This window comes from Pyxicephalus adspersus, chromosome 7 (assembly GCF_032062135.1).
Source record: "Pyxicephalus adspersus chromosome 7, UCB_Pads_2.0, whole genome shotgun sequence".
In the NCBI taxonomy this organism is placed as follows: domain Eukaryota; kingdom Metazoa; phylum Chordata; class Amphibia; order Anura; family Pyxicephalidae; genus Pyxicephalus; species Pyxicephalus adspersus.
The window spans coordinates 12,020,649-12,092,737 of NC_092864.1; the positions used below are offsets into that span (position 1 = coordinate 12,020,649).

Sequence of the window (72,089 nt, forward strand, 5' to 3'; positions counted from 1 at the left end):
TGGGGGGGGGGGGGGTGCTGCTATGTCTGTGATCTCCTTGGTTCATCCAGGACCAACAAAGTTCTACATTTGGCACAACACATGGCCTGTCCATTGTGTTTGAATGTGTGGACCCGAATGGCCCATACCCAAGCATACACCACAGCTAGGGACATTAAAAATACATTCATGACTTGACTTGGATTGCCTCACACGGACATTCACAATCAATTGCCCCTTTGATGTGGGAACCTGATAGACCCGTACCCAATCATGCCCCCATTATACACAGGCAACTGCACTGCTGACGTCTATCTGACATTAGATTCCTTGGTTTGGGGATATTTGTCCTCAGGTGCCCTTCTTCCTGATTGGCTGCACAAATATGAACAATGATGATGATGTTTATTTCATCAAAATCATTTTTTTTCATTGTGAATAGAGTAGGAAATGGTTAGAACCCTTATTTTTGCCATCTGTACCCATTGCAGAGATTATTCTTCACTTCCTGCCCTGTAGACTCAACTCAAGAAGTAAGGAAAATTCTTTATAAATGAAAGGAATTTACATCAACAGGAACACATAGCAATAAAAAGGTGAAGGGGTTTTGGATAAGCTAAACTTAAACAGCTGAATGTTGGACGCACATTGATAAGTCATCAGCTCACTCTGCTCTCTCCTGTCAGTGTGTCCCTTTTAGCACATGTGCATGCAGCAAAACCTGATTGGTTGTCAGTGGCCCTCCTACTAGATTGCTGCTGTACAAGGAATGGCAGGGTGCCAATATAAAAACATTTTTTAAGTACTTTTACTAGGGAGAGCTGGTTGTTGGTGTGTCTGTGCCCCACCATGATGTATCCTAATGGGCAATAATGGAGCATGTGGATCTGATAATGTCTCCCCCTACTGGAGGTGCAACTGCATTTCAACATTATGGATAGAAAACCAATAAAGACAAGAAATGAGAAAAGAAAATTGAGATATTGGAAAACCAGAGGAATCCAAAAAACATTGCATAAATTCAAAAAGAGCCTGTCCTGTCTGAATAGTCTTGATCTATCATAACGTGTAGGCTAGTTAATAAAATGTTTGTATTTAACCTCTTATATGCCAGGGATGATCAGTACATGGGATCCACTAGCTGCTGCTCTGACTGCACATGTTGTCCCCCAGCTCCTAAGGATACACAACACAATTACAAAATAGAATGGAACAAATAGAATTAGACCTGTATATCAGCAACGCTGGAGTGTGTGAGACAGAAGCAAAACAAGCAGCAAAACAGTGCATGTGCTGTCAAGAAGCATGTTGATATGTGGAGAGAGCAGTATGACAGAGAGATGAGTTCATCAGTATCCTGCTTCTACATTCACGCCCCAGTCACAAGCCAGGAGGAGGTCTGGTATAGTGTGGGCTCAGAGGAAGTCGTGAATAATGCTGGACATAAGACTCAGGACACCTAGTGGTAGAAACATGTACTGCAGGGGAAATCTATTGAAAAAAGTGGACTTAGTATCACATATATTTTTTATATGTTCACACATGCTGTGTAATGTGTATCAGTTCCAGGTATTTTTTACCTCTCACAGGTGCTCAAACTAACAATGCCTTTACCTGCGCTCTAAAATGACCGTGCCATCTTTGTTCAGACATTATCCAGTGTCACTGCAGGGGATGGAGGATAGAGATTGAGCTTAAGCAGAAAGAGGAGCCTAAAACTTCCATGAGGTATCCCAGGAGGCTCTGTGTTCCCATTCAGTCTTTACTGCCGCAGCAATAAAGACAGAAGGGGAGAAGCGTCTCCTTTCTAAAAAAAATAAAATAACAAATTGATAGAAATAAAAGAAGATACATTTTTACTTTGTATTAAAAGGTTATTGAATTATCTCCCCCTTTATATAAAGTAAAATGATGATAGTTCCACTTCAAGGGAATATCACATCCATATATCTGTACTCTGTGTTCTATAAGCTTTAATTGTTAAATAGAGACAAGAAGCGTCTGCAGATCTGGAATCAGGCCAGCAGGGAACTTGTCCATACTCGCCAAGTCTGAGGAATCTCATTCATTCAGAATTAAACCGGCAGACAAAATAAAGTTTTTTTTTCTTTTCAGCTTTGAAAGGTGACAAAGCCGCAGCAGGCATGTCACAGTCTGCCACCTGCATGGCTCATTAATATTACTGACAGGCGGCTGCTCGCTGAGTGCCCATCTCCTGCCCTCTGTCAAGATTTCCTGAATGTTACTAAACAATCTGTGGGCAGTGAAAGACAGAAGCGAGCCCAAGAAAGACAAATTCAGTGCTTGGCAGGTATCCGTGTGTAAAGCACATGAAGCTAAATCTCAATTTTAAATTTAAAAAAAATGTCCTCCAACAGCATTTAAAAAAAATTAGCTTGGGCTACAATTCTTACCTTCAAGCCAGGGCTGGCCAGGCCACATGCAGTACTTCTTCACCACCACTAGATGTCCTCAGTCTCCCAAATTGAAGAGGACATTGGAGAAGGTTTAGGGCATGCTGGGTTTTATTCACTGAGTTATAGAGGGATATAATTTATGATACAAAGCTGTGCAGATGACAACAGCCAAAGTGGTGGCAATGTGATCGTATTCTGCAATTGTTGTCAGGGCTGTATGGACCAGAGAAAGGGTCAGGGGCCAGTGTCTAGGGCAGGGGTTAGAAGGGGCAACTCTAAGCCTTAGGATTCATTTATACCTATCTGGTCCACAGGGAGGGGTTCGGGGTTGGCATCATCACGTCTGCGCTGCTTGCTGCCTATTATTCAAGAGCGAGCAAAAGACCTAGTTGGTCATGTGACCAGGCGATAGGTATCTGAAAAAGGTATATTAGACATAGTATATAGACAAATATTAGACATAACATCCACACATTGATGTTGTAGGGTAAATGGACCAGATAAGTATAAATGGGTCCTAGGGCTTGGAGTTGCCCCTTCTACCCACCAGCCCTAGGCACTGGCCCCTGACCCCTACTCTGGTCCATACAATGTGATGACAATTGCAGAATACCATCACATTGCCACCACTTTGGCTGTTGCCATCTGCATAACTTTGTATCATATTATAGGGCTGCCATAAGTATTGCCTGTACAAATTAAATCCCTGAAGAAGCCAATAAAATCTGTGAAACGCGTTGGGTTGTTACAGTATACTAATCAATTGTAACTACCTAGGTCACATTGGTATATTTAGTGCCTTTGCTCCTAATTATTGTCTGTTATCCTACTTGTTACTTTGTTACATGGAGCTTTTACTGACTTTTTAATGTATGCATATATCTGTTTTATTGTATATAATAATAATAATAATAATAATAATTGTGTGTTACTGAAGTTTCTACTTTTATATTATTATGGCTTTTGTATATACTTCCTCAAAAGTCCCACTTACGAACACTACTCTTTCATCTGCACAGCTACTGCTCCACACCCCTCTGAATCTGCATCCAATTACCCAGCTAGTTATGTCAGGTGCCATCAAAGGGGCCCCAGGGGGGAGAGGGGCCCTTGCTTATCCAAACTGGCTCCTTCACTACTCAGCCAATAGGAAGAACAATAAGCCTCCGTGACCCCTAACACTGCAGCACACAATAACCCCTGGTTCCATACAGGATGTTGTGTCGTCTTGTGCAATCACCCTTTCACCGGGTAACACCGGGGGCCACAAGGTCACATGTAAAGGTCAAAGGCCCTCCTCACCTTGGAGGTCTGGGCCGCGTTATGACAAATCAAGAGGACCTGTCATCAATCCCTGCATTGAGTTATTTTTAGGCCTTTGCTGTAAAATGGCCCTGTATATAAAATGACCCCGCTGAGGCTATACTCAGCCCGTGACCCCAATCACTAAAATCAGTGGGGATCAAATTCCTTTTTGATTAATAGGCCCCTCGGGGCCATTTCAACACACCGGTGTCACCATTAGGAACCCTGCACATGCAAGTAGCTCCAAAGAGGCCACAAAACCAAAAATTTCAAAAAGTTTTTTCAAAAATGACATATGTTTAAAAAACCCAGAGCTTGTTGTCTTTTAGTTGGGTTCACATCTCTGTTTCCTTGTTTATAGAGTCAGCCTTCATCCGGCCGCTGTAATGGATGAGGCGATCTGGAACATATGTCTGCTCATACCTCAAACCAACACCCCAGGCCTGGGAATGGAGCCAGGGCCCGCCGTCCATCCCTGGATCCCACCGCCACAGCCTCCTCCACCATTCCCACACTTCCAGGGCCGTGTTCCTGCAGCCGTGACTCATCACACCATGGGAATTGTACGTCCCGACCCCGGCCCTCCGCACCTCATTATTCCTGGCAGGGCTCAGCTGCTGGAGGTATGACGGAGCTCCGGAGAGGAACCCTGGGAAGATTTGTCCACAGGGACACTTCATAGGGATGTGGGAAGATGCGAGGAGCATGCAGGGTCATGCAGCTGCAACTTTGTATCTTATCACTAAACAAAAATTTGAGCTCACTTGTATGTTTTTTGTATATTTTTATACTACAACTTTTTGTACTGCTTATGCAACCCCTGCCAGGGCACAATCTGCATGGAGTTTGTATGTGTTTAGAGAGATTTTTTTTGGAGAGATTTTTTTTCCACATTAAAAAAACAGGCTTCCTCCCAATTTGGCTCTAGACTAAGGCAGGGACAATAGATTGTGAGCTCCTTTAAGGGGCAGTTAACTGACACTGAATTTACATATGAATATAATACATATTATATAATGCACATATGTCAGTGTTACATAAATGCAAAAACTAGTAAAAAAACAAACAAAAAATTCATAACAATGCAACTTATTTTGTAAATAGCACATCCTGCACTTCCTATTTTCACCAAATGGTGGTGCTGCGGAGCTGAAATTTATAATAATATAAGGCTTGCTCAATACAATGTTTTAAAGCATGGTTTTACTTTAATAAATAAATAATCATAATGTTTCCAGAACATTATGGGCCAGTGTAACACATATTGCTAGTAGCAAAAAAATCATACTTTTCAATATGCAGAAAACTCCCCCTGTGCACAAAGATTATCCTGTGCAGTTTGATAATGTAATAGCGGGAAGATGAATATTACTGGTCAGTCCACACAGAATCTCATTTCTATGGTCGTCTGAAGCCTTGGAATTAAATACGAGATTCCATTTCTTAAAGTGGGAGGGGCTATGTAAATTATGACTATTTGCCCCCGAGCCAGTGCAGTACATGGTCCTACAATGAAGAATACACCTTCTGCTTTTTGAATTTATGATAGAAGTAGGACTCACACATACCTACTTTGCGCTGCATCGGTTCATCAGGTGCATTTGGCTCCTTTCAACCCACCTCACCATAACCTGTCTGGCTATACTTTGCCCCCATACCCAAGCTAAGGATTCACCTACAGTGAATGATGAACACCTGGAGCCTTCCAAATCTTTATTCTTTTAAAAAATTGAAATAATGGAAATAAGGCAAGCAGAGTAGACACACCATTCATGCACATTGTTGAGCTGCTCAAGGGCCCAATGGGATTTAAGGGTCAATGCATAGTAGACATGGGTCAGATGGGCACTGAGACCACCTCCCACCGTCAGTTAAATCTGGACATGGTTCACGTCTAGCTGCAAAATATGCACTATGAATAAACCCTTATACTTGGCCAAGGGTTGCATGGAAGGGCCCAGTTGGTCACATGGGCCCATTGGTTGCCTCTGCACACAGATACTCTGTATATCTTAGTTCAACTTACCAATTTTTGTTCGGCTATATCAGTTCATTAAAGTGATAAACTTCTTAAAACATTTTTTGGAGAATATTAACCTTTCACCTTTTGTCCCCAAAAGGCCAACAAAAACCCACTTATTACAGTTATATAATAGTACAAAAAGTTACATGTTGAATGGATGCAAGCCTGCCAGTATGGTGTTATGGTAGGAAAATCATGCCAACACAGAAAGATCCAACGCCAATCGCTTAATCTCAATGCAAGGAATCACTAAAACAAAGGAAGCTCATTTTCACTAGTTATGTGACTATTGAACTGCAAAGTAATCAATAGGGATATATATAAAAATGAGATCTTATTATTAAACCACAGTAGGTCAAACTTTCAAATCAAATTAGGTAAATAAATTGCCAAAATTTGCCAAATTTTTGAGCCTAAAGCGACTTTGTCTCTTTTTGCTTTTTGGGTCATTCAGAAACCTCATTTACTACCTTGAAATCAGAGAAATTCCACTGGCTAGTTCTTTTGGAAGGTTGGGTCTTGCTGTAATATTTTTCTCAGAGAAGGCTTGATTTCTTGATTCTTCCAAAAAGAGAAATTCCGAATGGGCCAAAGCAGTGAAATGCAATGTTTAGATGAGCAAGCCTTGGAGCACTTCATGTAGTTTTGCATTTATTGCTTTATATCACTCTGCATGGCCACATGGGCAAATAAATATTTACATAGAATCATTTTTAATTTCATTTAATTAAATGTTGTTTTGAAACATACAACTGAGAGGCCACATTTTGTATGTTGGTATTTAATGGCTAGCACTCTCATCTTTGCAGTGCTGGGTCCAATACCATCAGGACACTATGGGTCGAAAATAAAGCTCTCCAAGACTGGAGAATATAAACTATTATGGGTGATCCAGCAAACCTGGAATGGATTTCTTAAAAATCATTTGCTATTAGATTGCAAATATTTTGAATCCTGGAGCAGATCCATTCCAAGTTTGCATGTTTTCCCACTTGTGTTCATATAAGTTACCTTTGTCAGTCTACTTACCAACTACCCCCAAAAACATGCAGTTGGGTTATTTGGCTCCCCCACTGTCTTTGGTAAGTGTGAAAAATAAGAAGCACAGTGCAAAGCGGATTGCTGGGTGTAATGTGGATATGTGAGACTAATAATAAAAACAAAACTAATAAAAATAATAATAATGCAGCAGTTGGAGCTGCACAAGGTGCCCCCAGGAATGTTTGTTCCCACCATGGATTTGAGCTTGGAAGAAGAATTTTAAGAATTTGGCAACAATTTGTATTTTTGGTGGAAATTTTGGTCAACATTTATATGTGACTTATACTTAAGATGATTGTAGTAATGTTTTATAACCTGAAGAATTATTCTAAAATAGAAAAGTTATTACAGGACCACACAATGCCCGTGGTTCACTATGACAAGTGTTCTTCTAAGCTAGGTGTGGCTCTTCCATTGTTTTGCTGAGCATGCAAGAAATCTAAGTGGATCTCACTGGTGTATAATAGAATTCCTGAGTTTATAGAATGGAACATCTTGGAAAAGCATCAGACCTAATAAAGGAAACATTAGGAGCTTAGGGACATCTCTCAGTCACACGTAAATCGAGCGACCCGCGGGTCATGGGGATACATTGAGGGCAGCATGTGTTTGTGATTTCACCGACACCAGGTGATTGGTTGGATCATCAGACTGCAACATCTGCAAAAACAGTAAAAGTGCACGGTTCTCCCGTATAATTTTATTATGGTTCAGAGTTTGTTAACTCTTAAGGGACACTTCATCTCTTTACCAAGGAATATTGGCTTGAAAAGAACATTGATCGGCAGGTGAGAGCGCTCACTCATTAAAAGGTTAAAGCTCCTAATGAGATTTTACTAAATTTCCGCAGAGCTTGGCAAACTATTACTTCCTCTATGATCCTGAAACTTTTCCGCTTTGCTTATATTTCACCACTATGTTCCCATCAGATGGGACTAAGCTCTTCTGCGCAATGTTTGAAATGTGGAAACCCCAAGGCAGATCTGTACCATATGTTGTGAAATTGGCCAAAAATTAGGTATTTTTGAAGGATGGTGGTGATGTATTCACTCCGAAATTTGGTGAACTATCTACCATTAACTCCCGAATGGGCAAGTACAAATTCAACGCAGTAGAATCGCTAAAGGTTGCAGCAAACTTCTCCTAATACTTTCAATGGTTGCTAAAAAGACCATTCTACATAATTGGATTTTATCCAATTCACTCAAATTATTTCTTGAAAAATGATGGAATGGATAGAAGCCTCGTTATCTAAGGAATCTCCGGTGGGTTGGGGTTTCTTTGAAGTCTGGGAATTGACCAATTGACATATGAAAAAGAGTTCTGTCTACTTTTAAAATGACTGCCTTGTGCGTCTATCGCCTTTTGGGCAACGTTAGTATCATATCGTTCTTTGGCTAATTTGAGCCAATGAGAGTCCACTATGATTCACAGTTTAGTAAGATTTATGTTTATTGAATCACCACATTCTCTACAAAAAAAATATTTTTTTTTGTTTCTTACTCAGGACTGGGGGAGAGGATTGCATTCTGTAACTTTACTATACTATGTTGTACTATACTGGGCACATTGTGTTATTCATCCTGATCCCAATGTTTCTCCACTGTTATTTTCTTTATTACCGCTATTTTGTGTCCAATTCATTATGTTCTGTTACAATGTTGTTACTATAATTTTTACTGATAAAAAACTAAAAAAAGAAAGATGAAAACTGGTTACCCTCACAGACATTTTTTTTAAATTCTGGAGATAACAAAATTAGTAAAAAACCTTGTGCCCCTTTCAGGGGACACAACATGAAAATCCAAAATGAGAATCACCATTCCTGAATCTTGAAAAATAGAAACGGGGCTATAAAGAATTGCCCAGGTTGGAAAGATGTCAATATAAACAAAATATGGTTCTTTTGGATGCTGGATCTGCACCAAACAAGACTGAGCCATTGGTACTTCAGTCTGATTTAGGCAAAAAAAAAAATACTCTGTCATAAGAGTCCTGATGGGCTTTCACCACCATTACCAGCTGTCAACCAGACCTCAACCAACCCAAATCCCTACACTTCACTGAAATAAATCGGTACAGGCGTTTCCATATGGTGCGGCATCCCAGGGTAGTCTGCTGCTAAACTGTATCCATAGACTTAAATGGGAACATTTTTACAAGCCATTTGGAATAAAGTACAACAATGAGGGCAGATATCACATGATGGTGAAATTGTATTTTTTTTTTTTACTCTTTAGAAAATAATATAACAAAAGTTAAGAAAACTCAAATATCCCTTTTAAGAACAGTGCAAGATAAATGCAAAAAAAAAGATTTTGTGATTTTTTTCATTGCCTTCAGGTTGGTCTGCAGCCTCCCGACATGTAATTCCAAATCCTGGAACTTCCCGGAGTTCAGAGCTCTTAAACGGAGATCAGTCACAGATTTTTGGATAAAATACCATTCATACTTACACATTGCCAAACAGATTTCACTTTTTATCACACCCTATCCAAAATTTACAGTAATGCAAACATTCATTACAAATGGCACCTTGATCCAGTATTACAACATCAGGCAAGGCACCACATAAAAAGATAATTTTTTCTATTAAAAATAAATGAGCTGATTTAATGGTAACATATTATGCAACCTATAATGTACTGTTATGGAGTTTTCTTTTTACTTTCATGCAATTAAACTTTCAGCAGCAAAAAGATAAGATAAAAAGAACTCAGGTGATCAAAGGGAGTTGAAATATTCCAGATTCCCAAGTGCGTTTTTTGGCCAAGAAATAGGCGAAGAAGTAGTTTTACAGGTCCAAAAAACTTTCTCCATTACCTCTAGCATGCAAAGTGACCCTGCTAGGGTTAAAACTTTTCCAGGAGCTTTGACAAGCAGACCCTGACAAAAAACTTCACTCCAATGAACATTCTCCATCCTACGGCCCCTCCCAGACCCCTGAGTTCTAGTTGAGGAGGGGCAAACTCTGCTGTGGGAACATTATTTGAGGAAAGACTCCAAGATATGAATGAAAAGGCTTGGAGTGCCTGACCACTGAAGAGGAGCCTTGGCGTTCTCTCTTTTACAAATCCTATTATTCTCAGCAAAATTTAATTCTTCATTGGACACTTTTTTTAATTCATTGCTTCTGGGTCAGGTAAGTTCTATATACCTTACATGCTTGGATTGCTTTAATAGATAAAGGCTACAAAGTTTTTCAAAGCAAGGCAACTTTAAAACTTTTTATTATTTAGGGTAAGGGATAGATTAAAGATATATTTTATATAATAAGAAATGAAAATAATAAACAATAGGAAACAATAAGAAAACAAAATAGACAAGGAATAAATAAAACATACATTGTATATGGATAGATAGATAGATAGATAGATAGATAGATAGATAGATAGATAGATAGATAGATAAATAGACGGTTTAAATAGATATTTATTCTTATTTGATACTGACATTGTTCCTAAAGCCAATTCTTATTATTACAATTTTACAATATAAAGAACTTCAACACCTTTTTCTCATTTTCACAGTTCTATCACCTTTGCCATATAGTGAGACCCTGAAAATTGGAGTATTTGTATATTGTGGGAAACAGATTTACTACAAGCTTAATTAATACATTCCCCCTCCGCTGCTCTATGGTATCATTGTACTAATATAAAAAGGCTCTTGTGTTTAAAATTACATAAGTCAGATGATTCTTGTGATTATCACATCTGACATGTGTACAGCGTCCCCTGACATCACTCATCAATCCGCCATGGGGGATTGAAGAATGACCAATCTGGAAGGACCAATGTGCATTCCTATGAAGGTGAGCACAGTAGGGTGCTACTTGCTCGTCCTCCTCCCTCTCCACTCCCTAGAACAATGCTTGTTCATTTATCCACCACTTTAAATCTGCAGTTGTATACCTAAATCTCTAAGTACCCTGCTTCATACATCTTTAAGACAAATCATTGTAATCTGAGATGATGGTGACAAACTAAAAATGTTGTAAATTTTCACCTTGTTCCCTATTGTTCTAGGATTAATGGTAAATAGGGACTATTGAGTAAAGTGCAGAAGTCCAGTGCAACCAATCAGCATGGGTTTTTTTCAGTCTTTACAGCGTTTCTTTACCTTTTTCATATAGAGAACCTCTTGAAATAACTTTCAGATCTTCAGGGAACCTCTTCTATAATTCCTATATCCACTGCTCACAATATCTTAGTGTGGTCATTGGGAAGAATGTCTCTTATATTGCTGGCCATTGGGTAGACTGCCATTGTTAACAGCCAAAAAGAAAATTTTGGGTCACTTAAACTGACCTGAGAGATACAAATTGCTCATTGCTCAAGGAACCCCTATAAACCTTTGGAGGAACCCTGGTTAAGAAACACTGCTTTACTCCTATGGAGAGGTGACCATTGACGAGTGATAGGGTGTAATGGAATGGTGCACATTGGCATGGGCATTGGCTATGGTCACCAGTGATAGGATGCCATTTATGATTTGTATTTCTGTCTTCCAAGCCTACAAAGCTTCAGTGTGTGGTCAGATTGTTTAGATTGATTTCCCAAGAATGAAAGCAGTTTAAAGATCAATGTTCAAAGCTAAGCAAGCCATAGAAGTTGGTCCACAATCACTTTTCTGTTCTCACTTTTTTAGTAATTAAGGGAAGTTTTGTTTTCTATAATGACTGCACTTTGCGGATTGAAATGACCAAGGAGCCAATTTTCATTAGCCTGATTGAGCAGGGCTTTATTAGTTTTTACAGATGTCTACATCCCAAATGTTCCTAATTTGGAAGGATTGTCAAGATCCAAGTCCTTCTTTCCTCCTCTGTTGTCCCTTTTGGGTGAATTTATACACCTTTATCAAAAAATGTTTTATTTACTAATACAATAGTGTTATTTTGCATCAAACCTTTCATCCATGCTTTATATTTAAAGCTTTGATGAAAATATTTTAAAATTAGATAAAAAATATTGTTTGCTAATTGTTTTTTATGACATGGGTGTGTAATCTGCCGGCATACTTTGGGCCAACAAAAGTGCCCCCATAGTTGGGTGTTATGAGTGTGCACATTTTTAATTTATTATTGTTGAACCAAATTGTATCCTTATAGTGTTTTCAGATCTCAGCCATAATGTAAATTATTATTAATATTATTATTAATAAACAGGATTTATATAGCGCCAACATATTACGCAACACTGTACATTAAATAGGGGTTGCGAATGACAGCCGGATACAGACACTGACACAGGAAGAGGAGAGGACCCTGCCCCGAAGAGCTTACAATCTAGTAGATAATGTAAATGTTTGCAAAGGATATTTACCTGCTAGTGTTCCATCCTCCAGCCATAGGAGGTCCACAACCCCCCATGCCACTCCATCGTCATTGACGCCATGTTCTCCTGTGCCCAGGGCGAATAATCCTAAGGCACCGGACTGGCTAATAGTACCAATATCTGTCTCTTTTTGTCATAAAACTCTTTTTTTGTATCATTTAGGATAAGGTCTGCTTTTAACTGGGGATATTGTCTCCTTTTAGTAGAATTCTTTTCTGCAGAATGTAATTGGAGACGGGTTAATAGAATACAGTCTTGCATACCACAGACAGTATAATCAGCTTCTGTATTATGCCCATCAAAGAGAATCAACTGACACACCAATAGCCTGGAGACATTTTCCTGGTCAGGGAGGGAGGACTTTGAAAACTAAAATGAAATTCCTTCATTCGGGACAGTTTGAAAACAAAAATTTGGCTGATCCATGACATATTTCCATATGATTCTATCAGCATTTACAAAGGATTTATAGTACTTTATAGGTCATCTCTGACCGATCTTTGGATAGCAGATTGGAATTTACTGACAAGTGTAATTACATGCTGGTTTGTTGTTGAGATTTATTGAGCTGGATTCCAAGTTGATTTCAATTGTCATAGCCAGGTCAAGATCAAATGATGGTGTCCAACTCCCACAAGAAATTCCTTATAATAAACAAATGCATTAAGGGAGTCATGGCTCTATTGTAGGAGGGTGTGGAGAGACAAATTACTGATAATCTAACTGCTAGTAAAAGCTCCAAAGAAAGGGTCCAAAGGGCAAGGCAAAATGAGGAATCCTAACAATAGGTAAAAAGTCATTTCTTTGGGAAAAATTAAATATATATAGGAAATACTTTTCATGAGGAGAGCTAAAATGCGTTATACTTTACTTATAGTACTTGTCCAGGCTCCTGTTTATCTTTGTTGTCCCTGCCCCCAGCTCCACACTATGGTTTCTTCTATTATTATTATTACTATTAATAAACAGTATTTACATAGTTCCAACGTATTACGTAGTAAGTAGAAGCAAGCCGAATAGGATGAGGAAGACCATTCCAGAGAGTGGGGGGAGCTCTAGAAAAGTCTTGGAGCCGTGCGTGTGATGAGGTTATGAGTGAGGAAGTCATTAGTAGGTCATCGGAGGAGAGAAGAGAATGGCTGGGGGAGTATTTCTCTATCAGGTCAGAAAGGTAAGTGAGACAAGAACTTAGGGAGGGATTTAAAAGCATAGGAGCTTGAATTTGATTCTCAGGTGAAATGGAAGCCAATGAAGAGAACTACAAAGAGATGCAGCAGTAGAGGAGCGGAGGGAAGGATGGATGAGTCTGACATTCATGATATAATGGGTCTTTATAGGTCTTTAGAGACATGAGGAACTTTGGGAGGAATCCCATAGCATGGCATGGCTATAGAAGTTTATCCGATGTTTATCAGGCAAGTAGATATTCCATTGACAGGCTCCAGGGTAAATAAGTTTGACATATTCTCTTTTACAAGTTCTCTAATAAAATTGTTTTAAAGAGAACCTGTGCTTTGCTCATACAGAGTAAAAGGAACAAACGTACTTACCAGATGGCCCCAACAGCTTCTTATACTTGCACACCTTTCATTCTAACATCACTTTTTCCATTGTAGGGAAGAAAACAAGTACCCAATCCTTTTGATAATGAGGATCTAGTGACTCCCTAGACAGCACGAGCGTGGTGTTTGGTCACATAGGTACCTATTGTTGTCACACAATGGTGGGGTATAAGTCCTCAACCCTGTGTAAGCTTCAAGATGCAACCTTAAGATTACAAAAAGTTTCTACTCTTTACATTTGGCACAGGAATGGAGCTTGAGGGATACAAAGGTCATCTAGGATAAGCAGCTGGTGGGTTCATCATGAAATTGGACCTTTTTGCCACGCTCTGCTTGGACAAAGTACAGGGTCAGTTTAATTTAGAGCTTCATTAATGGCCAAAATGACCTGTTATCCAGATCTGGTCCAGCTCTTGCCTCCTGCTTGCCCTTCTACCTACTTGCCCTTCCCATGACTTTTGGTTCATATTGATGATGGGTTATCCCACTAGCCAGTAACAAGAGCAAAAATTAAAGGGTGCTAACCTAAACTCCTAACCACTTGTCAGATCCAGTTACTATTAAGGTTGTGAATAAATATGATTATTCTGTCTTTGTTTATTATGTGCAGCCTTTCCTTCCAAGCGTTTCCATTTTCCCCTTATCTAATTAAATTTACTTAGTCTAAGCGTGACATTTAATGGCGTTCAGGGGTTAGGGGGGTCATGATGGATCCTACAGATGTTGCCTGTCAACTACCTTACCACATTCTTTCAGAAAGTAGAAGAAAGTTGTGCAGATCTGTCAGACTTTTTGTTACTCTGACCCAATGATTGCTTCAGTTCCCGTATTCCCCATCCTGCCTCCCCAAGCACTACTTTACATTTTCCCATTTATGGTGTCTGTACATTGCTATTGATCTGGCATTTGCATTAACAATAGGAACAATCTGTAACATACGCTGCTCAATAATAGGAACTATTGTCATTATCTAGCCATCTCCTTCCTGCAAAGCTGGAATGTCATTGTTCTAACTGGTGACATCACCTGAGCCCTAAGTGTCGGAGAGTCCACATCTTATCACATCTCTTATTTCTTTCTTGTTGGTGGTTCTTCCTACCATGGGCTACATCTTCTGTAGAAAGGTGTCATTGGGGGCTAATAAATAAAAGAAGTTATAAACTAAATCAAATTCACCACTTTTCTTCAAAAACTTTTCAGAACAAACTTGTAGTACGAAACCTGTGAACTAGTATGATGGAAGGGATAGAGGGTTCAATGGCACCCCATTATGTATTACTTTGCCCACTAGGGCACAGTGACAGATTCCTTTTGTTAGCCCACTTCCCTTCAGCTTTTTTCACCTTCTGGAGTTCTTGGATGTTCCCAGTCCTTCTGAATTTGGGAGAGCTATGACCTTCACCCCTTCCTCCGACTATGGACCCAAAGTGGCCAAGCCCAAGCACTGCCATATGGGGGGCAGGCAAAGGGTCATATGCCTTGGGTATACAATGGGCTTTAGGAGGCAAATGAGGTTATACAGGGGTAGGTAAGGTAGGTATCAGTGGGAAGGGAAGCGGGTTTTAAGAGAGGCTGTTCCTTTGCCTATCTAGATTCATTTTAAATAGACTTCTAAAGGAGCGCTTGGAACCCATCCACTCCTTTTTTATTTTTTAAAAGTATAGGGGGCTAAAATGTTTCTTTGTTTTAGATTGAGAGGTTAAGACAATCAGTTTATTTATTCCCATTGGAGAAATTTCCCTTCATTCCTTTCCTGATGGCACAACAGTGAGTTTACAAGGCAAGACATTTCTCCAGCAAATCTTTTCTTAGAAAGTTTTCCCCAGATCAAATGTCCCCATTGGAAGAATAAGCTTCAACATGAAAATGTTTGTTTTCCATTACATTCTGTCTTGATAATAAAGGTCAAGACAATAAGAAAGGTCATCTTTGGAGCAGAGAACACACTAAAATATTGACAGGAATTAATATTTTTCACACTATAGGAAAACCCCCAAAAGTTTGAGTTACTTATACATAGCAGAGCTAAACCCAGATGAATAACCAGGCTGTGTTCCAGTGCCAGGCGTCGCCTTTCTTATTCTCTTTTTTCATCCCGGCACTCGCAGGCTCACCACCTGTCCTTTTTTACAATAATTACCTGCCTGATTATAAAAAATTAAAATTGGAACTTCAAGGTGTAGGACTACCTTCCATCCGTACCCTTATTGAGTGACCACCATTTATCAAGCCAATTTCCCACCATCACAAAAAAAGCAGGAGATAAATTTTGGCTTCTTTTCACATAGGTGAAATTATAAGAGGTCCCCTTTACAGAGCAAAATACAATTTTGCAGCTGTATAAATCAGCCCAACTCATTTTACATTTAGGTTGAATAAACTGATTCATCATTGGATGTTAACATTTTTTCGAGAGTTTATATTTGAGTTTATTCAACAAAACATGTTACTGAATGATGCAGGCTATTTATGGAAGGTTTTTATCTTGCAATTTTCCTTCATGGGAAACGTCAATTTCATCTATTTATAAACCTTTCTGGCACATTTCCCCAATGGTTTTTCTAGTTTTTTCCAAAATGAAGATAACCCAGCATGCCGTAGTCTACAGACAGAGGTCTGCTATTTGTAATGACTTTTTTTGAACAATTACTACCATAAAGCAGAAGCAATCTATCATTTATAAGCTTCTCAGATCTGGGTATGCTCTATAAACAATAATGCTTTGTTTATTTAATTAAAAAGCAATAAGAGTCAAGGCCAATTGAATAACTGAAGAGTTTGTATACAATAAAAGGGAATTTGCACTGTCACCAAAGTTAAATTACATCAAAAACCAACATCATTGTTTTCAATTAGCAAACAACAGAAAACAGTTAAACTCCCCCCTTCAACTTTTTCTTTTCTATCCCATCCCATTGGGGACATACTGTTCACTCTTCATTTCCTGTCTTGTATACCCGAAAGCAGGCAAGAAATCCTTCCAAAGTGAAGGAAATGCCTCTTTAGACAGCTGTTGCAGGAACAAGTGTCCTTACTGGAAATGACCCTTGATTGCTATTCCAATGACAACTTGTTGGATGTTGCAATACAAACTTTGCAGGGGATCAATTCCCCCAACACAATTTACAAAGCCAGAAAGAAAAATGGTTTTCAAGAGTTTAGGTTTCATCTGGATATGTGAATGACCGTTTCCTTATATTAATTACATCCTCATGCTGTAACAAGAGATTCTAAGTCACCATTGAATGAGAGCTTTACCTTCTTGAACATGGGGGAGCCTTTGAAATACTTTTCAGGTCTTCATGGAACCCCTTATATAGTTACTTTATCCATGGCTTAGTACATTATTGTGGTGGTTAGTAGGAAGAATGCCTCTTACATTTCGAGCCATTGGGAACAAAGACACCATTACAGATAGAATTACTCAATGCTCAAGGAACCCCTAGCAGTCCATGGAGGAACCATAAGGTTTACATGGAACCTTGGCTCAGAAGCACTGTTCTGAAATCTTGTAGTCCTTTAATTTTATGTTCTTGTATATAGAAAAGCCTTAACTTGTAAGGGGGACTATCTCCCAGAAATAGCTTGCCCCAGGGGGTTTATCACTTTTAAGTTCCTGCAATTTTAAAGAAAAAAAAGGTTTAGGCTATGTTCACACTAGCCATGAGGTTGTGGTGCAGTTTCTGCTCTCCCATGCCAGAGAACTGCTACCTCTGAGAAGAAGCTAATTGTAGTTTCTTCCCATGGTAGACCCATGAAGAAAGAATGGGGCTGACAAATGTGCAGACACTGGTTCTTTAAGAAGCAGTGCTACAGTGCCAGTGTCTGCGTGGGTGGCAAAGTGCCAGCTGCTGGAAGCAACATGGAATAGCTTGATCCCAAAACAGATCTGAACCTGCCCTGAGACCTGAATTACATTTTTAGTGCTTTACTTTAAGTTGGTAGGTAAAGCAAAAGGACCAGTAAATGGGGGAATGACTAAAACTTGAGTTTCTACAGCCGGTGAACAGAGCTCCACAAAAAGGTTTGACTGTAGCACTTCTTCTTCGGCACCATCATTGGGTTGCCTTATTGAAAAAAGCGCCCTGGTGCCTAAAACTTAAAACACAGCATTTCCTAACAAACTACCATTCCACCACATTGCCTAGCAGGGGATGGGCTGCAAATACCACCTCGGCCTAGGAAGGAGAGCTTCCTGAGGACTCTCTAGGAACATTGGGCCTGATTTATACAAGCTCTCCAAAGCTGGAGAGGATACACTTTCATGGGTGATCCAGCAAACCTGGAATGGATCTGGTCCAGGGTTCAAAACATTTGCTAGCAAATTTCAAATGATTTAAAAGTAATCCATTCCAGGTTACTCAGCTTCACTGATGAAAGTATATCCTCTCCAGCCTTGGAGAGCTTTATTAAATCAGGCCCATTGACTTTTGGCAAAGCTAGGTCCAACCCACGTATGACAAGCTCACCCCTGCTTGGGTATTTGACAAAACAGACCAGGCCCCATCCGTGATACAGCTAATCCTTGGGTGCAATACTCTGCAAAACAAACTGCAAAATGCAGTAAGACTGCCAGGGAATGCTCCCCTACATTGGCTTTAGAGACACTTTAAAAAATGTGTAGCTCCATTTCCTTATCAGTTCCTGTTTGTTCTAATGGAATTGTGTTCAATTCTAAATTCAAATTTGGCTCAGCTTGAAGAAACCATTTGTTTTAATTTTGGATAGCTAGAGATGGCTGATAGCTGTCAACTTTTCAATATTGTGTCCCAATTTGTGAGGTTTCACATGGCCTCACTTTGCAAGGCATATACATTTGGCCAGGAATCTAGGAGGCATTGTTCCCAATGACCATTAGGTCAATGTACTGTGAGCTGTGGATATAGTAATTATAGCGGGGGTTCCCTGAAGACCTGAAGGTTATTTTAAGGGGGTCCCTCATGTTAAGAAGGTTGGAGACACTGCTCTAGTCCATGTTTAGTTTGACAGGACCCACTACCTAGAAAATCAGGGAAAATCCTAAAATGGTGAAAGTTGTTCTAAAAGTGGATTCCCTTCACTTTTGGCAGATTTCTTCCAACGTCCTTGTGCATTGCCAATACAAGAAGTGAACTAATAGCTGACAGCTAAGACTAAAAAAAAATCTAATATGGGTTCAATGTCCAAAAGTAACACAAAAATACTTTAAAATGTTACAGATCTTCCAATGCTTCCTCAAAACTGTAAATGTGACCTATTATTGTGCTTCAGCCATTGAAATGACTGTGATTATTTTGCTTTTCAGAAAAAAACAAGATGGATAACACCACTGACATAATATTCGATGACAATCAGACCTTGTACGACGATTATGAATTCAATGAAACTGAAGTCTACAGTGAGCAGTCCGAGCAGTCCCTATTGTTCATTCCTTATTTGTTTGTCTCTGCCTTTGGCCTTGTGGCGAATACGCTGATCCTCTATTTGATTCTACGTTTTCAAAAGATGTGGACACCTACCAACATCTACGTGTTCAGTCTAGCTCTTGGTGATATCATCCACATGGTATGTCTTCTGCTTTTTGCCTCGGAAATTGCCAACATTACCTGGCCCCTGGGAAATTTTATGTGCAGACTTTTCTGGGCTTTTACAGCATTATTACCTTTTAGCAACGCTTACTTCCTGGTCATAATGTCCATCGATGTTTTTATCCAGCAGTGTTTCCATGAATTTTCAAAAAAGAGACTTGGCCCCAGAGTGTCAGTGGTGACCAGCATCATTGTATGGATTGTAAGCCTATTACTCGGAATCCCATTTTTCATTTTCAGTGGCCTGACTAGCGGTTGCAATTGTCAGATCACATGGCCCAACCCTTCAGCATTCTGGAACTTGACCTTCATATCTTACAGACTTGCCTTGGATTTTTTGTTTCCCGTGTTGTTGGTCAGTTTCTTTCTCATCCTAACTGGTGTTTGTTTCCGAAACAAAGACAAGCAAAATGAATCAAGATCTGGAACCATTAAGGAGAACTTCATCATGATTTTGGTTCTTATGCTCGTGTATTTTGTCTTTTGGCTTCCCATGCAGGTCTTGGAAATGATGTCAGCCACTGTGGGCAATCTGGGACTTAATGAAGGTTCCTATTACGTTATTAGCCTAATACCATACTTGAAAAGTTGCGTCTATCCTGTTCTCTATGGATTTCTTTCCCAAAGTTTTAAAGAGGCACTTTTTGCTGTTTTGTACTGCAAAAATACTCAGAACAGTAGCAACCCACCCAACAATTCTTCTGATAAACAAGAAGAGAAAATGTCTTCCTGTTAGCTTAAAAATTTTTAAATTTCTTTTGACTTTGAATTGCTACTTGGAACACAACTGTACTCAATTTCACAAGAATAACATATTTTTATGGGATTTGAAGAACATCAGTATTATGTGTATCTAAGATGTTCTCATCTAAAAAAAAAAACTTAATGTCAGGGAGACCTATTGTTTCTGGACCCCATACTAACCAGGGGCATAACTGCAGAACATGGAGCCCCATAGGTTGCCAGAGGCCCTGTGATGGTGGTCTCTGGCAACCCCCTTTGTGGCACCTGTAGATGTCAACTGTGACAATATGCCTAAATCAATGACAGTTTGGAAGAAAAGACTATAAGAACTTTAGCTTTCATTGTCCAATATGGCCAAGGCCAAACCTAATTATTGGAGAAAATTGGCTTTGGTTAGGCAGCTCTCCTAATCTTCCATCCATTGTTGGAGTCCAATACAGAGTCCAATATAGCCTAAGCTTCCATCCATTGTTTGAGTCCAATACAGAGTCCAATATAGCCTAAACTTCCATCCATTGTTGGAGTCCATTATGGAGTCCAATATATCCTAAACTTCAATCCATTGTTGGAGTCTAATATAGCCAAGGGACACGTTTGATTCCTGCAGATAACTGGTTTTGGTTGGGCAGCCGTCCTAAGCTTGGGGACACAAAATGATGATAGAAAATGTAACATATAGTCCAAGGGAATAGTCCAAGGGATGTCCTTCTATTAGCTACGTAAGTCACTTATCTGGATATTGTCTAGGAAACTATATGTTTCCAATATAAAGTACCTTAGAGTCCTCTCGTCTCAGTCCAAACAATTTTCAAATCCTTAATGACGAGTGAGTATCTGAGCTTCATTTAATCTTGTTGGCTGTATTATCTTCTGTCACCGTTACAGCTCACCAAATGTTTTGACAATATCAGATCTCAGGAACTTAATGTAAACTCTATGCCCACCTAATAGAGGCTGAGGCAGAAGAAGGGAAAAAAATACAGTCCATAGTTAAGCAAATGCTCCACACTGCCCAGATGATGCTGAAGAGACCTGTACCTAACAACAGTTGTGATGGATCCTGTAGACTCTGTAGATTCTGATTCTGTAGATTCTGTCTGAGGTCAACTTTTCTAGACTGGAGATGGCCTTCCTAATAGCAGTTACACAGACCCCAATGGCTATTCTTAACACCACTGCCTAAAACTATGAAGCACATAGAGACTGCCATTTAGCTTCCATGAAAGTGAGTTGAATAATACAGTATGCAATTTGTGGATAGCGTATGTATGAATGGATTTGATATTCCGAAAACAGAATAAAAAAAAATCTAGCACTGAAAGGTAACAAAAGGGCACTTGGAAGAAGCTCCAGCTTCAGCTACTGTAACAAGAAGTGGACTTTCTGAATCTTTGCATGTGGTACAGTTATTTCTCTAAATCAGTCTTTCTCAACCTTTTTAACATAGGGTATTTGGTGAAATACCTTTCAGGTCTTCAGGGAACCCCTGCTATAATTACTATATACACAGCTCACAGTACATTAGCCTGGAGGTCAGTGAGAAGAATTCTCTCCCAAAAGGATCATTGGTGTCACTTAAACTGACCTGAGAGGCACAAATTACTCAAGGAACCTCCAGCAAGCTCTGGAGGAACCCTGGAGAAACACCAACCTAATCTTTATGTGTGCATTGGGGTGTTATTAAAATTAATGGCAACATAAAGCAACACCCATATGCTGTAAATACACAGTTGTATCTGCATGGGGCTTTTTTTCATCCTAATTACATCCATATACACATTCACCCATGGTTAAACCAGGGACACAATCTCAGGATTCATGGGACACATAGTCCCAATAGACTATAGAAGATGACATGAAGCTTCTACACAGACATTCCTCGAGGTATAGCTGGATAATCGTTGGCTTTTAATGGCTTCAGAAATGTTATTAATAAGAATTTATTCTTTACACAGCCCCTAAAGTCAAAAAAATACATGAGTTGGGCAGAAGAAGAATATATGATAGGAAGGCAAAAGTACCAGAGATGAGCTTTGCGTTTATGCAACTAACTGGTCTATTGTATATGACAATAGTAATGTTCACTATGTAAGAATCCAGTAAACCAATCATTTCAAATCTTACTAAAAAGCTGGCTTCTGATTGGTTGCTTCATGTTTATGTGTTGCTTTATACAATTTATGGAACAAGCTCTCATGATGCTGTTTCAGCTCCTGACTTTCCTTAAGGTTACGAAGCATTAAGTGTATTTACTGTAAATATATTTTGTCCTGGTGTGGTTTTTGCCTAGACAATGAAAGCAATGTATTCATTTATTCTTATCTATTATCACCATCCATTTTATTCTTAAACTGATCCTCCTTCACAAGCTTGTCTGGTCATGTACTTTCCTGACTCATGTGTTTAAGAATTTAAATAAAGTTATTATTTTTTTATGGTATTATTCTTGGATTCAGACTTATGACTTCGGTAAGACGATACGCTCGTGCAATTATCCTCTGCATGCCTCTTAAAGCTGAAGCAGCGTTTTCTGTTTATTGCCAAACCTGATTTAACTAGCACAAACAAAACAGACCAAAGATGTGACTTTTTAAGCAGCAAATATAACATTAAATGCTTTTTACATCAAAACATTTTTATTAAAATCACAGCAAACAAAATACAATTTATTGATAATTTGGGTAAAGACATTAAAAAAAAATGATCACCATGTGAGATAAACATTTGAATTTCAAGAACAGTAAGGTGAGGTCTCTAGATGAAAGATTTTTCTACGCGTTTCGCAGAACTATGTATGTTTCATCAGGAGATCTAGAGAACTTACATTTGACAAGATTGTAAATATTCATAAATATTCAAAATAAAATGAATTCACATATTTACATATACACACACTCTTCACATAAATTATATTTATCCTTATCTCATTTATTTAAAGTAATAATACAGAACAGGCAAAAAATTAACACGGCCACATTCGCCCATCACTACTCCTCTACCAGACGGGGCAGTGCCGCATAGCAAATCTAGATAGGCAACAATAATAATCTATTTGCAGGAAAAACATCTCCCCTATATGTATTTCTTTGGTGCATTTAGCTGCTCGCCCAGTGTGGCGTTTTAATAATTATTAGTCCTTTCAAATAATTGCTTTTTTTTGTTTTTTTACAGAATATAGAACATGGTTATTACAGAATCCTATTTTTGGCTTGAGCTGTCCTGTAACAGTAATTGAAAGCACAATGTATTTTCAGTATGACTCAGGAAATGTTCTCCATTCTAGTCCGAAATTTTAAGCAAGAAAACTTGTAGCTTAATGGCATGGCGGTCTATTGTCTATTGTCCAGGCCAAGCGGTGAAAATCTCCCTTTAAACACCCCATTGATCAAAATAAACAACTGTTTGTGTAATCATTTTCTGACATTTTTCCACCTCTAGAAGCATTTATCAGTCCACATACAAGGCCCCGGTTGTGTCGGTGTTCAATGATCCTGATTAACACTGACAGTTCATACAGTTTGCAAGAGACGGAGGTGACATTTAAATAAGGGATTAAAGGACTTCTGTGCTAGACTGAGCCAAAATTTTGTTTTTCTTTGTTCTGTTAATTAAATAAAACTGTGAAATGGCTCTGCCATGGCTGAAAGGTTCCTTCCTCTAATTTCTGTAATTCTAAAGGGCACTGCATAGGAATGTTGGGTAGAGATTGCGGTGTTGGTGGTAATGGGGGTGTGTTGGGGGATTAGGGTCAACTGATGCTCCAGCCTTGCTCTGTGAAGCTATGTTAATGGCCTAGCGCATTGTCTAGGCTTGGCTTCTCTCCAAGTCTACAGACCACACATAAGCCATCAGTTGGAATGGTAAAGGACAAAAGTTGGATTGTTAAAGTGCTTTGAAGAGAACTTCAAGCAGGGGTACTGATTTATCTATGGCAAAGAACGTGGATCGTGGCATTGATGAGTGGCAGATACAAAGCCCTTCTTGGACCAGAAGACCATGGCCAGGCTACACAGTAATGGCTGTAGGGAGGGTAAGTATTTGTCCACAATGAACCCCGCAATAGTGGGGGTTGAACGCAGAAAATGAGAAACTCTGTATCCTGTAAAAGGACAGAAGGACTGTAAGCTTGAATGAGCATTGGGAAACCTTTATGATGACAGTGATCTACATGAAGACTTGATCTTTTTTCCTGGCCCATAGAAGAGGAATGGATTGGGATAAAAAAGACAATTTTGACATTGAAAAAACAACACTAACATATTGTATTTATTGTACTAAAATGGCACTCACAGCCCTTGCTGCTTGTGACCTCATGTGCTAAATAGGACTGCGGGACCCGGAATTGGGAATCTACCCCACCCTACTCCTGCAGGTTCCCAGTTAATCCAGCCCCAGGACAGAAATTTTAAACAACCAGCACGGAAACTAGAAATTCTCTGATGGTTTCACCTAAGTAGTAAAACCTGAGAAACCTTGGTCGCTATTGTTCATCCAAGACCTTTTCCGGCACCAGGTGCCATGGTTGTCTCTGTGTTACAATATTTTGGAGCTAGAAGGCTGGTTTGTGTTCTAGAGGTCCTCAGCAGATGGGACCTTGTATGGAGTTCCATTTATATAGGGTGAGAGTTGGTGTTACAGGCAGAATTAGTTTCAGGGCTACAAGGAGGGTTACTATAGATCAATGGATGGTTTATCTTCTGGTGGAGTTTATGGACAGGCATTGTAAGTGTTAGGATTTCTGGAAATTTTGGGCTACAGAGAGGGTTAGGTTTACATAAAGGTCTAGTGTTTGTTTTTGGTTTGTATTGAAGACTACAAAGAGCGTTAGGATTACAAAGCAGGGTGAAACAGTGATAGAATTAGAACTTCGAGCTTAACATGGACATGCAGTGTAAATTTTAGTTTTGCAGGAAGGATTGGACTACCATAGAGATAGACAGAGCTCTCCAATACTGGAGAAGAAAAACTATCTTGGGTAAACCCAGGTGATCCAGCAAAACTGAAATAGATTTGGTCAATGATTGAAAACATTTGCCAAATAATAGAAAATTATTTTTGAAATTCAATGCAGGTTTGCTGGATTACCCAGGTGTAACTTCTCCAGTCTTGGAGAGCTTTAATAAAACAGTCACATTCAGGGTTACCTGGACAGACAGTGTAAGTGTTGGGAATGCGGAAATAGGGTACGGGTAGATTACCACTGGGCACTCAATATTAGTGGTAATATTGAGATTGAGAATTTTCTGTTAAGAATTGCCAACAAAAAGAATATCGGGGGGAATAATGGAAAGCGTAGACCAAGTCAGAACTAGGTGGTGGAGGAACTCGGGGGTAGGTGAAAGGAACCGTTAAGTATGCAGGAACATTAAGTATGCAGGAAAACCAAGTTTTGTGGCAGTGAGCCATTCTTTCTTACCACCCGTAAAGTGGACAGGCGTAATAAGTTCAGCTTTTTGTTTTGACCTGTTGCCTTAAAAGACCTCACAATACCCTTAAATCCCTTGTATTTCACATTATACCTTGGAAACCATATTCCAACTTATACATTGACATGGAACTTCTTAATAATCCACATGTTGACTTTGTAGAGATTGAATTTTGATTGTATGTTTTTAAAACTAGGGAAAGAGACCACCGGGGCTAAATTACATGGTGAGATCTTACCACGCCAGGCATGTTGGAGTTTCTCAGTCTCACCTACTTTATAAAAGCCTAACTGTAATCTAAGAAGGCCAATTTAGGCAAGAAAAAAAAAAGAAGGCTGCATTTTTCCTTCTTAGCTCAATCAAGCTCCAACTTTTAAGATGCTTTCAGACAGAAATAAAGGCTTATCAGCCTGTTCTCTTCCCCTATTAAATCTGCAGACCCATGGAGCGATGAATCACGCAGGCAGCAAAATGGCTTTTTCCCAAGCTGTGAAATCGCTAACCCCATCTGGCATCAAGCAGTACAAGAGGAACGGAGAGATGGATTAAAAAAATAGGAATTGGTTTACGCTATGGTCAATGCCAGAAAAGTGTAAATGGCTGTATATTACAACTTTGTCAAAAGTAAGGTGTAAAATAACAGAAAGAAGGCTGACTGGTAACTTACTATTTAAAGAATAACTCCAAGCCTTTTTTTTAACTTTAGAATAATATGGGGGAAAGGGGTCAGACTTTATTTATGTTTATTTTTGCTAGTTGTTGCCCGTTGGAGAGAGTGACCACCTATTTTGTCCTAATGACCACTGACTTTCTCTTAATTGCTAGGAAAGACAGAAGGAATGGGCGGCATGGTGGCTCATAGGTTAGCCCTCTTGCCTTTGCAGCGCTGGGTCCCAGGTTCAAATCTCAGCCAGGATACTATCTTCAAAGTGATTGTATGTTCTCCCCATGTTTGTGTGGGTTTCCTCCGGGTACTCCAATTTCATCCCAAAAAGACAAAGTTAGGCTAATTAGCTTCCCCCCAAAATTGACCCTAGACTATGGTAATAACATATGACTATAGTAGGGACAGCTAGTGACATGACTGTGGACCTTATAAAGTGCTGCGTAATATGTTGTGGCTATATAAATACAAAATATTAATAAAAGGAAACATGGCTATGGGACTTAGGGTACCTACTGTACAAACCGTGAAATTGAATCCTCTGCTTTCTTTCTCTGGTCACCTTACCCTTCTTTCAAACATAAACCCCATCTCTTTTCATGTGGATTTTCTTGAATTTCATGTGAACTGAAGGTTGTGAGATGGATCAGCATGGGAACCAGGCATTGAGCTTTTTTTTGCAGAAAAGGCCACCAGTGGCTTTGCTGGTATCTCTATCAGCTCAGGTTTCCTTTTATTATGAGCAGGTGAACCCTACAATTGTTTCCTTTTAGTCTGTTAAGTATAACAAGGAAAGTATTCTGTTCCATAATTTGGTTCAGATACACTTTATCTGTCTTCTGGGGTGGACAGGGAGCAGCAAGGGAGGAGAACACTAATGCGTTGATGTTCCTGTGTTGATATTAGCCTGAGAATTACTAAACAAGCCTCGGATTTCATCGCTGGCTCTGTGTGGTCAGATTAGACAAGTCACAATATCTGTTATTAATTGGATAAATCTGCTGCACTGACATCCATTGTAAACGTCCAGCAGATGTTCTGGTTGGGTATTGCAGAAGAACATTTATGGGAAGGAACACATAAAATAGACATAAAATACAGATGGATTATCTATGGTAGGGGTGATTGGTGTTTAGCAATGGATTCAGAGGGTCTAAGGGGGGCCAAGCTATCTTATGCCATTATTCTTCCATTCAATGCAGTTTGCAAGGCGCATTTAGAGTGCCAATAGGAATTAACTGCAACCCAACGCATGTCCAATGCATTGCTGTGTGTTGCATTACTGCCCACCATGTCAAGCTTACATTAGCACACTTAGTGGAAACCAGATCTTAGATATGTTTAAGGCAAACCTATCACCACATTTTTTCCATGATATAAAAAGGTGGCTTTCCACCTTATAGTAACCCTATATCCTGTAAAAATGTGGCTTCCATTTCTTTTTTATTTACATTTTTTTATACATTTTTGGGAGGACCCCTCCCCTTCCGTCTTTACCTCCGCAACTGAATGGGAAACTTTAAGCCTCTTGGGACACTTGCATCACATATCCCAGGAGGCTGTGGGCTCTTCTTTTGCGCATACCTGAGAACGAGCATATGTCATTAGGAGCTTTCCTATAATGTAAAAAAGTGCTCAATCTCAGTGAGATCAGCCTTTTTTTTCTATATTTTTGGGAAAACACGTCACCCGATTTTGAGCTAATGCAATGTGAAATTGGTAGACGTGTGAAGATCCCAGAAGGAGGTAAAAAGAAGATGGTGGTGGTATGCTAAGTGCCGAGCCAGTGTGGGATTCACTCGCTTTAAGTGTGGCACCGTTGGTAAGTTTATTGGGGGATGTATGCTCCAATGACAATGCAAAAACTGACTTTAAGTCTCAGGGACAATGGTCACCAGGATCAAAAGTGAAGATCAATTTCCTCAACAGGGGCAATGTTTTGAATCCTAGACCAGATCCATTTCAGGTTTGGTGGATGACCCGGCTTCACTGATGAAAGTGCAGTGCAATGATTACTTTTACAAATGAAGCTGGGTAAGATTCCTGACATTCCTGGTGGTAATATTTTCCAGTGTGTGTATATATAGGAACCATATCTGCAATCCACTTCACAGCTAATTATGTTGAGAGGTTGTGACAGGGGCAGATGTGCTCTGTTATCTGTTACATAACACAGTCAATGGGAGAAGATGGCCGGGGAGGGCCTGGAGGAGGATCTGGGTGATGGGGAAGATATGGAAGGCATATGCAGCACAGATGGGATATCTGCTTTAGCAAAATATTCACATTTTAATGAAATGTATTATTTGTTCTATTGATCAATTTTAACCTAAAATAAATGGAACCTTGATCCATTTGATCCAAATAGTCCATTCTGCTTATGGCATGTCCACATAGATTGGTTTCCTGCAGAAGGCCGATGTGACGATACAACCCCCAGTGGGTGTGTCCATGACAGCCTGGGCTCAGAGGAAGTTAATTAAATGACTGTCATTCAACCCAAACACTGGCGGCATCTAACGTCAGAAAGAATCGTTTGCTAAAGCAGTTACTTATTTTCTGGAATTCTGCTTTAGGACCCTTCACGCTATGGCTGCACAGTGCATTTATCAAGACACATGTGGGTTACAATTTGGCAGCCCATTCATAGAAATTAAGTGCGTGCTATGCTTTAGTGCACTTGAGATGCCATTAAGAAACAATGACAGCCTGCTGCGGCAATACGTCATAAGTGTCCCGTTAACACTTGTGTTTCTGCATGGAATGCAAAGCAGGTGAGGCGCAGCCCGTAAGCTGCCAGCTACACTATTCTATTATATTTACCTGCTATTTGTTTCAAATTAATGAAAAGAATTTCTGTGTGTCTGCTGTGTGGCTCCTGGGTAAAGGGGTGCAAATTAAAGCAGGCAGTGACTTGGCATGACTTGGCATGATAGAACTACCAATGGAATCTTTCAAAATTTTATTTTAGGGCAATCTTAGATTGTAAGCTCCTTGGGGCAGGGTCCTTCCCTCCTCCTGTGTCACTGTCTATATCTGTCTAATATTTCATATTTAATGTACAGCGCTGCGTAATATGTAGGCGCTATATAAATACTGTTTAAAAATAATAATTAATAATAATGATGAAAGGAAGCATTGTGAGTTCCAGGGCCAGACCACAGCTTGGAGATTTGGGAGTCCAGCTGTGTCAGCTCTGGAATGTGTCGCTGGTTGGATATTGAGGGATTTAGAGACAGAATCTGTTCTTACAATCAGCTCTCAGTAAACAAGCCTACCCCCAACACACACCCAAATAAACAAACCACAAACCCTCCCTGCAATTATCTGGATAACACATACACAGGTGTGGGGTTTTATTACCTGCAGAGCACAGATGGTCTCCAGGTCACCTGGAATAAGGCTGGTCACCTCCAATAATATATATATTGTGTGTTATGTTCCACATGGCTGCTGAAAACAGACATCAGGCTTTTTTGGGTATTCTGCAAATTGTTGATGAGTAGAAGTTGCCCTAAGGTGCATCCAAAGATCTGTTTTTCAGCATCATGCCACACTTCATACATTTTTCTTGAATAAATCACTTTTTTTTGTAAAACTTTTGTAAAAGTTTCCACGAGCTGACAACAAGTAACTGCCTTAAATTCACAGTTGTCAGCTAGCGAGGAGTGTTTCTTCAGTTGGTCTTTAAGCTTCCTATCAGTTCTGTGCATGACTCCTGATGGTTTGTATGATGGGCAGCCCTATGGGCAAATGGCGGAGCAGGTGCTTTAGGATCTCCAGATGTAAATTCTGTTTGAATAGTAGGGAGAATGAAACATGTTGATAAACTAATGGACAGCAATGTTCTAATCTTGTCAGCAAGGCATCTAGTTACGTGTGTAGAAGTATATACATGTAGAGATAAGTGGGGGATAACTGTTGCATCTGCCATGATCATGTGACTGGACTATATCTGTGGGCACCAATGTTAAATGGAATGTAGGTGCTCGAGAGAGGACCTAATTATAATGGGCACAGTAGATGTGTAGACTGGGGACCTCAGCACTGGGATGATGGGAGTCCCATATATTAGGCACAGTAGATATGTTTACCAAGGGACTCAGAACTGGGTTTGAGGAGAACTCCACATAATGGACACCATAGATGTGTAGACTGGGGAACACCGTACTGGGTTGGTGGGCACCCCTTATAATGGGCACAGTAGATGTGTAGACTGGGGAACTCAGCATAGAATTGGAGGCAGCCCCGGGATGGAGGAGAACTCATTATAATGGACACAGTAGATGTGTAGACTGGGGAACTCAGCACTGGAATGGAGGGTGCTCAATAATGGGCACATTAGATTTGTAGACTGGGGAACACAACACTGGAATGGCAGGAGCCCTTATAATGGGCACAGTAGTTGTGTAGACTGGGGAACACAACACTGGAATGCCAGGGGCCCCTTATAATGGGCACTGTAGAATGGGGAAAAACAACACTGGAATGGCAGGAGCCCTTATAATGGGCACAGTAGATGTGTAGACTGGGAAACTCAGCAATGGATTGGAGGGACACACTGCACTGGGATGGCAAGGGTGCCTTTTAATGGGCACAGTAGATATGTAGACTGGAAACTCAGCATAGAATTAGAGGAAGTCCTTTGCAATGGGCACAGTAGATATATAAATTGGTGCACACTGCACTGGGATGGCAAGAGCCCTTTAAATGGGCACATTCCGTGCCCAGTACCATTTACTCAACATACGGATGGTGGGAGACCATCACAATGGGCACAGAAGTTGTACAGACCTAGAAATTGAAAACAGAGAAGGTATACCCCTTATATGGGGCACAACAGGTATTCAGCCCTGGGAAGATTTAGGTGGTATAGTTTGAAAAATGAAATTTGAATGAACTAACCATTTAAAATAAATTTTATATAAAGCAGCTAGAAGAACAACTGAAAGCCATCCCACACCTCTGTATCCTTCACTGTCCCCCAGCAGCAACCCCTTACCTACCCCTAGTCTGCACTAGGGGTGATAGTTTAACCCCCTGAAAGAATATCTTCATGCTAATAAAATGAGGGCTTGGAGTGGGTAAGCACTTGCCACTGGGGACAGCAAAGGTTAAGGGGGCAGAACGCCCTCCAGCTAACCGCTCAGTATGGATTCTGTCTTTTTTTATTAATGCCTTTATGTATGTTCTGAGTCTTTTTTTGCAAGTTTTTATCTTCAGAGTGATGTGCTGGCCTGCTCCATGTTATGCCAGATTTCATCCCGCTGTAGCTGTGAAAGGCACTGTAATTACTGCACCAGCGTGAAGCTTTTATATTGAACATTGTGCAGATGTCATACCTATCCTCTGGAACGCTCCCATTACAGTCTATAACTGCACACTGCACAGTAATGAGGATGGGCTGGTATCTTCAGGAAAGCTTTTAACATTCCAGGTACATTTTAATGTCCAATGATTTTCTAAAATGCACCTAAACTCAACATGAAACAATTAGGGAAGAATAAGGGAGGACGGGGAGGCATATGCTCACCTATCTGATATACCAAGAATAGCCAACACAGCTGTGGTCATGTGATCCTAAAGCAATCAAGCAGGTTGGAAAGCATACACCAATAGCCATCGCTGCCCCCCAAGATGAATGGCGTTGGCTACGTCTACCCGCTCTCCACTGATATAAGCTTGCATGGCCCCAGAAAAAGACATTATTGGATGAAACGTGTCGGGTGATATGACTCATTTTCAGACAGCTTTGTGAGTGTTATTGAAAGATTTTAATATCTTGGTATGACATTTTTGCTGCATGGATGAATCCGTATTAGTGAGCATCTGGCTATTATGCATCTGTAATAGAATATTAAAGGAAAGAGATCATGAGAAGGGACCAGTCTGGGAAGAATCATCTGTTCACGCATGGTGACCAGATTCTATAATTCCTTTTTTTATTTGGGGAAGAGTTAAAATGTATGTTTATTTCAGTTTGTGACCCCAGTTGGGGGGACTTGCCTTGCTTTCTGTCCCTGTGACACCTGTAACTAGGGGTTGGTCACTGGAATAGAAGGTACAGGCCACAGGTTTTTTGCTTTGTCCCAGTTGGACATTCCCAATGACCTCCTGCCCCAATGAGAGTGAAGAGCTATCTCATCCTTCTGGGGCAGAGACAGCTATTAAACTTTAAAAAGACTTGGGCTAGGGCTGGTTTTAGGGAAGGGAAAATGCGTAATTGCTTAGAAGCCCCAATTTCAGGGGTGTTGGGATCTGGAATGTTGTGCTTTAATTCCAATGATCCAATTGGAGGTGTCCATGTCAACAAGGCAGTGACCTCAAAAGACGAGCCTCTGCATTGAACAAGATAGAAAGACCAGGACCCAACAGGTCACATGAACAGATTTATGGAGCTCTTTGGGAGGGTGGAGATATATTCAAGGCACCTGTACTGGCAAGACATGGCCGCCATCATTGCTTTTGGCTGATGCTACTTGCCTAACTGGTATGCTATGCAGCAATCTTGAAGCAGCGGCTTTTTCTAGGTCATTAACTCAAATACTATAGGAAATTATCCAAAGCAGGTAAGTTTTTGGCAGTTTTTATGTTTTACATGCCCCAGAGTTGACCTCACATTACTACGCCAATTGGGAATCATGCTTGCGAAACACGAGTTTTAAGAATCACAAAGACCTGATATTTGCACAGTTACACACTAAGATATTAGGCTGTAATATGCCCCCACACTCATTTTTCTTTTTCATCTGGAAGGGGGCAGAGCCAGGAACATCTCTGCACCTCCTCGTACTTGGCACTGAAGCCACTGTGAGCCACCACTGGAGCAAAAAGGACAACGTGACAACACAAGAGCACAATTGTGTGACATTTGTCACCCTCTACCAGTCAATGCCAGAACAAAGACCTTCATGTGAGGATCAGCAGGTATTATTTTAGTAAAAGCTACAAATTTCCAAAATAAAAAAATATATTTTGAAATGACTATATTAAAGGTTATATGAGATTTCTTGTTTGAGTTTAGATCTTCATTCTGTTTTTTATTAAAATTGATAAGAAGCCTTCATCCTGTAATTGAATTCCACTCAGTTCCAGTGAAGCGGCTTTTGATGTGTTAGTAACATCGTTCCCAGTGTGAAGGATGCAAAGGATAATAACTGATGAAGCAGCAAACTCGGTGTTATCGCAGCTGCTCAGACAGAACCATTGGAGGGGAGAGGGAGCTGAAGAGGGGGTCAGACACAAGTTGTCGGGGTCAAACAGAAGGAGAGGCAGGAGGCCCGGTGCTGTCAGCCATGTATGACAAGGAAAAGATAAACCTATAAATAGACAGAATTGATTTGTCTGAAAAAAGACCATATCAGGGCGATGAATCGCTCATGGCTTGGCTGTCAAAGTTTCACGGTTGGTTCACACGGACAGCGAAGAAGCAGTGCGGTCACCGTTTCTTCACCACAGATAACTGTTGTCCCCAGGGGACTCTTTAAGCGGTATCTAGCCAAAAGGGAATGAACCTAGCTGCTCATAGGGAATGAATAGGGGTTCCATTGGGGAATAAGTAGGGGTGTCCAAGGGGAATGAACAGGGCTGCTCATAAAGAATGAAAAGGTCTGTCCATAAGGAATAAATAGGGGGGGGGGCAATAGGGAATAAATGGGGGTGCCCATTGTTAATTTATAGGGATGGGAGGTTGGAGGAGGGGGCTCATAGGGAAATAAATAGGGGTGCCAATGGGGAATGAATAGGGGTGTCTATAGGGAATGAATAGGGATGTCAATAGGAATAAATGGGGGGGCATGGGGAATTAATAGGGATGCCCAAAGGAAATAAATTGGTAGGGGGGGGGGTCATAAGAAATGAAGAGAACAAAGTGTCCATTAGGAATAAATAGAGGTTCCAAAGGGGAATGAATGGGGTTGTTCATAGGGAACAAACAGGGGTGACCACAGAGACCAATAGGAAATAAATGGGGATGCCAAAATGAAATAAATAGGGGTGTCTATAGAGAATGAATAGGGCGTGTCCTTAAGGAATGAAAAAAGGTGACAGTGGGAAATGAATAAGGTTGTCTATAGGGAATGAATAAAGGTGCCAGTAAGGAATGAGTAAGGGTACCAATTGGGAATAAGTGGGAGTCCCCAAGGGAATTATTAGGGAAACTCAATGAGGATAAATGGAGGTGCCAATAGGAAATAAATGGGGGTGTCTATAGAGATTGAGAAGGGGTGTCAATAGGAAATGAAAAGGGGTGTCCACAAGGAAGAATAGAAAAGAATAGAGGTGGTCATAAGGAATAAATGGAATTGCCCATAGGGAGTAAATAGGGGTGGTTGAGGGTGCCTGATGACCGTTCATTAGAACCATGTTAACGCTTTAAAGCGCATGATGGTGGGATGCCAGTTGCGACTGTTTGGTGACTGGCAGCTGCTTAGAAGCTGCCCTCTCTTCCTATCATCATCCCCCTCATGTCTCTTCTTGGAACATGAGCACTGCAGCACAACTGATTGGCTCCTTGTGCTGGTTCTCCTTCTCCTAGACTGGGCTATGCTGTATGGCTTATACCAAGATACCAAGTACTTTGACACATCCATATTTTCCTGCTGTCAGTCTAACACAGAAATCTTGCTGATGGGAGAAGAGATAGAAGAGTGATAATCTTATCCATATGATACTGCCTCTTCATTGTCCAATCACAGACTGGGGGTGGGCCCTTGACCAAGATGTAGTTCCCAGCAGCAGCAGAAAAAAGTAAGGTCACCGCCTGTCTGTACTGTTTGCCATGTATGTATCTGTTTACCTGGAGTTCAGCCGCCGGCATTTCTTGTTAATTTACCATGCATTTCAGATCTGAAAATTTTCCATTTTCCTGTGCAAAGTATAAACAGGACCTGCGGAGCAGAGGAGGAATACGTCTTTGTGCACGTTACATATTTATGTGGCGGCTTTATTCATCATAAAACATAATTACACCCCAGATGGCCAGTTTGTGTATCGCCTTACTGAACTGCGCTATTTTATTTTCCACAAATGTATCTTTATTATAGAGGGAGCTCTCACACGTGCAATCCTCCCAGAACAACACTCCTGCTGCTCCCCCGGTTTATAACATCCCACCGGTATAATGGCAGCATTTGCGCAAAGAGCCGCCACCGTGTCACCTCTCAGCGTGTGAGTGGAAGGGAAGGCGGAGGAACGCAAGAAAGGTCATAAGCCATTATGTAATTGGCAGTTTCATAGAGCTGCAATCACATACCGGGCTGAATGGGATTTTTATTTTTTGTGTACCCAGAGCTGGTTAATAACAAATCAGATTGCCCCAATTAACACCACTTCACAAATCCAGCTGCCTTGGATGGAGATTGCAGCATTACCTCCTTGGTGAAGCATTAACTCCTTGTTGCAATGGATTTCTCCTTTGAGGTCAGTTTCAAGAGGAGTGAAGATTCCATGAAATGGGCTTGCAACTTTTCTAGAATGGGTCTGTAAGGTATGTGTAAAGTTAGGGCTGGATATTGATAGGGACACAATGGGCAATTGGCCAGGGCCTTCACCTCCCCCAGGGCTCAAATAGACAGAATGACAGTTTAGGGACCTAGAGTGCTGTGCATATAGGACTCCTACTTCATATTTGCCCAGGGCCCCATTCTGTTTTAAGCCATCTCTTTGTTAACCAAATCTAAACTCATATTTAGGCTTAGGCTATGTTATTTAGTAGTAGCACAGCATCCAACACTTTTAGACCACTAATAAACTGTCTGAAGCCCTAGATATCATTGAAACTTATGAGAAGTTCAAACCCCTTTTTTATCCAGGTGTTACAGAAACTCTATACGCCTTCTCAGATTGGTCTTCCACTGAACCTCTTCTATAGACACGAATCGGTTCCATAGACTGGATTGGGCTTCCACAGACTTGAATGGGCTGGAATAGACTTCCATAGACTTGAATAAGCTTCCATAGATTATAGCTTATCATATCATAGCTTACAAAGGCTTTATTGGGTTTACGTAGACTGGGAAGTGCTTCTATAGACTTGAATGGACTTTCATAAGATGGAATGGACCTCCATGAACCTTGATGGGCTTCCAAAGACTGCAGTGCTCAACCCAGAAATTTTTTAAGCCGGGTAGGAAAGAATTTTTGGTGGGTGGCAGCCCCTGTATTGTGACCAAACTCTTTGGTAACCACCCAAAAAGAGCTGGGTGGATGCTAAAAGGGGCCGGGTGGTGCGCCCAGCTAAAAGTGCCTAGGGAGAACCCTGGACTGGAATAGGCTTCTAAAAAACTTGTTTAGGTTTTTCATTGACTAGAATAGGCTTCCAAAGACTTGATTGGGCTTCCATTGACTGGAGTGGGCTTCCATAGACTTTAATGGGTTTCCATAGATTGAAATGGACTTCCACAGACTTCAATGGTCTTCTATTAACTGGAATAAGTTTTCATTGACTTTAATGGGTTTCCATAGATTGAAATGGACTTCCACAGACTTCAATGGTCTTCTATTAACTGGAATAAGTTTTCATTGACTTTAATGGGTTTCTATAGACTGAAATAGCCTTCCATAGACTGCATTTATCTTCTATTGAGTTGAATGAACTTCCATAGAATTGTTTGCACATTCATGGACTGGAATTGGCTTCCATAGAGTTCAATGAGCATTCATGGACAGAATGAGCTTCCATAGACTGAAATAGGGTTCCATAGTCTTGATTGAGTTTCCATTGACTGGAAGGGGTTTCCTTGAACTAAAATGAGTTTCTATGGAGTTGAATAGGCTTCCATAAACTTTAACAAGCTTCCATGAATGGGAATGACTTTTCATTGACTAAATATGGGCTTCTATAAACTTGATAAACTAGATAAACTCTATAAACTATGTGTTCTAACCACATAGGCAAAGCAGTTGAAAGTGTTCTGAAGGACAGCAGTGCTGTGCAACATGTTGCATGTCCATGTCTTCTACTCACCACTCCTGGAAACTTAGTTTTACCCACCATGCACCTGATTAACCGTATGTCTGAACTGGGCCTTAACATCATCCTAAATGTCCTTGTCAAATTATTTTGTACTTATTAATTTGATATCTGGCAATCCTATGAAAACCCAGGGGTGACAACACTCTGTCCCTGTTTCTGAATGTGTGCCTGCATTGTCATTCTTTTGATAAAGACTACAAGTAGCTGCTTGGTCTACTGTTGTCATCATCATTAACCTGCCCATTTGGAATATGGAAGATGGTAAGGGAGGTCAGGCATCTAACATCACAACTTCAGGTGACCTCCTGACTCACAATAGAATTCAAAGTAAACAAAGCCAAATAAAGGGACAAATATAAATCTTTTATTCCTTAGCTGGCACAGGTTTAATAACTGAAGACTAAATATTCAGTGGGGTATATTGGCTGGCTGGCTGTTTGCAAGCTCAGGCACAGTTAATCTGCAACCAGCATTAAATATGTATGCTGTGCTCCCCTTACATTTCAACATGTGCCTCTTGACGACGGCACTCATTTTAGAATGATTTTATAATAATACAAGCAGTAATGGAACTGGTTATAATAATAAAGTTTCTTCTCGTTTATTAAGCCTATATCACAAACTTACCAATGAGCACAGAACCTGAATGTGAAGATTAATGGTAGATGCTCATATGCTCAGATACAAACCCTTGTTCGCCCCTTTATTTAAACCCGATGTGAGGCTTTCTGCTCAAGGATGATAACGCTCACTATACAGTGTCTATAGAAGAGCAGAGTTGTCATCTAGGACTCTTTCCATTCCATAGCATAGAGGGGAGGCAAAATCAGAAAATACAGGCATTGATCCCAAACCCACCACCAGAAATGCAATGTATTTGTTGGAGTACTAGAAGTGGTAGAAAGTGACAAATTCTCCATCTGCTTTCCTATCCAAGATTATGAAGCCACCTTTGCTTAGACATCTATCAGGGCCACCATCTACTTCCTTGGTTTCTTGACTGATATACATGCTCAGAAACAATGTACCACTGTTGCAATGCTGGAGAACAGTAGACTTTTTTTACAGGCTCAACCATGCTCCAAACTGCTTCCATTCTAATGGGAACAGCCCTGAATGCTTTCTATGTGTGAATGCCCAAAATGAACAGAACCACCCAAGCTAAACTTGAGCATTATCTTGGAATAAATAAAGAACGAATACAATAACCATGACAATAGGGTAACATTATGCTACAAGCTTTGTAAAAGTTTCCGACTTCTAGGAGAAGCACATTTATGAGTTGAAGGGTCTTAACATTCGGAAAGAAAAGTACCTTGCCTTGCAGCGGGAGGTATGCCTAGAAGGCTCTGCAAGCTGTTTTTTATTAGGGACTGTAACAGATTTCACATCGATCTAGCCAATAAATGATACATTCCATATGTTGCCAGAGAAAGTGCTGCTCAAAACTAATGTATTGATGTAACCCCACTCCTTCCCCCATCTTCCACACACCAAATACCCACTGAACACAAGCCCAAAGTGGTTAGCTGCCTAGGGACTATACGAGGGGAGTTTCCATCTTTAAATCCCAGCCTGGATTTATTACAAGAAAGCGGAAACAGGTTTTTATTCTTGCCTAAAACATAAAACACAAAATTGAGTTCATATGCCTGGCCTAGGTAACACCATGTGACTTCTGTAATGTTCTGCTGCTAAATTTAGGTTTGCTTGGTATACAACAATCAGATCATAGCAAGCCTTGTGCATTCAAGCAGAACAATTTCCCCTCTAATATTCTGGACCACACGGCGTAGTATGTCAATGTCATAACCTCAACTCTATGGTATTTTGCCACCAGGTTTCCAGTGCACGGGGACACAAGAAAGAAACATGGAGGGCTGCGTAATGGGCTACAACAATTGTGCTCCCTGACAATCCCAAAGTGCTGCACTTTATTCATATTCAGTATATGTTACAGCAAAGCATCAGGTTTGGAGTATGAAAGGGTTGAATCTCCTATCAGAATATTTTTTGCTGTCTGTGTTCTCTTTCACTTTATTTAAATGATGCAACAGGAAATGGCAGGGAATCTTTCCAAAGAAAACGGAATTCCAATCTTAAACTGGTCACTGGTATGGGTATCACTCCAGTTTTTGTTTTGGTGAGAATTTGAAATGTTTGGATTTTCCATCATTTTTTTGTCTTTGGGTGTCCACTAACCAAAATTTTAACTACCGGTCTCCAGCCACACTTCCAAGGTAGACAGTTCCAAATTGGGTATATATATACCGACTTTGACTAAGGAACCAAGACTCGTGAACCAAGATGGTAGAACCATCTAAGACCTATTAAAAGTGATAGCCATGCTACCCAATGGGCCCCATATGGCAATGGTTGTAACACAGACCCCTAAAGACCTTCTAATGTACCCTGTTGATGCTGATAATTGAATGAGGGTGGGCAAGTGGGTGGTAGAACCTGACTTTTCAGCTGATCTTTCCAGAATAATATAGAAGTAGTCCTCTGTCCCTACCCATGTGGCTCCTTCCTACCATCCAACCACCCCAATCTGTTCAGGTTTTCTATTCTCACACAATCACCCAACATGTCAACCTTTTTCCGAGACAATTCCTCTCCCTAGTCATGTAGCCTTTTTTTTCCATTTTCCCACCAGGGAGAGCTTCAAATACATGTTCATTTTTGTATTCCCAACTCCTACACAAGAAATAAATGTGTTTCATCTGTCATGTTTAAATAAATAATATTTTTGTAATAAATATTTGCTGCTCTATTATCCGCTTGGCTCCTTTGTCTTGTTCTAGAAATAAATCTTGAATTGGTTAGGCTACAAAGAGAGACCGGTCTTATCAAAGGAGATTCCAGCCCAGTCTGTGGGTCTGGCTGTGATGAATGGGATGTTGGTATTTGTACAGCTGCCTTAGTCCCTGGCTGATTCACTTTCAGATGACAAGTTGTGATGGATGGGCCCTGTGATGGTGGAGCTGGTTCCTCCTCATATCTGTCTCCCAGGATGTTGTTGTGAATCCATCTCTCTTTAGCTGTTGTTGCTCTCCACGCTTTCCACTGATCACAACTCTCTCTTTTATGAACATACTTCTTGTTTAACAACACTTTTAGGCATCTTAGACTCCCAAATACAATACATCTTCTGCCCAAATACAAATATTCCCCCCTGGAAAACCAGGAAGATTAAATTATCATGAAAACACATGCTTCAAAACTTAGACTGTAACAAGAAAGCTGTTTTGGAGAGAAGACTAAAGTAAATAAGAGATCACTAAAAATGATTTATACTTGTGTTGCCAATGCAGAATCATTAGCCAGGCTGGATTTGTAGAAACTGAATCTGTGCAAGAGGAGGAAGGATTTGAATAGCTTGAATAGCTTTTTTAGGATTTAATAGTTTTATTAAAAAAACCAGGCATATCCAGGCATAGGTTATTTCCAAACATTGCTCTGTGCATTGACAGCTGTCACCACTGTCCTAGGCCAACGTACGGTTCTGTTTATATTTCCTTTGTACACAGTCTGTACAGCAATTACAGATGAGGAGTATATAGTGGTAACGCTCATTTATCATTATCATATAATGTTTGTAGGCACCTTTAGTTTAAAGCCCAACTGAAGCCAACATTTTATATTGGATATGCTTGGAAAGTGTAAATAGAACTGTTTTCATTGCTTTACATATCTTACTTGTTGAGGATAATTCTTTCTCTTTTTTTCTCTTCCTTTCATTTTTCCCTTTTTTCTTCTTTTGTCTCCTCCCTTCTTTTTTTTATTTTTCTTTCTTCAAATCTCTTTATTTTTCCCTTGCCTTTTCTCTTCCGTTCCCTTTTCCTCCCTTTCTTGTTTTTTTTTTTCTCTTCCCTCCCCTTTGTTCCTCTTTCTTTTCTCTTCCCTCCCCTTTCTCTTTTTTTTATATTTTCTCCTAATTTCTCTTTATTCTTCTCTTTTCATTTTATCTTCATTTATCTATTAGTTTCTTTTTTCTCTTTTCTTCGTTTTTCTTCCCTTCTCTTCTCCTTACTTCCCCTTTTCTTGTGTTTTCCCTCTTCCCTTCTCTTTATTCTTCTCTTATCTCCCGCTTTCTCTTTTTTTCTTTTTCTATTTTACTTTCTTTTATTTTCTCTTCCCTTCTCTTTTCTCTTTTCTATTTTTGTTTCTCTTTTCTTTTCTCTTCCCTTCTCCTTTCATTTCTCTGTTCCTTGCTCTTTTCTATTTTCTTTTTCCTTTTCTTTTCTCATCCCTCCCCATGTCCTTTAACATTTTTTTCTCTTCTTTCTCTTTTCTTCTTTTTTTGTCTTTTCCCTTCCTTTCTCTTTATTCTTCTATTTTCATTTATCTATTCCTTTCTTATTCCTTTTTGTCTCTTCTCTTATCTCTTCTCTCCCACGTTCTCTTTTTTTTCTCTTCTTTTTTCTTTCCCTTTTCTACTCTCTTTCTCTTCCCTTCTCTTTGCCCTTTTCGTTTCTCTTTTCATTTCTCTGTTCCTCCTACTTTCCTATTTTCTCTTCCCTTCTCCTTTCCCTTTTTTATATTTTCTATTCATTTCTCTTTACTCTTCTCTTTTCATTTATCTATTCTATTCTTTTTTTTTTTCTCTGCTCTTCTTTTTTCTTCTCTTCTCCTTACTTTCCCTTTTCTTGTGTCTTTTTCCTTTCTCTATATTCTTCACTTATCTCCCACTTTCTCTTTTTTTCTCTTCTTTGTTTTTCTATTGTACTTTCTTTTATTTTCTCTTCTCTTCCCTTCACTTTTCTATTTTCTATTTTTGTTTCTCTTTTCTCTTCCCTTCTCTTTTCATTTCTCTGTTTCTCGCTCTTTTCTATTTTCTCTTCCCTTTTCTTTTCTCATCCCTCACCATGTCCTTTGACATTTTTTTTCTCTTCCTTCTCTTTTTTCTTTTTTTAACTTTCCCCTTCCTTTCACTGTATTCTTCTCTTTTCATTTATCTATGCCTTTCCTATTTTTTTCTCTTCTATTTTTCTTACTTTTCCTTTCTATCCTTTCTTCTCTTATCTCTTCTCTCCCACGTTATCTTTTTTTTCTCTTCTTTTTTCTTTCCCTATTCTAGTCTCTTTTATTTTCTCTTTCCTTCTCTTTTCCCTTTTTGTTTCTCTTTTTCAGTTCTCTGTTCCTCCTACTTTCCTATTTTCTCTTCCCTTATCTTTTTCTTTTTCGTTTAATTACCGTTCCCTTTCCTTTGTTCTTCTCTTTGCTCCTTCCCTTTTTCATCTCTTCCATTCCCATCTTCAAGTCTTCACAAGGTCCTGATATCCTTCACCATGATTTCTTGATGTGTGGCAAGCATTCCTATCATGGAGAACAAACATTCCTACCACTTGTTGCTACTAGTAGATAGGTCACCACACAAAGCCACATAAAATAAAATTTTACCCTTTCTGGGTTTCATAGCCTTTAGACAAACAAAAATTAGTAGGTGAAGTAGAAACCTAGTTTTGCTTCCCAGAGTTGTGCTTTAAGAGCAGGTAAGTGCACTGAGCCATTCTAGTCTCCATTTAGTGGCTCATTTACACATTTGGAATGGATGATATATTAGCATAATAATGCTCCATCAAAAATGACTTTACTGTAATTGCAGCAATAATGATTTATAACATGCTGTCACCGAAAATACAATATAGGTTTCCTTCAAGCAGATACACATGAGCTGCTACTGAAACAAGACAAAGAAAAGGTAAATTAAAGTTGTGAAAAGGAAAAACCTGGCTTCAGCATTATTTTAATGCTTCACAATTTCCTCTGAAACTTGGCTTTTCATGGTCACAGCAGGAGGCTCTGGAATGCATTATGAGTTGGAGTACGGGCATTTGTAATGAAACTTTTCTGATGTTTGAAAGCACACATGTTCCACCAAAACATTTCACTCGGTTAGACGGGACAGATTATTTTAGCTGCAAGCCCCAGAAAAAGAACACACTGAAGAATTTGAATATTTTGTTTCTCACGCACAAGTTGTTTCTCATTTGCTCTATTTTCTGCCTCAAAAGTATGCTGCAGAGAACATTAAACTTTAAAATAAGAAGAGAAGGCAGCTGCCCGATGATCCAAAAGACTTGTTCGCTTCAGCAAAATGCCTGGAAACACATGCGAATAGCGTACAGATGGAAATGGATCAACAATCTGCGCATTGTGCATTGTTATCCTCATGGTTTACGGCACAATTTTTGTTTTGTGGTGCAAAACTAGGAATGAATTAGGTTTACATCTTTCCTTGCAATACTCCTTGGACTGGCTGGTAATGGGACGTGTCAGTATAGTACATAGACCTGTTTGTAACAATGGATCTGCCCAGACTTTGCTGCTTCTTAGTATTACATATGAGGGTAAAAAAAGGATACTGACGCCAGTGACATCATAAAGATCAATGTTTCTTAACCTGGGTTCCTCCAGAGGTTGCTGGGGGTTCCTGGAGCAATGAGCAGTTTGGACCTTAGGTCAGTTTAGGTGACACCAATGATCTTTTTGGCTATCTATAAGGGTGACATTATTCCCAATGGCCAGCAATGTAAGAAGAACTCTTCCCACTGACCACCACACTAATATACTGTGAGCTGTGGATATAGTAATTATTGAAGGGGTTCCCTGAAGATCTGAAAGTTATTTCAAGGATTCCCTCATGCTGAAAAGGTCATGTAAGTCTGATTTAAAGCTTGGGTCCAAATCAATTAGAATAAGGACCCACTTAGATTGGTAATAAATCTCAACAATGATAGTAACTGTAGTGTGGTCAGCAACCCCTTTGTACACATGTTTGCATGAGGTTGTTTCTGTTGTTGCAGTTGGGTTGTGGAACAGTTTATTTTTTTTCTGGCTATGTGGTTGCTTTTCCTCCTGTAACTGAAGAACTGCACTGCCAATGCAAATGCAAGGGCAATGTATACATATGGGTTGACCTGTATGGATTGCCACTTCTGGGCACATAGCAGCAGTTTGCTATGAGAATGGGAACAGCTGGCCATGTGGTTTTCCACTGAATAGGACCTAAATCAATCTTGCAGTAAAGAGTCTGTTGGTGCTTGTTTATTATACTGTTAGGCTGAACTTTTTACCTGCCAAACGGATTTACATTTCTGCCCATCCAGTCCCAATGTTCGCACCACTCAGTACAGCCCTGCATGGGAAGACAGAAGACTTGGGCTACGTACACACATCAGTTGATTATTGACCATTCCTCTCAGATGGCAATCTGACATGTACAGAGATCACCCAATGCCGTTTATGGATCCATCAGGATGGATCCATGAACCACCAATCCGGAATAACCGCTATACAAGTCAGGGGAGGAAAGCACAGTGGGGTGCCGCTCACTCATCCTCCCCCTTCCCTCTCCATAGAACAGAATGGGCACTATGTAATTAGCACACATTTTTCTGTCACTCCTTATCATTGGAAACGATAGTTTCCAGTGACACAAATTTCATGTGTATACCCAGTCCTAATCTTTTCTGCTGAAGTTTTCCTTTTTCAGGTTTTGCACCCTGTGACTGTGAATGGAGATGTAACATATGTGTAAGCTTATTAATGTTACCCTTCTCAGCATGTGCCTGGTGCTGCTTCTTCCTCTTCCAGGCTAAACAATGCTGTATAGTTGGCTACAACAAATAAAGTCAAATTCAGGTATGAAGCCTTAAAAATCACACATTTAGAGATGCACTAATAGGCTGCATTAATTACTGCCATTAAGGGTTTGCCTGGAGTTCAGTTTTAAATTAGTAATGGAATAAATTACCTAAAACTCATGAAAATTACACATTCACCCCTCCTTCCCCCAGCCCAGCATGTTTTTAGGGGAATGGTATACAATCTCTCCCCTGGGGTGACAGCAGTCGGCAGGAGCTTTGTCACTTGAAAATACACATTGTGGAAAGCTTCATCTAATTACAATCAATTCTCATTGTACAAGCAGAATATAAAATACGACAGTAAGGAAATAAAGTGTGGATCCTCAGACTGACAGCCCGATGTATTAGATTATCAGTGCGGCTTGTGATGGGGAACATAGCAGGTGATAATGAGAACATAAACCATTATGCAGAAAAAGTTGCAGCTTTCAAAAATAAGTGAAAGGAAGCAGAATAGGTAAAATTATTCATATGACTTTGAACACAAGAGTGATGGACAGCAATAAACAAAATTATAGAAATTTGTGCAGAATAATTTTTAAAGCTTTAGCCCATTTTGGGACAACTGAGCCTGTCTGCCTGGTGCACTGTATCTCCACTGAGGTTCCTCCCGATACCTAAGCAATGAGCAGTTTCTGCTTCTCTGGTCAGTTTAAGTGACACCAATGATCTTTTTGGCTATCTGTAAGGGTGATATTCTTCCCAATGACCAGCAATGTAAGAGGCTTTATTCCCACTGACCACCACACCAATGTCCGGTGAGCTGTGGATATAGTAACTATAAAAAGGGATCCCTGAAACCTTAAAGTTATTTCAAGAGTTTCCCATGGTCTAAGGCAACCCCTTCTGGAAGGAATGTGGCATGCAACAAGGTAGGGTGGGGTAGGTTTCAAGGCAGAGGTTTGATTTGTTCAGACAGACAGTCCCTCCAGTGGAATTGCAAAGGGTTCTATGAGCAACCCAAAATTTGATATTGATTGACAGATAAAAGTGGGGCAACTGCTAATCCTAAGGGACCCTTGTATAGCCCATGTGCAACACAAATATATGAATTGATGGACAGCCAGATACAATTGAGGATCATTTCCAGATCTATGTGACACCTGGAGTTCCTGGCTTACTAATTATATAAATGAGCCCCTTAGAGTTGAAGGACCCTTATGCAGGTGCAACATATGCAGGAAGAACAAGTCCACCCTCTCCAGCTGGGTCACAGAAAGCAATAAAAACCAACAAAGGTTCTGATTAGGAATGAGATTTGAGTTCCTTGTATCCTGGGTTTCTGTTGAACTTTCTGTGTTCTAATGTAAATATTCCTAAGCAGTGAACAATAACTTGCAATAGTAACTTTTCATTCCCAGCCAGTGCCAAACCTTTTGTATATGACCGCTGCGAGGATAGATTCCACCCCAAACACTCATTAGTTTTTTAGTATTCTGAAGGCACAGATTCCCCCAGCCAGTTGCTAGTGTACATGGTGCGCAGCATTTCCATTGACTGGTGGTTGTCAGACGGGTACTAACTTAGATTACCAACCTAGATTATAGCTGGTTTTTATTGTACAACATTCCAAGGCTCACAAAGGTGGATTCACTGCAAGTAGGTTTGACAAACTTCCACAAATGTTTGCCATATTTTTGGTAAATCAAACTGAGCTAGTTCTAACCCATTCCAACTCTATCCCAAAAAATTTCAATATACTTTAAGTTTAATAAACGCTGGTACTTATTAGACCCCCAACAAAACTTGCCAAGTGATCCTGAAGATGGAACAACATATTCTATATGTTTTGGTGTGTTAAGTGTTCGCCCCCTGGCAGGTGTCATGGGACTGACCAGGGCACGGAGTTTCCTGTGTCTCCTGGTCTTTAACATAGCCCCCCTAAGGAGTGATGGGCCGCTAACCCTAGTGGCCACCAGACTACTTTTCTCCAGGGAGAATACCAAGTCACAGTTCTGGGACTCTCCCACCAGTGACAAGCGGAACAGAAGACAGCCTGAGATCAAGTACTGGATAGGCTGGAGTTATTAAAAAGCGTGTATACGTAGGATCAAGGTCAAGATGATACTCATGGTCAAGGATCAAGGTCAAGATGGTAAGGGCAGGAAGAAGTCAAGAAGCAGGGTTGAGGTTCGGCCAAGGTCAGGTATCCAGACAGGCAATCAGGCAGAATGCAGCTGGGTAATGTCCTGGGTAACATACTAAGGGTCCAGCAACCAGAACTTAGGGCAGGAGAGACTTAAATACAGTTCCTACGTGAATGTTGGTACGTGCGTGAGCATGTGCATACGTGCCCATGTTCATTAGTGCACATAACCGCGCTCACCCACTAGTGCACACATGCACATAGTCTTGGACGGTGTTGCATGCATGCACAATTCTAAAAACAGAACAAGTGAAGGGCTCACCAAAGGCAGAAGGGAAGACAGGCAAAGGAATGGCAACAGGATGTAATAATGTGAACCCAGCTACTGGGAACATATATATGCTGGAATATGGGGAGATTGGAACGCTCAGGACAAGAGACAGCCATCCTACATTTTAAATAAATTACTATTAGACTTTATAAAACACTGATGATCTTAAAACCACCCATTACCCTCCAGCACTTCTAGTCCTCAGCAATGACATGAAGAAGGAATAAGAGATCTCATCACGCCATGAATGAGTGTCTGTCTTACTCCCAGCACAATGCAGCTTGGTGTTCATCTTCTGTGCCAACCAATTACAATGCTGAGGTCTAAACACGCTCCATAGACTGAGGAGTACATCTCTGTAATACGCCGTGAATCACAAGTCATCTCTTCTTCTCTCCACATGAGAAAACCAACCTACAAATTAACTCCAGGTCACAGCTTGGAACATAGAAATTACATGATGTTATGTAGATATTATCCAAAACTCCACGCATCTTTTGTTCCTGACACGGCTACCAACAGAAGTTAATTAGAGCCTTTAGCTGTTTTCAAGGGCTGTTGACTAACTGGATAAATTAATTAGCTTTTTTTAATTAAAAAAAAAACAATTAACTAATTAACTATGAACTATGCGGTATTTAATCGACTGCATTCATCTGAAAGAAATGCTACGGAATATTAGCAGCTATTGTAAGGTTTAGCCATTGCTTTGTCATAGAAAGAAGCATTAGACACTAACATGGAAATTTCCATTTTCATGCACTTAACACTTAAATACACTCAATGGACACTTTATTAGATACATCTGTTCAACTGCTTGGTAATACATGGCATCAATCCAATCAGCCGATCACATGGCAGCAACTCGATGGATTTAGGCATTGTAATGAAAGGTTAATAAATGACTTTGAATGTGGCATGGTTGTAGGTGCAAGGCAGGCTGATCTGATCTTCTGGGATGTCCAAGCACTACCACCTCTGGGGTTTACAGAGAATGCGTGGCAGTTCTCCCAATGAAAATGCCTTGTTGATGCCAAAGGTCAGAGGAGAATGGCCACACTGGTTCTAGATGATGGAAAAGCAACAGTAATTTCACTAACCACTAGTTACACCAGAGGTATGTAGAAAAGCATCTCTGAATGTACAGCATGTCCAACCTTGATGCAGATGGGCTACAGCAGCAGGAGACCAGACCCGACAGTTAAGAACTGGCACCTGAGGCTACAATGTGCACAGCCTCACCAAAGAAGATTGGAAAAACAGTGCCTGGTCTGATGAGTCTTGACTTCTGCTGCAATATTTAGATGATGGGGTCAGAATTTGGCACCAACAACATTAAAGCATTGAGCTATCCTGTCTTATACCAATGGTATAGGCTGCTGGTGGTGTAATGGTGTAGGGGTTTTTTTTGGCTACATTGGGCCTTATGGTACCAATTAAGCATTGTTTAAACACTATAGTCTACTTTAGTATTGTTCCTGACCATGTCCATTCCTTTATGACCACAGTGACCCCATCTTCTGATGGCTCCTTCCAGAATGATAACACACCATGGAACAAAGCTCAGATCATCTCAAACTGGTTTCATGAACATGATAATGGTCAAAAGAGCATATTTGAATGAACAACTCATCAAACCTTGAAACAGATGGGCTGCAGCAGCAGGAGACCACACCAGTTGCCATTTCTTTTAGCTAAGAACAGACACCTGAGGCTCACCAAAGTTGGACAAGAGAAGATTGGAATACCATTGTTTAGTCTGATGAGTCTCAATTTCTGCCGTGACATTAGAATGGTAGGGTTAGGATTTGTCATTACCAACATGAAATCATAGACCCATTTGATCTTCTATTAATGGTTTAGGCTGATGGTGGGGATGTAATGGTGTTGGGGATATTTTCTTGGCATACTTTGGGCCCCTCAGTACCACTGATCATTGTTTAAGCTCAATAGCCTACCTGAGTGTTCTTGACCAGGATAACACACCATCTCATAAATCTGAAATCATCACAAAGTGGTTTCTTGAAAATGCAAATAAGTTCCCTGAACCCAAATGAGCTCCGCAGTCACCGGATCTCACTCCAATGGAGCACTTTTGGGATATGGTGGAACAGGAGATTCACATCACAGATGTGCAGCCAACAAATCTACAGCAACTGCGTGATGCCAATATGTCAATATAGACCACAATCCCCAAGGTTTCATCCTTGGCATAAAGTTTTGAAATTTTGCCAGTCCTGAAGGCATAGTGGGGTTCAAATAGGTACTAGCACTGTGTACCTAATAAAGTTTATTTTTAAACCTTTGCAATAAAAATTGCAACAATTTTAATAAACACTGCAAAAAAATATAAATATATAAAAAATAAAATAATAGATTGGCCGGTGTTTTAAATTTGAGTCATTGTGGAAGACAGAAAATGAAAGATTTTGGCCCTAAATTGGGACATTTGCATGCAGAATAGAGGCAGCGATATCTATCCAGCATACAACCAGACTAATTATTTTTGTTGTGTGTGTATTCTATCAGATTTGCTCTTCTTCTGTTGATTTTTGGCGAATTCCCAGGTGGTCCCTGAGAAGGAATTTCCCGCTGTGAAAAAAACTTGTCCAGACAAGATTTGTTTTATTAGTTTAATATAAAGTGTGACGAGGGCCCTTTCTTCAAACACCATCGCAGGTAACCGTGCTACTCAAACATCACTCGCACAGTTCACCTTTAATCCCGCGACGTTAGAAAGAGATATTTTCTACTCATGAAAAGAACATCTGCGTGATTCATTGCTTGTTCAACGATGAAAAAAATTGACATCAAGTATTAATTAGAATGTTAGGTCATTTCTGGAATGGCTCAGGGATAATGTTAGTGATACAGTTCTAAAAGGAATCATCGTCATATCGGAACAGACAGGATGCAGGAGAGACAACAAGGTGGTGGCCTTAAAGGTCCCACATTAAAAAATAAAAAGTTGGATATCTCCAATAATATAGCTATAATGAAATGTATAGCGATGCGTTTAGTAGGGGATGGCAGAGTCCTTGCCAGGCACAGGTGGCATAAGGTGCTGCTTGTACCTTTGAAGCCAAAGTAACTTTCCTTTTAAATAGGCAGGTGCATCAAAAAAAAGCATGTACAAGAGCCTGTCTCCTGCCAGCATGCTGCAGATAAGGATCCTTTGTCCTGCAAGTGGAAGCAGCGGTCTCAAAGCATCAGGACCGGAGCTGCAGGTATGCAATGAGCATAATCCCTGGTTCCTGCTGATGGTAGAGCCCTCTTTTGACTTAACATGCAGCATGTCAGACCTCTACAGAGAGAACACTGCTTCCGCACAGAGAGCAGGGGCTCTTTTTTGCAGGCAAGGCTTTTGTACTCAGCGGCTTCTTCCTTAAGAAACCAAACTGTTGCCCTTAGAGTAACTTTCTGCTTAATGAACCTGGAATGGATTTAGCTCATTTCAACTCAATGTTCAATTGGGCTTTAAGGAGACCATGTCATGATATCTACCTGCTAAAGTGGAATCCAGCCTCCAATATTATGGAGGAATATTTAACAGGCAAATCCCTGAAGCTTTTGTAGTGTTGGAGCCCTCCATAACCACCAACATTCCTACATATGAGCAGCCTCGCTTGGACAGGCTTTTCTTTCCTCACTTTTAGAGGAGAAATGAGTGGTGATGATGATGAAGATAGAGTGCTCACTGATAGACCTCCGCTGATCCTCAGCCTGCTCGTTCTGCAGTGCCTATGTGAACCATATTAGTTCTTTTGATACATGTTCTGAGCAAACAGAAGGCTCTAAAAGAGCAGTACAGGTTTGTTTGCCAACTATCCCTTTTGTAGCAGTGTGGGTAAGCATTTCTAATCAGACCATAGTATTATTACCCCTGGTGGTGTGGAAACCAGTGAACCACGTATTCTATGTTCATTTGTAAGCCACCCTTCATCCTCAGTCTTCTTTGTCAAAGGCTAATCTGAACCATATTAGTAGTAGGGGAAGTAGGGAAATCAGGGGGAGAGCAGTACATGTTTGTTTTCCAACTATCCCTTCTGTAGGAGTGTGGGTAAGCAGTTCAAGTTTGGCCATGGCATAATTGCAACTGATGGCGTGGAAGCCAATCCACTCCAAACCTCTAAACTCTCTTGTTCTCTAAATCTTTTCCTCCTTTCTTTCTCCATTCTGGAGGCCCAATGTTGAAGCCAGCAGCAGGGTGACAGCATTGAAAGAAAAGCATGGCTGCTGTAATGACTTCTGTATTGATATTATTACAGATTTTTTTTAGGAGTCTTCTGCAATTTTGTTATAAGGAATGAAAACCCTTTGTCAGAAAGATTTTCCCCACTGGCGACAATGTAACAAATGATAACAGACGTCACCTGTGTTGCAGGGCAACTGAGGTGATCGATCAGTGGAAAAGTCAGCCCAGATCAAACAGAACTTTTACTGATCACAGGGATTCATCTTACACCCGGGATCGGCACTTAGACCACTAATTCATTAATGTGATGAATTATTTCCCCAAAGGACACCAGCTGCTCTGTCAGGCAGAGAACAGATGGTATTCAGAGGAAGAATTAGGAGATGGCACAGCAGGTACATTCACCCTGACTTCACATGGGTCAGGAAAAGCTGGTTAGCGCACAGATGACTCATGGACTGAATTTTACCAACCGCAGCGCCATTAGCTCCCTTGACCTTGAATATATATATATATATATATAGCTAAACAAGTCATTGGGCTTGATTTGGAGACTAGTGAAGATAAACCCTCCAAGACTAGTGTAGATAAACTGTCATATGAGAACCTAGCTGTTCCAGCAAATCTGGAATGGATCTGGTCCTGATTCCCCCATGAAAGTCTATCTTCTCAAGTCTTTAAGAGCTTTATAAAATACAAAATATACTGTACGTTGTTATTGATTTTAGTTGGCTGCTAACATTTGCATTTTGGCATTCATACGTAATGGTATACATACTTTATCTCAATGGCACCTACACAGTATAAACACCACCTTGCACACGTGCATTCAATGATGATGAGTTGCCTTGAAATGCAATTCAAGGGGTGTCAATGTAATCTTTAACATCTGCATAGTTGTGAAGGAGTCCTAAGGAAGGGTATGCACGCATGCCATGAGTGCAGTGATCAGATGTAATTCTTATGACAGTAGATCATTGGGAAGGAATGATTAAAGAACAAAGGAAGCAAGTCCTGGTAATTCCTCTTTATATTGACTTGTATGCAGTATGCAGGGCATTAAAGAAAAATAAAGCAAGTTTTTTTACAGAGCTTTGAAATGGAACTGGAGCTTCTTGTTACATGAGTCCACACTGCAGCTTCCCTTGTATACTATAAGGGGTGGCATTAGTTTTTGGTTGTTCCGGCGGAAATCAATTTATGGCTGTTTCCAAGATCCTGTGGCCATAATAATTCATCAGAACTTGTGTGTTTATTTTCTATGGCTGTATACCTCAGGACAATTTTTCATCACTTCTTGCCCTGGTTACTACATTGCAAATATTAAAAACAAAGACTCTGTTCCCCCTTTTAGAGAGATCATCCTATTTCTTCTCCTGATGACCAGAAAATCTCCCAACATTGCTAAATCTCTGTCGTTTTAGACACTGGTTGCTCTGTTTTTACCTTCTTTGTCACTTGCCCCCCTTGTGCAATGCTTGGTGTTGCAATTCATAAGGCCAAAGTTTGGAGACACCTGACCATCACATCTACATAGGCTTGTTGGAATCCCATTCTGAATCCATTGGCATTATATGGCAGTTGACCTTCTTTTGTGGTTATTTTAACCTCCTCTACAAAGTTTGTGGCCACCTGACAATCACATCTACATAGGCATTTCGTATTTCCAATCCAAGTGCATACAAATGAAGTTGACCTCCTTTTGTGGTTAATACTGCCACAAACTTACCACGAAATGTTGGATGGTTTCTGTGGACATTTGTCCATTCCACCATGTGTGTGGTCAGGTACTGATGTTGGGTTAGAAGACCTGAGTTTCAGTTGCTGTTGCTTGGGTGTCAGTTCATCCCAAAGGTGTTCAGTAGGGTTTTGGTGCAGGACACCCTAGTTTTTCAGCATCAAACCATGTCTTCATGGAACTGGCTTTGTACATAGGGTTTAAACAAAAATGAGCCTTCGCCAAACTTGTAGTGAATTTTCCAATAAAATATAGATTTGATTTTGACAAATACAATATATAGGACTACCAAGCTAATAATTCTATAAGCACACAAGGTCTGATTTATTGAAGCTCTCCAAGACTGGAGAAGATAGACTATCATAGGAGAACTTCGGTGATCCAAAAAACCTGGAATAGATTTTCTAAAATATCATTTGTTATTAGATTTCCACTCCTGGACCAGATCTTTTTCATGTGTTTTTGATTACCCAGGTTCTTCCATGATAGTCTGTTTTCTCCAGTCTTAGAGAGCTTTAATATTTATTATATTTAATTTAAATCAGGTATATTGACTTTAAGGGATTTGGGAAACATGGATAAGTCTTCTCCATCCATATATCAATGGTGTTACTTTTATGGATTAACATAGGTCCAAACTTTAAAGACATACTTTAAATTGCATTACTAATGTCAACCAATCTTTCCTTCCACTCTTCTATGGTTCACTGGCATAAGCTAAAGGTAAAATCTGATTGGTTGCTGTACAAAAAACATTTTGACTGGGACTGTTATTCAATACGATGCACTAATAATTAAGACCTAGTAAAAAGCAGCTCTTAAACAAGGTACGTTGTCTAATACATTACAATTTTCCATCCAGAAGGAAGCAGCACCAGATAATATGTGATAAGATATACTCTTATTATTGAGGTTAATCAGGGGAATGCAAGCATTTGGCATTAATCTTCACATGTTAAGCGCAGTTGTGATAAAATAACCATGCGTCTCGTTTTTCCAGTGCAGTACAGAGTTCAGGTTAAGCAGAGAGGTCAGCTGGTTAGTTAGTGAGCCCCTCGCCTGGTAGGCACGCTAAATTGATTTTCTTACGTCTGTAATCAGTGAATTGCATGCGGGACGGAGGTGGTGTAAGAGGATAATGAAACACAATTTTCTCCTAATAAAAATATACATGAGGCTGTTTAACAAGTGAGTTAGGCCTGTGTTGTCTGTGATCAACAATTATGCTTGAGGATAGAAATATCTGGGTCATAATGCACAGAGCTTATGTAATTATAGGGGTCCTGTATATTAGAGCTCTTATACCCTAAAGCCTAACTCTGGGCAAACACAGGCACAAACGTAACCCTAGGGGGTGTTTAACATAAACATTCTATCAACGTTTCTCCATCATTAGGATTGATAAGAGAATACGTACCTGTTTCTATGGAGCTTCTCCAGTTCTAGCTGAAAGAGCAAGCCATCACTTTCTTTTTGACTCGTGTTAGGAAACGCTTATCAGGCTGGCATTTCCTTGCTGTGCACCACATCAGTATCGCACACAGCCTACTTTGTCCAGCAATGTCACTTGCAGCAACAAAGAGAATTAAGAAATAGCAGCAGCCCCTGCTCCCCTTTAGCCTTACAGCCTGAGATGTATTTTATTGGCATCCCCCGCACACACACTGAGGCTGTGCACAGCTAAAGGGGATTTTAGAGGCAGATTAGTTCTTGACTCTTTCCTGCGCTGTCATTGGCTGCTGGTGTTAAGCTAGGTTGGCTTGCTGCTGGTGTGTGAATTTGTATGATTTACTGTTGCTGACCTTGATTGTTTCTGACCCTGTAAATTTATGCGGCCTGGACATTTTTGCCTGTGACCCCAACTCTGCTTGTGTCTTGCCCTCGTCTGGTGGACTGATTACCTGTGTATGACCTCTGCTCTGTATTCCAAACTTATCTCTGTTGGAATCTTAGTACTGCCTGGTCCTCTGCCAGCCCTATGGCCAATTTATTTGAACCCAGCACTGGCCGAATAGAATGCCAAAAATTATCTGTTCATCTAAACCAACCTTTCAATACTGTTTTTACATTAGGAACCCTTGAAATAACTTTCTGGTCTTCAGGGAACCCCTTCTATAATTACTATATCCACAGCTCACAGTATATTAGTGTGACAATCAAGGGGAACAATGACTCATTGGTGGCCATTGGGAACAACAACATCATTTAAGATTGCCAAAAGGATCATTAGGGTCACTTGCTGACCTGAGAGGAACAAATTATTCTCCTGGCAGAATGGAGAATGATACCACTTATAGTTGGTAGTACATAGGTGTCCATTCTCCACCCCCAGCCAGCTGACAAGACAGTAAAAGATTAGAGGCAGCCTGATAAGATCATTCCTCTGCTCTCTAATAATAATAATAATAATAACGCTTTACAATGTATTTAGTCATGTTACTAATTATCTATCAAGGAGCTCACAATCTAATATCCTTGCCATAGTCATGTGTCATTAGGACAATTTTAAAGGGAAACCATTTAATCTATCTGCATGTTTACTTATTTTTTTGGAATGTAGGAGGAAACCAAATTGCCCAAGGGAAACCCATGCAAACACAGGGGGAACATACAAACTCTATGCAGAGAGTGTCCTAGCCAAGATTCTAACCTGGGACTTTAGGATTAGGAACTAATGCAGAGCTGAACTAACCTGTTCCTTGTATATCTTCCTTGAGCTGAGATTTATTAAATGTAGACTAGGGATGAGCGAGAAGGCCTCTGACAGTCTCACGAAAATTTCCTCGAACTTCCGATAGGTCCGTGAAATTTCGGTTAACCGTTTTCGCGAATTCAATTAAACTTAATAGGCCAATTTGGCCAAATGTTAGAACCACCAAGTTTGCTAGGTAACTGTAGGAGAACAGTGGGACAACAAGGGACAAATACAAAAGTTTCAAAAGACTTTGTGGTTTTTCAGAAAATGTCAGGAAAAGTGACAGCAGGCAAATAGGATTTTTGCGTGATGGACAGCGTCCAGAAGGCAGCATAAATATTAGGACATTGAGAAAGGATGGTGCTACGTGTGAACTCAACCCACTGACAGCAATCTCTGCCGTCAAAACTGCAGGAGACCGCATTGCTATCTGGCATCATGACCTGGATGAAATGTGTTAGGAATGCCACCCATAAAGATGTGGAGAAGTAGCGCAGTGACATTAGGCAAAAGGATGGAGCACCAGAGACAGAGCGTGGGTCAGTAAGAGCAGTAGCAGTGTGTGGCCTCTGGTCAGCTATCGGCATGGAGACGGCATTGGTAAGTGTCATGGAGAGCTGGGTCCAGTGCATCATCAATGCCACCTAGAAGTGTGTAATACAATTTTTGTGAAAGGAGTACTGACACGCGGCAGCAGCAGCAGGAGGAGGAGCCATGGGCCCTGAGAAGGAGCGGGGACCGCATTGGTAACTGGCATCTAGAGCTGGGTGTAGTCCATCGTCAGAAATTTAACTGTACCAACTGGTCTTCTTTGGTAAATAGGAACAGGTATCAAACACTAAAATATCTGTATTAGGGCTCCCCGATGTTTGCAATCCCGCCAGAAGCTACAGAAGGCTGACATTTATTTGCATTAATTTCATTACCATTTCTAAATGGAGTCCACTTCTAGTGAACCTTTTCTGAGCTGTAATATTAGGAAGACTATCAAAATTACAACCATTAATGGAGGATTTCAAGGAGTTTTACTTAGTGTTCATGCAGATCGCACTGGTCTCCTGATTAAAGTCAACGATTTTAAGTCTGGTGAAGCTGTGCGAGGAGCAAGGCTGTTTTTTGGGCAAAATGTTTTAAATGTGGAACCAGTAGAAGATTCAAGAGGCCAAGAGGTTGCAATAGAAGAAAGATTCTGCATCTCCAGCACCAAAAGGTCTTGAGCTTGGGAGCTTCTGGCCTGAACATATGTCGCTATGGGAAACTGTGTTGGTTGCCGGTGGGTACAAGAAATCATGTTTACCTCTTTGACATCCTCACCAAAAATGGTCTCCAAGTGGTGCTTGAAGAGAAAGGCATCCTAAAGGTCACCGACTACTGTCGTTGGCTAGGAGATATTTTGTCCCACCAATGTTGTGTGTTTTTAAATAATGTTTTTGATACAGAGGTGGGTGATGTGTACTTGTTTTCCATGTTTTCCATGGAGACTGGTGGTTTTCTTCCTCATCAAACTGTGAAGGAATGTTTTGATTCGCTATTTAAATATGCCGTCTGCACGAGTACATTTCTTGAATATCAAACAAACATTGATGGAGAAAAATCCTAATATGTGTTCCGATCGTCTATTGTCTGCTACTTTACTGAAAGTGTTGGCTCTGGAAGTATCGCACCTCCTAGATTTGTGTCAAGCTATGTTGGATGGCATGCTCGCTGACTTTATATTGTTAGTTGACAGCTATCCTAATGCTCCTCGCCTAGCAAAAGCAGAGCTGTGACTGAGAACTGAGGCTCTGAGATTCCCAAAGAACTTCAGCACTTTTGTGTCCTACAGCAAAGAGAAGAGAAAGGGCATTAAAGAATATGATGTTACCAGCCATGGATTCCTTGTGAGATAAGAGAAAACAAAGCCATGATCTCTAAATGGGTCATAAATGGGTCCTAAAAAAATATTGGTGCTAGGAGACGCCTTGGCACACACACACTTTGTCCTCTTTGTTTGGAGAACCACAGAACAATATAATATTTGGTTCTCCCATGTATCAGCTTACTGGTAGGATTCATAACAAATAATTTCCATTTGAAAGGAAGAGAACTACTCCAATAATGATACAGTTGTATGTCTGCCTAAATACTTCAGAAAGTGTTAGATAGAGTTTATTTGTTGTTTGTTTTATTAGTTCTTTTATATGTGGGGAAAATGAAGCACAGAATAACTCAATTTGCCTCTACTCTTTTTTGGGTTTCAGCATAGTCTGTTAAAATATATCATTATAAAAAGTATAGCTACTTTGTTTAATTCAACTGTTTCAAATATTGGGCATTTTGTACAAAACTGTACATTTGTCCATTTCCAAATAAATTGATAATGTAGTTTAAAAAAATAAAAAAAAAAATCTGTATATTTATTTTACAGTAGCACAGAAATTTTACTGTACCAAATGGTCTTCTTTGGTCATTAGTAACAGACATCAGACACTCAAATATCTGTATTTTTTAGCGTAGGACAAAAGTTTTTCTGCAGCAAACTGGCTTTTTTTGGTAAATAGCAAGAGGTATCAGACTGAAATATCTGTATTTTGTTTAGAGTGGGACAGAAATTTTTCTGCAGCAAATGGTCTTCTTTGGTAATTAGTAACAGATATCAAACACTCAAATATCTGTATTTTTTAGCGTTGGACAAAAGTTTTTCTGCAGCAAACTGGCTTTTTTTTTGGTAAATAGCAAGAGGTATCAGACTGAAATATCTGTATTTTGTTTAGAGTGGGTCAGAAATTTGTCTGCAGCAAATGGTCTTCTTTGCTAAATAGGACCAGGTAGCATCAAAAACTGCTATATCTGTAAATATACACATATACAGAGGGCTCCTATCCTGTCCCTGTCACAATGCATGTCTCTTCCTACTTCTCTCACACAGAACACAAGATAGAGTGACTAACTCGGCATAGGCAAACTACGGCCCGGGGGCCTTATGTGGCCCAATGGAGATGTTTCTCTGGTCCTTTGGTTGTTCTGCGGCTCTGGCCGGTGCCACCCCGAGCAGGGTCAGGAGAAGGACCCCGCTGGTGGGGTGCACCAGCCAGAGACACTCAACACGTACCACTCTACCATCAACCCTGCCTCTCTGGCAAATGTTTTTTCAAATTGTGGCCCCTGACTAAAAAAGTTTGCCCATCCCTGGACTAACCCCTTCCTCCTTCTCTGTATATATGCCTGTGCTCAGAACTCTCCTGATTGGGCTGCTGGGCCTTGCTGTGCATCCTGGGAGCAAAGGATACACTCATAGCGGCGCCATTCCCGCAGGAAATAGTCGCCGCTCCCGCCCCCTGCTTTTTTCCTATTTTTTTCGTAGAGAACACGACTTCATAGCGAATCACAAGGCTGTTCTCACCTTAAATGTTTCGTAAGGGAGAAAGGCCGAATTCGCCACGAGATCGAACTTACAAATCTCGCTCGCTCATCCCTAATGTAGACCAATATTCCACAGTAAGCAAATTGCAGAACGAGAGATGTCATGTGACACATCCAAGCAAAGATTGTGTGACTGATGTGTATTCCATGGAGGAAATCCCAGTGGAAGCAGCTCTGTGTGGAAAGGAAAGGGCATCGTAAACCAACCAATTACAAAGGGAAATATAAAAATATGAAAGCCGTCTCTTTGTCGTGCTTTATTACTGACCCAATCCATTAGAGTCAATCTAGTGGGACCTGTGGTGGGAAAAGCATGTGAAGCATGAACAGGAACCGGCCAGGCGTTGTTGTTCTGGCACAAGCATGCAAAATGTGGATACATTTCCATAAAAAAAGAACTTTCTTATGGGAAAACTCAATGACAAAAGAGAAACTCTGCCATGATTTCACTAAACACAGTGCAAGTCCTTAATAACTTTTTTTAAAAGATTTCTAGGAAGCACAATGCTTGGGCAACAATATAATACAAGGCATTGTAGCCAAACCTGAAATTGTAGGTATTGTTTAGTAAGTAGGATTCTGGGTATTGCATTATAAGGGAAAGGACGGGCTGTGTGCCAGGAAAATAGCTTTATTTATACATAAATTATACCCTTTAAAGTTCACCCTATTGAAAGCGGCAAAAAGCTGAAAAAATTGTCATGTTTTAGTCTGATCGCCACTTTTAACATTGCGTTTCTATTTTACTGTCCCATTTCCCACATTTAATACCCTGATATTATCAACCTGATCTATGCCTTTCATATCACTAGATAGTGTTTGCTACTTTTAAAGTAGAAGAAAATGGCAGAATTTTATGGGAATCAGTGCTGTTTCAAATACCCCAGTTGCCCCTTTGGCTGCTCCAGCTGATGATACTATCAGGAAATCTACAGCCTGGAGTTGCTTTTGCCACAGAGAACAAGGCCACTTTTATCCCCGGGAAGAGGTGAGGGGTCAGAATGGAAGAATAGGGGGAGTATTGTGTGCTGTGCTGGCATCACAACAGCAGGTGGAGATACACCTTTGAGAAAGCATACTGTTTTCTGCAGATCAGGGACAACCTGGACCTGTGGGTGGGAGACCAGAGGACAATCTGGACCTGGGGGGGGGGTGAGTCCAGGGAACAACCTAGAGCTGTGATTGAAGGATCAGGCAACAACCTACTCATGTGGGTAAGAGATCAGGAGGCAACCTGGACCTGTGGGTGAGCAATTAGTGGACAACCTAGACCTGTGGTTGAGAGATACAAAACTATTTTGGACCTGAAGTTGATCAGTTAGCAAAGATATAGCTTTGTGAAAGTGTAGAGTTACCTGCAGATTGCGGACAACCTGAATTTGTGGGTAAAAGACCAAAGGACAACCTGGACCTGGGGGTGCGGAGTCCAGGGTTCAACCTAGACGGCTGGCTGAGGGATCAGGCAACAACCTGGTCTTGTGGGTGAGAGATCAGAAGACAACCTAGACCTGTGGTTAAGAGATCAAGAAATAATCTGGACCTGAGATTAAGTGATCAAGAGACAACCTGGACCTGTGGGTGGGAGACCAGAGGACAATCTGGACCTGGGGGGCGAGGGTAAGTCCAGGAGACAACCTAGAGCTGTGATTGAAGGATCAGGCAGCAACCTACTCATGTGGGTAAGAGATCAGGAGACAACCTGGTCCTGTGGGTTAGAAACCAGGACTCAATCTAGACCTGAATGTGATGGATCAGGGGACAACTTGGGTTGGTAGGTTAAGAGCAGAGGACAACTTGGACTTGTGGGTAGGAGATTAGAGGATGATCCAAATCTGTGGTTGAGAGAATGAAAGACAACCTAAACCTATGGTTAAGGGTTTAGGGGAAATTTGGTCTTGTGGGTGGGAGAGCAGAGGGCAACCTGGATATTTGAGAGATTCCTCAAACCCTTTGACCTGTGGGAGAAAGATCAGGGGACAACCTGGACCTGTGAATGAGGGATCCTTGGACAACTTGGATCTATGGGTGAGAGATCAGGCACAATAGGAGATCAAGGGACAGCCTGGGACCTGTGGATAGGAGATCAGGGAGTAATCTGGACCTGTAGAGAGATCAGTAGGCACACCCAAAAATGTATATCCTGAATACAATCAATACAGGCATGAACCCTATAGAAAATTACCAGAATATGCTCTAATGGTCCATTACCAGATCCACCCAGCATTCGATGAGCACAGTACAAGGACATCAGTACAGAACCGGTCCCCTTTAAGAACAGCCCCAATCCCAATGCAACAGCCATCAGGCACTCGAAATGTAAATGTAATGAACTTTACAGGAGTAATAAAATACAAAAACAACTTCAGTTTTATTGAGACGCGTGAAAATATGCATTCACATTTGCCTTTCCACACCAATAAATAATATATACATTACGCCTCATTTCACAAGTGAAATTCTTTGTAATGGTTGCTGTATATACAGACATTCAGATCAATAGTTTCCTGTTTACTCAATACCAGACAATAAAAGTGCCCCAGTGACATTACACAGTTTAACCTTTTCTTTTTACGAGTTACTCAGATACAAAGACGCAACAGTTAACCACTTCCATGCCAGAGGGACCACAGCACTTTGCATTTAACATTTTTAATGCAAATAAGCTAAAAATAAAAAAAACAAACTTTTTTAAATATTTATCAATTTATAACAAAGAACATGCAAGGGAAACAACAACAAATCTAGCAACCAATAACATTTCTTGGTTTATTCTACCAAGGAGTAAAAGATGAAACTGAATGGTTAATATGGGTCATAGTTCCATTATTGTTTCCATTGCATTCTTGTAATTCCCCCGACACTCCAGCATACACAATTTACATAAAGTTAAAGAAATGAAAAATATTAACATTCCATATGCAAACTAACACAATGCACATATAAAAGCCGAGGACTTCAGATTCTTACATAAGTCTGATCATAGTTGGTTCTCCTTAAAAGGGATCTAAACCCAAGGACTTACCTTTAATATTTTACAGCTGGATTCTGGTTGGATTCAGTAGGTGACCCGGACAGCTCTCTTTTTTTGACATAAGACTGAACTATATTTCAAACCATATTTGGTAATTGCATTGTACAATGCACTGATCTTCCAACTTTTATAATAAACCTAATAAAACTCTATAGCTTGGTTGCAAAACTCAATGGGCCTGATTTATTAAAGCTCTTAAGGACTCATGGGAGAACCTGGGTGATCCAATAAAGATTGAAAAATTTGCCAACTATGGCTCAGCCAGAGAATCATAGAAGAGTGGAAGGAATGATTGGTTGATGTTGGTATAACACGAGTATGCCTTCAAAGAGTGGGCCTACATGAATCTATGAGAATACCATCACTGGTATATAGATGGAGAAGACTTACTGATGTGCCTCAGGCCCCCTTTATGTCAGTGGTCGTGAGTTAATAAAGTTTGGACTACAGAAGATAGACTCTCAAAGAGAAGATAGACTCTCACAACTCTCACTCACCTGAGTGATCCAGCAAACCTAAATAGGATTTGGTCAAAGATTAAAATCATATGCCAAATAATCAGAAATGATTTTACAAAATCCATTCCAGGTTTGTTGGTTCTCCTTGTATCTTGTCTTGGAGAGCTTTAATAAATCAGGCCCAATGAGTCTACCCTATACTGAACTGAATCCTCCCAGGTTCGGTCCACATCTTTTTGCCCGTTTGGGCAATCTGCCTGAATCTAGGCTGATTGAGTAGCTCAATTTATTCTAGGGCTAAAAAGGGGCATTCTTTAGCAGCTCAGGATGATTGGCATGACATCAATTCATGTTGGTTATGGAGGGTGGAGACCTCTACAAGTGAAGTAGTGGAGACCTCTTCAAATAAAATAAACATGAAAATTGCATTGACCCTCAGGGACAATGGCAACTAAAAGATAATCACTGATAGACCAGTAAATCATCTTGTTACGGGTTAGTTGTCAGAGCAATGATCTTTCCTGAAGAGGTCAGAAATAGAGTTCAGTTTATAATTTTGCCTGCTAGAGAAGACATCTAATATATTTCTAAGACTCGAATCTTCAATTTCCTAATTTACTGCCATTGCAAGCTGAAAAAGGGCCAAAGGCCTTACAAGTGGTTTTCAGAAACATCTTTGTGAAAACCACTTCCTTGGATACATTCCATTGCCACAGAACTAGTTTAATTTAGACGTCCAGCGCTTTTATTGTTTAAGAGTTTTCTGGCATCACTTGCAAGAGGTAGGAAAATGTACAAATGCCCTTGATCCCAAATTGTACCCATGGTCAATACTATAGCAATGCAGGCCAAGGCACCAAATCTAATAACTGATATAGTTTTTAGGCAGATATTATTAGCAACCTCATTGAAAACTACAGTGGAGGTATGACCAGTGGACCATTAGTATCTTTAGACCAAGGGTCAGCAATTTGGGCATGGACCTTCCAGGATTCTTACCCTTAATGCATCTTTCATTTGTTACCTATAAACACTTATCTTCACCCTAACCCCCTGCCTTTCCTCTTACCCTCAGCACCTAGCACTTATACTAGCTTCTGAGATTAACCCAAACGGTCTACATCAGGGTTTCCAACCAAGGGTACATGGAACCCTAGGGTTCAAAGTATCAAGTACCAATAAAAGTTACCAGGTTGGCAAATGATTTTGGAAAGCTTGTCCTTGCAACCAACTATATAGACCAGTGTTTCTCAACCAGGGTTAGGTGGAACCCTATGGTTCCTCTAGAGGTTGTAAGGGGTTCTGTGAACAAAAAGAAAAGTGTACCTCTCAAATTACTTTAAATGACACCAATGATCTTTTTGGTTATCTGTAAGGGTGACATTCTTCCCCTTGGCCTGCAATATACCAGACATTGTTCCCAGTGACCACCAATGTGAGCTGTGGATATAGTAATTATAGAAGGGGTTCCCCAAGACCTGAAAGTTATTTCAAGGGTTCCCCCATGGTAAAAGTTTGAGAAAGTTTGCACTAACGAGTATTTGGAACCCTAAAATGCTCTCATTAAGACCCTAATAAATGCAAATCAACCATTAGGTATTTTCACAAGCAGAATGAATATATATATTTTGCAGTAACAACTAATATTTTCCTACAATATACATGCTTTTTTAGCTGTTAACACTTTTTCTAAATACTTGCTTTCTTACCAAAGCTTGTTTTACCAACCAACCATATGTCACAATAGAGAAACTTTCCGGTTCAGTACGCAGGGACCAAACTTTTTTAGGAGACTGAGACCTCTAGTGGCTTGAAATGAGACAGCACAAACTTTTTTGTTTTTTGCTCTTGGGCTATTTAAAAATAGGAGCATTCCTGAGTTAGACCGGTGGTCTGAGAAATGGATAAAATCTTTTTAATCCTTGTTCCCAGGCCACACTGATATTCAATAAGGCAAAGAAAAAAAGTGCAGAAACCTATGGCAATGGATGAGAAGTCATCATCAAAGTCAACTGACTTTAGTAAACTGAAATGTGATTGGTTCCTAATGACTAACGTGTCAGTTAACAAACCATAGGTTCTGTGCACAGTGTAAACAAGAAGAAAGTTTTAACACATACATAGTACACATAATGTTCCTTTATCATCATCATCCATAAGGCATGAATATGAATGAACCCATATTCCTATTTATAATGATTGATGTGGATTTACAGTATGGACAATGTGATCATCATGGATTTCCTTCTTGTATACCTTTTTTTAAGGTTTTTATATGTCTTTTTATTTATAACTCTTTGTAGGGTGTGCTAATGTGGGTAAGGTGTGCTAATGTAACCCCATATATCTTTCTAATATATCTTTATAATGTAACCCCATATCTAATGCCCTAAGCCCTCTTTTAAAGTTTTCTTTAGGATTCCACCATAAGCCACCCAACAAACTTTCACATGGTTTTTTGAAACTCGTATGAAGAGGTTCTGTCCCTCAACAATGGGCTTCTTACCAGGGAGGCACAACCACTGTTTCCAGGCCACTTAAGCTATTTATCTAAATAACATTTATAGGATGAAAATTAAGGGGAACCCCACACAAAACAATGTGCAAACAACTTTTGGATGGATAAAATGTGTGATCCAATGGACTGGTCAACATGCTAAGAAAATTGAACTTAAAATATTGGATGACCAGTCAAACCACCATGGCCAGACATGGTTTAAGTAAACCTGGGCTTTGTCAAAGCAACCACCCTACCTTCCTTTCATCCCTACTACTTTGTTCAATGACTGAAAGCAAGCAAAGGGAGTCCTGTGTAAGCTCAAAGCTTGCAAAGGACTAACTCAACGTGATAAACATGGCTAATCAATACCACGAGACAAAGGGCAAAGATCAAGTTTGCTTTCAACTGTCCGCAAGTTCACAACTTTTTTAATAATTTTCTTTTTAAAATGGGCTAAGGCAGACCAGACTGGGTTATATCAACTAATATTTGACAAGCATACATCGACAGTGCATGGAAATGATGAAAGTGATATATTTAGTACAGGAAGGGACCACACAACTTGAAACGCATCAGCCAGGACTCACACGATGGTCATCATGGGAAAGTGGAGCTTCAAACACAAAACACAAGGGGACATTGAGGTGCTCCTCTGAAATATGGCTCCAGACTACAGGAGGAACATCATTCTGATACAACAAATACATGGGATACACACCTTCTGCTTTTGTAGACACATTTTCCATCCTTAAACAATAAAATTGTCCATTAAGGCTTTGCAATGCCATTCTGATTTTGTGGATTCTACTAGATATCCAAGGGAATAAGGCTGCAATGGACGTCACTGAAATATTTACATGTAACCCTAAAAATGATATTACTTTGTATTCCTATTAAATATATTTATTATAAAGGAAAAAATAAATATAGAAATTAGATTATATATATTTTTGTGTAAATACGGCCTATTTTTGGTAATATTAGGGGTTGTGGACATTTAAATAAAATAGAAGTAATGACAGCTTTCAATCAATCTTTCATTGTGCATTACCTGTCCCTCTGGCATAAATAGTGATTAGATCCCAGCAAGTTTTAGTCATATGTAGCGCACACATTAGTATGGAAATGCAAAGTGTGTTTACATTACAATGCAGCATCCACTTCACAGATGTTTAATTCTGACCATGAGCCAGATACGTTGTATCACAGAGGTAATTGCCCACAGAAATAGCTTCACGTGAACTGACTGTCAAATGGTTCTCATTGAACCTCTGTGGGCACATTGTTCTGGGATGGGGAAGGGTTGGATAATGCATAGAACATGAGAGATGAACGTCATTATCGGATGATGGAACCAGAAGTTACATTTGTATAAATATGGCAGAGTCCTTAAACGATGCTGAGCTCATCCAGCTTTAAACAGATCTCTTCACAAATCCAATGCCTTAATCCAATAAATATGTGAATGAGTTTGCCTCAAATTCTCTGTAGCTGTTTCCATAGCGGAAGAAAGATAAAGCTTAGACTTTGCTGGTCTGCATGTGCCCATTGAACTCCGAGTTTCGAGACGTAAGCATGGTCTCCTGCACTCGACTGCTCTTTTCTTGGCGGTTTTCCGTCAGGTCTGCATCCTTGATGCCATTGCTTTTGCGAAGGCAGAGAACCTTTTGAAAGCTCTGCTTGAAATTGTCCGAAAGAAAACCATAGAGGATTGGATTGGCGCAGCTGTTGGCATAGGACAGCACGACCACAAAGAAATACACGCCAACGTACGCCGGCTCCTCTGGCAGTATAAAAGTTAGGTTGACGATGTTGAGAATGTAGAAAGGAAGCCAACAAAAGACAAACACAGCCACGATGATGACCACCATTCTGGTTACTTTACGTTCTGATCTTCTGCGTCTGGTGGAGCCCACTCGAAGTCCAGTAGACTTTACTTTTATGACAATTAGGAGATAGCAAAGGCAAATCACCAGCAGCGGTCCAAAAAAGCCCAGCACTGATGTGTAGATAATGAACGCAGCAGACCAAATGTTGACTGGTTCTGGCCAGTTTATGTTGCAGGTGTTTAAATCTTGCTGGACATCTGAGAAGATGATGACTGGTAGGACAACTAAAAAGGAAACAGTCCAAATAGTGGCACTGATGAGCTTTGCTACTCTGGGCCTTCTCCATTTAGTAGACTTGATGGGGTGAACCACAGCCAAGTAACGATCAATGCTCATTACGGTTAGGCAGAAGATGCTGGTAAACTGGTTTATACCATCCACTGTCATCACCAGTCTGCACAGAAAAGTTCCAAAGGGCCAGTAGGAGATGGCATTTTGGGTTGCAAGAAAAGGCAATCCCAGCATAAAGAGGACATCAGCCACTGCCAGGTTCAAGATATAGATATTGGTCACAGTCTTCATCTTGGCATAACGAAGGACAACGTAAATGACTAAAGTGTTCCCACTGAGACCAATTGCACAAACAAGCAAATATATAATAGAAAGAAGGACAGAGTTCATTCGTGAAATGGAAGGCTCCACCAGTGTTCCATTATCGGTGAAATTTCGGTATGACGTTAGATTGGGCTCCTGTGTCCCAGGCTCCAGGACAGAAGCTATCGGAAGAGAAATGGGATCCATTTTCACATGCAAATAGTCGTTCTCAAGACAGGAAAATGATCACATCCAGGCATGAATTTTGCTCTGAAAGAAAAATGGATACATAAAGCTTTAGTATATTGATAAAGGAAAGGTCAAATATTGCACATGCTAGACATTTCTGGAATCGATGAGTAGATTTATAGTTATCCTGTCAGTCAATTTAAAATATTGAAAGAAAAATGTATATATAAACATAACACATGAGACTACCTAGTCTTAAGGTATTTTAGTTAAAAGAAACCATCGGTACACAAAGTACCCCCTCCCCTTTACTGGGCATCTTAACTTACTGGCCCAGTGATTCTTTATTACCATGCACTGTATATGTGTTAGTTGCTGTAATCTCACCCTTACCCCATCTGGGCACTCCCCCACCCCATCTTTGCTTTTTTCTCTCTTATCCTTATGATAATTTGTTTTCTTTCTCTTCTTTTTTTCTTATATGTACTGTGTATGTACATTTGTTGTATTGTTTATTGTAAAGTATTTTTATTATTATTTTGTCTTTTATATCAGTTAATAAAACTTTATTGAAAAAAAGCTGCTCCCTTTTGGTCTTTTTTAAAAACGTGCAGTGCTCTGGGAACCCTTTATCATGTATTAGGTGTATGTAAGTATGCAAAAAAAGCATAAAACAGATACAGAGCAATAGTGAAGAGAAATAGCTACAATAAAATGACCCATCAATCGATAGTTTGCTTTTCAAAGGAAATTCCAATCATTCTAAAATCACTAGCAAAGTACAAAAAACAGTTTGTATGTATCTATTATTTTTTTTCTAACAAAAAGCATGATGTAAAATCACTTTCTAACAACTGAGTGTAATATTAAATCAAAGTGGGTGCATAAAATGGTTATTACGGTGTATGAAATCCACAAAAGTGAGCCTTTAGAGATATCATTTGCTACAAGCAGCTTCAATCTTTAAGCATCATTAGTTTCCTGATGCTCAAGTCTCTCCCTCATTCTGTCCTGCTGCAGAATGAAAATAACATTATTATTTCAATCTTTATGTATTAGGCATATACATTTTATACTTTGTGCTGGTTATTTTGCACTTTATTGCAGTGTTTTTCTTTTTTCTTTTATGTATAAAATTTATATAGTCATTATTTTGTTTTGTGTGTTATTTTAGTTGCTTGCTAGGTTATGATTAGATTTTTTTAACATTTACCCGTTTCCAGTTTTCCTGTCTGTCTTGTTCTACATTATTGTTGTCTTTTCTCTTTAAAAGCACATATCTCCTGCCGTCTCGTTTCTCTAACAAACAGCATAAAGAGATCCTTCATTCTATAACTGCAGTCTGGTAAAGTGACTTTAGTATTCCAGATAAGTGGATTCAGGCTAAGAATATCTGATTAGCTGACTGGCATCTTCTGCTCAATGCACATGACATGTGATTAGCATGGCCTATCTCACAATGTGTATGAGCAGTCCTGGCAGATGAATTTATACATGTAGGATATAATGTTATGAGTGACATCTTCAAAAGAGGACGAGCAGGAAAACATAGTCATACCAATGGGCTTTGATTTGTCAAGGGCACCTTGGTGGGTTGATGTCCCACTTTTGCAATGAGCAAATTGCTTGATCTGTATACATGAATAGTTTATTGGAAAACATAACGTCTGTTTACTGAGCAATATCATATGTTGTGTATCAGCAAAGAAAATGGCCTGCCATGCCTAGACAATGCAGCGGGTTCACTTTTTTGTCTGTTGCTGTGGGTTGGCAGCCTGTTAAAAATAAATACGCTGCCTTAATTCATTGCTAATAAATACAGGAGGTCAATGCACATACAGCACTGCTTTCTACAGTGGCCGACATAGCCAACGGTGGATTCCTGTGTAGAAGTTACTAGGGGCTCCCCCACTAACTTGGGGGCCCCTGTTAACTGAAAAGGGTCTGAGGCCCCTTTGCGCCTCCCTACGTCCACCCTTGGCTCTCTATATCAATTTAGGGTGAAGGGCTCCATGGTAGTAGGTGTTTGACGCTCTGCACTCACTGTAAGTCTTCAGTTTTCTGGGCTGAGTAGAGCCAACAGTGCAAAGTGAAAGACCGAGGACATCTTGTGGTGAAACCTAATTACTGCAGCACCTGAGAATTGCAGCAAAAGCTTAGCTTAGGAACTAAAATGTTATAAAAATGTTTGGGCTGTATAGGTAAAAACAGATACAACAATTCAATTTACTTTTGAATGAATTAAAACATTTAAAAATAATTTTTCAGATGGTCTCTCTGTATATTAGATTCCTGTAGAACTGAAGGGGGCACTATATGCTACTCAAGATGTACTGCTCTGGACATTGTGCATGGAGGGAAATATACTGTACAATTTTCCCACTCTCTCTGTCATTTTAGGCTCTAGTTGTAGCCACCCCTTAAAATGTATATTAAGGTAAATTAAGGCAAAAAGAAGATAAGAAGTCCTGACCCCATGATTTTGTGTACACTTTATGTACAACTTAACCTGAGTTTAAATAAAAAAAAACACGTTTATGAATATCCTTCTTCTTCTCTTCTGTTTGCCTTGATTTGCATTGTGCATGGAGGTTGCTGATAAGAGAACAGAAGGATGTCCTTTTCAGCACCTTGCTTTCTCTTTACTATCCAATCACAGACTAGGATAATACTTGACCATTCTGTATTGTTTTAACTGCAACAGAGCAAAGTGAGGTCAGATGTTGGCAGTGCCGTCTGACAAGGATGTCTGGATTACAAAACTGGAATCATTCATTTCACACCTACATATTTAAGCTTCACTCCTTTGTGTTTATTCACGGGGGTCACTTTGTAAAGACGTCAGGGCTATTGCAATTGTTTCATTCTTACACGTTAGATATCTCTATTATTTTCACCGAGTGAAAGTTGGTCTTGATTACACAGCATTGACATTCGTTACATAGCAACATGTGCGGATAGTCGGCTGGAATCAGCTGGTCACCCTCCATGCGGCTCCATTTCAGCCCACGTTAATTGCCGCCACCAGGCCCATCTCCGCCACGCAGCTTACAACATGCCCTGCCGAGTCATTCCAGGCGTTTTTCTGACTCATCAGGATTCTCGCTGACAATCCCATTGAATCTGGAGCATGGGGAACCATCTGTCCGCTCATCCTGGTGAATGAGTTCTGGGGTTTGTGATCCAAATGTACAAACAGCAATTAGCCCCATGCAGAGGGCTGTCCCCGGTACAACTATGGGGTGGGGGGTGCGTCATGAAGGTCAGCAATATTCGTGTTTAAAGTGTATCTAAACCTAAGAACAAAAATGTAATATATTGTAGTCTTGGATGCGGTGTCTGCATTTGTTTTCACATACATACAGGCTTCTTTTTTCCTCTATCTTTGGAGGAGCATCTGGAGGAACTCCAGGACAGGAGGTGTTTGAAGGCCTCCTGAAGACACCTGATGTCACATACCTGAGTAGGCTGCAGGATTTAGTACAATCCGGCACCCAACTTCTTTACACATGTCCGTTATCGGTATGAGCTGTGTCTGTAGGGGGCACTACACCCGAGCAAATGATCTGGTGCCCAATCTCATGCATGCGCAAGGCCAACTTTGGGCACTGAGTCATGTTTGGATAGAATGCCACCTAGCAAGCCTTGCAAAATTTGTTAACTTGCATGTGCAATTCTAGATAATTGCATGTGCTTTCTAGATGTGAGTATGTAGCGGGGCCTGGGCAATACATTTTATTCCAATGTATCATTTTATAATTGTCTATTTTCTTATCACACGGGGCGGACAATCTCCCTATGTGGCAGCAATCTGATGACAACAGTTCCTCTTCATGGAGATATCAAGGGTCTACTGGATCAAGCAGATCAGGGATAGAGGAACCCCAATATGGTGTCTTCCTGGCCTGAATCCGGAACGGGCACATCTGGGTTCCCACCACCCAAGGGGTCATGGGAAATAATGTTTCCTGAACTCTTCCTGCAACCCCAGGGCTTTTTGAGCTTCTCCTTCCATCTTTATCTTTGGGATCTTCTGTATTCTTACACCCAAATTTTGCAATGCCCAGGGTCTTCTCCAAGAACGCTGTCCTTTGCATCTCTCTATGCTTGTTCCAGGTTAGGGATTTCTCAAGTACCAGTGCCCTAGGGTCAGTATAACAGCCAGGTTACAGGAATTGTCAAGAGGGGTCAGCGGTGGTCTCCATATAACTACAAAGCCTGGTTGAGGTTTTTTTTATAGGTGTCTCAGAGTTTCGAGTAATTGATTTGACTCTGCTGCGGTTTGTCCATTTCCGCATGAAGTGATAATATTATCTGTGATAGAACCTATAAATATCTCTAGGAAAAGCT

At 40.3% G+C, this 72,089-nt stretch overlaps 2 protein-coding genes across 3 annotated transcripts in view; one reads left to right on the top strand and one right to left on the bottom strand.

Annotated features, from left to right (window-relative positions):
• The first annotated feature begins 9,751 nt into the window (after window positions 1-9,751).
• On the top strand, window positions 9,752-22,414 carry LOC140335096 (somatostatin receptor type 5-like). The gene is made up of 2 exons (XM_072417476.1): window positions 9,752-9,907; window positions 18,948-22,414. The coding sequence occupies exon 2, from the start codon at window positions 18,959-18,961 to the stop codon at window positions 19,964-19,966; it is 1,008 nt and encodes a 335-aa protein (XP_072273577.1). The 5' UTR covers window positions 9,752-9,907; window positions 18,948-18,958; the 3' UTR covers window positions 19,967-22,414.
• A 39,073-nt stretch (window positions 22,415-61,487) lies between these two features.
• The window catches only part of LOC140335097 (somatostatin receptor type 5-like), a 19,357-nt gene continuing 8,755 nt past the window's right edge, over window positions 61,488-72,089 (bottom strand). For both annotated transcript variants that reach the window (XM_072417477.1, XM_072417478.1), the window contains exon 2: window positions 61,488-67,820. In XM_072417477.1, the coding sequence (XP_072273578.1) occupies window positions 66,648-67,757 (1,110 nt within the window). In that variant the 5' untranslated portion in view covers window positions 67,758-67,820 and the 3' untranslated portion in view covers window positions 61,488-66,647. The remainder of the gene's footprint in view (window positions 67,821-72,089) is intronic.

Excerpts from the sequence above, each read along its gene's own strand:
- LOC140335096 (XM_072417476.1), top strand. The coding sequence starts at position 18,959 with ATGGATAACACCACTGACATAATATTCGATGACAATCAGACCTTGTAC.